The sequence below is a fragment of the Juglans microcarpa x Juglans regia genome, chromosome 4D, assembly GCF_004785595.1.
Source record: "Juglans microcarpa x Juglans regia isolate MS1-56 chromosome 4D, Jm3101_v1.0, whole genome shotgun sequence".
Taxonomy (NCBI): domain Eukaryota; kingdom Viridiplantae; phylum Streptophyta; class Magnoliopsida; order Fagales; family Juglandaceae; genus Juglans; species Juglans microcarpa x Juglans regia.
The window spans coordinates 25133630-25205018 of record NC_054600.1 but is presented as its reverse complement, the minus strand read 5'-3'; the positions used below and the strand labels follow the sequence as shown (position 1 = coordinate 25205018).

General features: G+C 35.1%; 6 protein-coding genes, 1 long non-coding RNA gene and 1 pseudogene across 10 annotated transcripts; 5 read left to right on the top strand and 3 right to left on the bottom strand.

The window, feature by feature from the left end:
• Window positions 1-8040: 8040 nt before the first annotated feature.
• LOC121259513 (probable WRKY transcription factor 47) lies at window positions 8041-11920 on the top strand. The gene is made up of 6 exons (XM_041161123.1): window positions 8041-8364; window positions 8566-8643; window positions 8746-8898; window positions 9690-10040; window positions 10169-10282; window positions 10633-11920. Exons 1-6 carry the CDS (start codon window positions 8095-8097, stop codon window positions 11260-11262), a joined length of 1596 nt encoding a protein of 531 aa, XP_041017057.1. The 5' UTR covers window positions 8041-8094; the 3' UTR covers window positions 11263-11920.
• An 11923-nt stretch (window positions 11921-23843) lies between these two features.
• LOC121259515 (protein S-acyltransferase 18) lies at window positions 23844-26892 on the top strand. Its single transcript, XM_041161124.1, has 9 exons — window positions 23844-24004; window positions 24147-24260; window positions 24362-24694; window positions 24827-24895; window positions 25007-25078; window positions 25191-25319; window positions 25420-25500; window positions 25914-26084; window positions 26177-26892. Exons 1-9 carry the CDS (start codon window positions 23960-23962, stop codon window positions 26681-26683), a joined length of 1521 nt encoding a protein of 506 aa, XP_041017058.1. The 5' UTR covers window positions 23844-23959; the 3' UTR covers window positions 26684-26892.
• Window positions 26893-27837: 945 nt separating this feature from the next.
• Window positions 27838-28085, top strand: LOC121259517. The gene is made up of 2 exons (XR_005939597.1): window positions 27838-27959; window positions 28044-28085. It is a non-coding gene; the product is annotated as an uncharacterized LOC121259517 (long non-coding RNA).
• Window positions 28086-28090: 5 nt separating this feature from the next.
• LOC121259516 (probable polygalacturonase) lies at window positions 28091-32232 on the bottom strand. Of its 2 annotated transcripts, none has more exons than XM_041161126.1 (7): window positions 32079-32232; window positions 31210-31257; window positions 30477-30794; window positions 29963-30083; window positions 29711-29885; window positions 29501-29571; window positions 28091-29066 (listed from the first exon to the last, which is right to left on the bottom strand). In XM_041161126.1, the coding sequence occupies exons 2-7, from the start codon at window positions 31225-31227 to the stop codon at window positions 28369-28371; spliced, it is 1401 nt and encodes a 466-aa protein (XP_041017060.1). In that variant the 5' UTR covers window positions 31228-31257; window positions 32079-32232; the 3' UTR covers window positions 28091-28368. The 2 variants fall into 2 exon arrangements, with proteins under 2 accessions (XP_041017060.1, XP_041017059.1); XM_041161125.1 differs by lacking the exon at window positions 32079-32232 and adding an exon at window positions 31449-31867.
• A 5415-nt stretch (window positions 32233-37647) lies between these two features.
• On the top strand, window positions 37648-40807 carry LOC121259871 (annotated as a pseudogene).
• Window positions 40808-41452: 645 nt separating this feature from the next.
• On the bottom strand, window positions 41453-48474 carry LOC121259870 (proline--tRNA ligase, cytoplasmic-like). 3 transcript variants are annotated; one of them, XM_041161671.1, is made up of 14 exons: window positions 48266-48403; window positions 47660-47698; window positions 47305-47356; window positions 47033-47118; window positions 46101-46193; window positions 45736-45852; window positions 45078-45265; window positions 44703-44769; window positions 43765-43887; window positions 43496-43648; window positions 42926-43210; window positions 42568-42786; window positions 42026-42119; window positions 41453-41693 (listed from the first exon to the last, which is right to left on the bottom strand). In XM_041161671.1, the coding sequence occupies exons 3-14, from the start codon at window positions 47348-47350 to the stop codon at window positions 41629-41631; spliced, it is 1536 nt and encodes a 511-aa protein (XP_041017605.1). In that variant the 5' UTR covers window positions 47351-47356; window positions 47660-47698; window positions 48266-48403; the 3' UTR covers window positions 41453-41628. The 3 variants fall into 3 exon arrangements, with proteins under 3 accessions (XP_041017605.1, XP_041017603.1, XP_041017604.1); XM_041161669.1 differs by lacking the exon at window positions 47660-47698 and having other exon boundaries at window positions 47305-47393; window positions 48266-48474; XM_041161670.1 differs by lacking the exon at window positions 47660-47698.
• Window positions 48475-53261: 4787 nt separating this feature from the next.
• Window positions 53262-56150, top strand: LOC121260585 (L-cysteine desulfhydrase-like). Its single transcript, XM_041162527.1, has 2 exons — window positions 53262-54679; window positions 55886-56150. The coding sequence occupies exon 1, from the start codon at window positions 53304-53306 to the stop codon at window positions 54639-54641; it is 1338 nt and encodes a 445-aa protein (XP_041018461.1). The 5' UTR covers window positions 53262-53303; the 3' UTR covers window positions 54642-54679; window positions 55886-56150.
• A 3015-nt stretch (window positions 56151-59165) lies between these two features.
• LOC121260940 (ABC transporter B family member 21-like) lies at window positions 59166-66823 on the bottom strand. The gene is made up of 14 exons (XM_041163030.1): window positions 66297-66823; window positions 65788-65858; window positions 64630-65040; window positions 64370-64424; window positions 64088-64263; window positions 63751-63972; window positions 63384-63622; window positions 62637-63162; window positions 62272-62545; window positions 61216-62126; window positions 60794-61060; window positions 60407-60670; window positions 60006-60299; window positions 59166-59851 (listed from the first exon to the last, which is right to left on the bottom strand). Exons 3-14 carry the CDS (start codon window positions 64957-64959, stop codon window positions 59495-59497), a joined length of 3915 nt encoding a protein of 1304 aa, XP_041018964.1. The 5' UTR covers window positions 64960-65040; window positions 65788-65858; window positions 66297-66823; the 3' UTR covers window positions 59166-59494.
• Window positions 66824-71389: the final 4566 nt, after the last annotated feature.

Here is a 71389-nt window from a genome sequence, read left to right as displayed (position 1 = left end):
TATTATTTCATCTAGACAAAAATAACAATATTTTAAAAAATTTTCCAAACCTTATTGTAGAAAAAAGAGAAGAAACACAAAATATCTTTTAATAAAAAACCGTCTACTGAGAAAAAGAGTTATATATATATATATATATATATGGCAAGCAGGCATGCAAGCATGATAAGATGATGGAGCACGACAAAACAGCCGCGTTCAAAGTAGTACTACTCATCAGCCTTTAAAAAAAGTCTATAAGCTTGACAATGGCTGCAATAACCTAACTGATGATCTCAATAATCTCTCATGATCTTTCCATCTCTATATATGATCTCTCCCATCACTGTCACCCTCAGTACGTACCCTGGCCTCCTCTCGCACACAAAAAAAAATAAAGGAGCTAGAGGTCGCCCCCTTTTCAAAATTCTTCAGAAGAGTATAGATTGGCGTCGGCTCATCTCCAATATAGGGCGTGAAAATTACCTCTGGTTGGTCCCACGAAAGACGTGACTTTGAGGGAAAAGTCGCCACCCTCTAGCTATTGGTTATATATACATAGAAAATTAAAACGAAAACCAAAAACTAGCTAGCTTCGAACACCCCCGGCCCCCATGGAAAAGGCCAGAAAAGCATCTGATCTTTGTCAGCTTCCATCACCATACGACATATAATATATATATATATATAATAATTAGAAGCTATTTATTGTATTAATATTGTACGTACAAGTCCCGGAAAGTGCCTGCTCAGAGTTTACTTTAGGGTTTATATATATATACACTTTTTTTTTCTTAATACATGGGGAGGGGATTCGATCCATATTTCATTCTATCTAAGATCATATATATATGAATTCAAAGCAATCAAAATATTATATATATCAATTTAAAACAAAGCAATATAATACACAGAAACATATATACACATGATGTTATATATAATTATATAGTCATTTACTGGAGTACGTATGATCACATGACAAGATCGAGCAGTAGTAGTTGTTTCGGTGGGGCATCGAGCTAGCCAGCACGTCATGCAAACGTAAAATTGACCTATTGTTTGAGGCAAAAGACGAAAAAAAAACAGCAAATAATAAGGCCAGGTTTGTCTTGTCTCTCTCTTAAAAATAAATAGAAGCTTAATTTGTCTAAACATTCACACGGTAGCAAATATCTTTTAAACATTCCAAGTTAAAAGATATCATGAATATATACTCTATTATAATAATAAGTAACTATCTAAATGTGAATAATAATTTTTGTTATTTTTTTATTAATTTTTTTTTTATTTTTCCGTTAAGTTCGTTAAGTCTTATTTTACTAAAAAATCTTTAAAATTCTTGACTATTTGATGTGTAGCTTCCTTGTAAAATTTAATGAATGATCATATTTTATCAAAAGGTCCTTAATAGCCCCGTGGCGAATATGAATTGACGTCTCTTTTTCATGTCCTTTTTATTCTGATAGTATACTCATTTTCTTTTTTTTTTTGTTTCAATTTTTTTAAATAAAAAATTAATAATATTTTATTATTATATAGAGAGTAAATAGATAATTCAATATGAATGCAGACCAATACTCATACTTTATTAAATTTTAGATTTTTTTAATCTTATTTTTTATCATTCTTTTACCTTATATTTTTTTTTCTAGATAAATAAATTACTGATTTTTTCATTTTTTTTATTTAAATTATTATATTAGATGCATCTCAGAGCTAGCGCATCTAGAGCAGTTCCCTAGTATATCTATGTGTGTGTAAACGGCGCATCATACGCCGAAAGCTTCGGATTAGACTTAATTTGGACAGACAAAATATTAACAAAGCGATTGATGTGGTCACGCATTTTAAGTCACAAGCTTCTCGGTCGAATGACTAATACGCGATCGAGCGCCTCTCTCTAGAGTCCTAGACTGATCATCTGCTCATGTTTATTGGGCTTCATGCGTGCATCTTCGATCTTGAATCCTCTCATTTGTTACCTCTATTTTTTTTCTGTCTAAATAAAGAAATCTAAAAAAAGAATTACTGATATATCTATGTATGAAAGGAGCACAGAGTTAAAAATAAAAATAAAAATAAAAGAACGCTCATGATCAACAAATTAATGTTGGGATTTTTTTTATATAAAAAGGAAAAATAACGTCCCACGTACTCACGATGTTCTTGCATATGGTACTTTCGAGGAGTACTGATTTACTGAGGAAAAGTGCAAAAAGAAATTAACCCGGTGTTGCGAAAACAATGATAGATCAATAAAAAATAAACAGAAACAACATAACACAAAATTAATGTAGTTTGACAACATATTTATGTACAGAGTTGCAAAAGATTTTATTGAAGTGAAGAATCACAAAATACATTTTGAAATGAAATTTCATTGTTAAGAACCTTCAGAACTACTATACTATTTATTAAGTATATATATATATATTTATAATATCACACGGCGAAAATCATAATTTTTACTTTTTTACGTTATTCACTCAAGTGGAGTGTCGAGCGTTCCTCAAGAAAATTCTCTATCTGACATTCACTCAAGCGACTTGTCAAACGAAAGTCGAGTGAATTCTCCGTCTAAATTTTGCTCGAACTACTTGTCGCGCGACCATTGAGCAAACTTTGTGCCTACCAGCCCAAACTTACACTATATGGTCCAAGACTCTACAAACCCAACTCCAAGTGCTTCAAGTAGTTAAATAGCTTAATTAATTACAATTTATTGCCTTATTAATTAGATTCTCCAATTAGATGACGCCTAATCTTTGGACAATACTCCGTGTCAAATTCTTGACTTATAGAAGTAGTTTCCAAGCTGAATATATGTGACAATTTCCCAGGAGCTCGACCCCCCTTAATTAAATGCATGCCTTCCCTCATGGGAGTCTTCCACCAAACCTTCAGTACTACTATAGCTAGCTGTATCCCTTCACATGGTTTAATTTCTTAATAAGTTTTGGGGGCTTCAAACTTCAAGGCCTCTTACAGCCGGGGGCATGATGAGAATATGAGATAAAAATGGTTAAAATATAGAAAATAATTAAGTAGTCATCATTTTCTGCGTCTATACTTATAATTTTACTTGGCATTATTAAGGACGGACTGCAACTTTTGTTTGTGCGTGTGTTTATTGATATGATCCCAATCGATCCCGAAGTTCATTCACTATATAATAGGCTTCATGGTTTAGATTTAGGAGAGGTTTGGATACAAATTTTTTTTTAACTCATTTCATGATTTAATCATTTATATTTTTTTTTTAAATTTTTACACAAAATATAATAAATAATTTAATTTTTTCAAATCTTAAAATAATAATAATATTATTAAAAAATAATATTTTAATAAAATTTTATTTAAATACTTTCCTCTATCAACTCATTTCAACTTAATATCTAAATTTTTCTATTTGTCTTTTCAGACTACTCAGGAGAGAATCATTAATAATTAATAATGGATGTTAAAATCACGGATCGATTGTATATTGATAATTATATATATATATATATATATATATATATCTATACACACACATATACACACTTATAATACAAATTCCGAACATATTGATTTTCAAGAGCTTGATTATAAGTTGAGGAAAAAAAAAAAAAAAAAATCCTTGCATGAAAGGAAAACGCGGGCTGGCGTATAGTCAAGATCAACCAAGTTCTGCTTGACAACAAAGAGTGTAGGGACGTCATGACATGATGGGTTGAAGCGATCCTATCAGTTCTTAAATGGCCATCAAGATAAACAATATATCAATATTATGGATAAGGAAATTAAAAGAATACTTGATATTTTTTTCCCTTTTTTATAACTTGTAGCATTGACTCGAAGATATGATTCACATGATGGAGGATATGCGTCCGGCCTGTTTTATAGCGAGAGCCAGAGACAATACGATCGTTCTCAATGCTTGTATTATATAATCAATAACCACGAGAAGGACCCTCCAGTTGCAATATAATTATATATATAATTAATTAATTATATATATAGCCATTTTCTTCAATTGACTTAAGTACTCTTTCCACATCTTGACCAATTAAGCTAATGAAGATTTTCCTTCGTAAAGAAATATGGTGTTCATTGGCACGATTTATACTTTATCTTTGCTCTCTAATTTTTAAAATAATATATATGTCATACATCAGCTGGCACCAGCTTCTTTGGAGGGAAGAATTGATCCAGTATATATGGTTCTTTTTTACGGTAGTAGTGCGACTGTTAAAACAATTCATAGCACTATAAGAAAATTGATTATTTGTGACTAATTATTTTCAGTAAAATAATTATTTTCAGTTAAAATGAGCTTGTTACCGTCATAAATAATCATATTCATAACATAAAAAAAGTCACAAATAACTGTTTTTTTGTAGTGTAGAGATCACTCGACATTTAGTTACATCTTTAATGTATATTGATATATCCATATATATATATATATATATATATATATATATATTGTAAATATGACAAGATGGCCATTATACATATGTACGTGTGATAACAATAAATTAATTAGCCTCCCAAGTGGGTACTTTTCCCTCTCAAGGCTTAGATCGATTAAACGGAACTAGAAGGCAAGAATTAATTAATAACAAAACATTTGATATCAGATCGAGGGGGATCCAGTTGAGCTTCACTACTTCAAGCTGTCAATTGTTTATATTATATGCATGATGTACGTACGGATCATGTGTTGGCATATCACGATCGACGATCCAACATGAGTACTACTCTTGCTCGCTGCAGCTTGATCAATTCTAACGTAACATGCATATGTATATAGTACTCTTGTTCAAATCAAAACATATATATATATATAGAAAGAAAAATATTAATCCTCGGCTAATTAATATTGGAGAGATATTTCTATCTAGCTAGAAGCTCGATCTGGCTAAGATTAATTAATTAAAAACCAACAAAAAAGCTCGATAATTAGAATAGGCCTGTAATCAATGAGTTTCCGGCCAGCTTCGCAAAGCCAGTACGTACATTATATAGCCGGCCGCTGGCCAGCAGCTAGAATACGAAAAAAGATATGCGATGTTGTGTTATGTGTTTGTGGAAATGTAACAAGGAGTACCAGAAACAGGAGAAATTCCAGAAGTAGATGAATCTGAACAAGTGTGATTTGCTGCTGATGTAATAACTGGTAGTTGAGGAGATTGGAGTAAGGCAAGGAGTCGAGTGTACTGCTCTTGAGTAATAGGTGAGCCATTGCGATTTGCTCCTGGTCAAGTGAAGATTGATTAGTATGTGATTTAAACTTGGAATTATTTTTGTGACTTGGAGGAAATCCATTTAGCTTGTAGCACTTCTCTCTCGTATGTCCTAGTATGCGACAGTGAGAACACATAAGGAGATTAGGATTGGTTTTGAAGCACCGTTCCAATGAGTGTCCCTGGATGTTGCAATGAGGACAAAATGGTCGATCTTTCCTAGAGGAGGAATGGTTGCGTTGATCATGTCCTCATGCTGCCATTGCAATCGGTGAAGGAGAGGAATTAAGTTGTCGGCGCCTTTCTTTTTGTTGTATAAGAGATAAAACTCGATTTAATGCTGGGAGAGGATCATGGAGTAATATTTGTGCGCGAATGGCATCAAATGATTCATGCAGTCCATTGAGGAACTGCATAACTTTGCTTCGGTGAGTGTAATCCAACAGAGTCTTCACTACTCCACATGTACAGGAAGGCATGGGTTCATATATCTCTAACTCATCCCAGAGACCTTTGAGTTTATTATAATGTTGACTAATCGATTCATCATCTTGAGTAAGTGTTGAGATTGATTTTGTAAGCTGAAAAATCCGTGGAGCGTTTTGAATCGAAAATCCCTCGCGGAGATCATTCCAAATAGCTACGACAGTGTTTGCATGAGCAATGCTTGCTCGATGTTCAAGACCAACGGAGTGTTGAATCCAAGCTATCACTATATCATTGCAAAGTTCCCAAGCAATATAGAGAGGATCGGAATCAGTGGATGGTTTTAGAATCTTGCCATCAATGAATCCTAATTTGTTTTTTATATTCAAGGCTCAGCGCATGGTTCTTGCCCAGATGACATAATTTTCAGTGGTTAGAAGATCAAGAACCAGTGGAGAAGAAGCTCCTTCACCGGGTTGGATATAATAGGGACTAGCTGGGTGGTGTGGATTGGTCTCAGGATTGGAGGACATATTTTTATCGTTGGATGGAGGTAGGTCTGTCATGGCTCATGATACCATATTAACAGCAATGTAGAGAACGCAGAAATACGGGAGAAGACAATGAAGAAGAAGATGAAGGCTACAGATATCAGAGAAGGAATAATTGAATTGTACTGTAGAATTCTTATTATATGTACTAGCAGTGTGCTGCTATTTATAGATTAAAAAAATAGAATGAAATAATAATAAGAAATAAGAAATAATTGATAGCGCATAACAAAATGCATAACAGAATGGTCTCATGTAATTGTTGCATCTTTATCAGGTGGAACTGTGGGCATTATATGCTCAGTTGTATCCTTTAATCTCAATATATGCAGCCAGTACCACGCATGTTGCATGCATGGACCATTCTGCAATATGTATCATGTGCTCAATATTTTAATTGTTCCCATTCATATATATATATATATATATATATATATATATATATATATTTAATCATGTGTTCGATCAGATAAATATTCGTTAAAAAAAAAGGTCAAAAGTGTGTGCTCAATTATGATTACATGTATATATAGGACTTTCTTCTAAGATCCATCGAAAAATTGCAACCCAAAGCTACGTACGTACTTTAGGCAAAAATCTTAAGAGTACCTTAATTACGTACATTATAACACCGTCCAACGAGCTCGAGCTAGATGATCTGATCAAGAGCCTAGCTCGCTCGCTCTACATCATATAGTGGTACTGACCCTGATCTCGATCGTCGTGCAAATTAGGCAAAATCATCTATAATAGCATGTAAGGCGGCGAGTACGTACGTATATATATATATATGTACGTATGTATATATATACAGCCTATATATATAGCTCGCTCATGCATTTGCTTCATGAAGTACGCGGTACTTGATGTCTATCCCAAAGCTAGTTCTAACTCAATCCCACATCTAACTATATTGCTGGGCATATCTCCTAGTTTAATTAATAATTATAAAAAAAAAAAAAATCTCGTATTTTTAATAGGTCAATTCTCAATCTTTTTACCGGAGAAAATTTGGCATTTTGGCTTATTTCTTGAAAACCAAGACTACCGTACTGATCTGACACCCCAAAAAGAAACACAATTTTTTTTAATCTTTAATAATAAAATAATTTAATCTTAATAATTATAATAATAAAATAATAAATCTTTAATCTTAATTAAATAATTTAATATTATAGAATCATGTAATTATTTGTGAATTGAAAATATTTCATTATCATATATCAACATACATAGTTATTTAGTGGGTAATGTTATATCCTTGTTATTAGTAAATATTACTCACAGCAAAATCAAAATGGCAAATTTAATTCTGAAACGGGCAAATTAAAATTTAAAACCCAAAAAATACGCCGTTGGCTGAATAAGAAGTCAGTAGGATTAGGTATTCTTCTCAATCTCCGGTGGGACCCACACCCTTCGCCTTCCCCAATCCTCACCGTCGGATATGGCAGTCCCGTCAACTGCGTTGACCTCAGACGACGACGTACGCCCGCCCACCCTACCCCCCACGTGGAGTACTCACCATCACAGACCCCGTTATCTCTTAGGGAAACGGCAGAGACAGTGCAGAAGATGAGACAACCTTAACCCCACTGCTGAACGCACGCTCTCTCTGTCTTCCCCCCTACACCTCCTACCCACGCGTACATTACCTCAACTATGATGTCATTTATCTTCCCGCGAAAATAACGGCTGGGTCTAATTTCTAGGCCTTAACTATTAAGTACCCCTCACATTTTTAATTATTATTATTTTTTATCATTTTCGGAAACCCAATTAAGTAAATTAACCATATAAAGAGTCTTTCCAATCTAATTACCATTATATATATATATATATATATATATGATATATACTTATCGTTGAAAGGGCTACACAACTTCTACTTTGTCTACCCTTTGGTCATGGAAAATCAACACCGCCGAGAGTTCACGTTCTTACGCTCCCGAGACTTCCTCCACCACAACAATCGCGGGGGCACCGATCCCATGGTTGAGAATTCCGTCGAGCATCGCAACCCGATGATCAAAGAAATGGACTTCTTTTCCCCGCGTACTGCCACTCTACACAATAAGCATCACCCGCCAAATGATGATGATCATGATGATGGTCATCAGTATCTCGAGAGGAAGAACAAAGCATCTCCGACAAAAGTTTCAGATCCGAGAGTCAACGTAAGTTTTTCAATATATATGTTGCTATATATCTCCAAGCTGCGGTTCGTCTGTTCATCCTTTTTTTTTTATGAGTGTGTAAAACATCAAGTCATCCATCGATTTTAAGCTGTAAGATTCATATAATATGGTGTAAAAGGGACCTATATGCATATATAGATTTAGTGTTTGTCTGGAAATTGACTTCTATGTGTTTTGCAGACCGGATTAAATCTGCTCACTGTAAACTCTCGTATGTTAAGATCATCAGCAAATCATGAAGAAAAACCCAATACTGAGGTAAGAATATGTTTGATCGTATTTCTTTTTCTTCTTTTTTCCCCCTGGTTTGGTTTTGGAAAATGATTAAAATTGATGGGAATTACATGCATGATTTCACAGCTGATTACACTTCAAGGGGAGTTGGGCAGATTACACGAAGAGAATCGGAAACTGAGAAGCATGTTGGATCAGATCACAAAAAGTTACAGCGAAATGCAAGGTCAGCTGCTCATGACAATGCAAAACCAGGCTCAACAGAATCGTGAACAACAGGTGATCAATATCGTGTATATATATTACATATGGTTCTCATCACTCTTTGATCATATAAATCAGAGTTTCATTTTTGTTGGACTAGTATTGGGCCGGGAGACCTATATATATTAACCCTTTACACTTTCACTTTCTTCAACTTTGGGATTATTGGTTAGGTAGATTTTTTGTTACTTTTTTCTTCTTTCTCTCTAATTTCTATTTTCTTTTTTAAAAAGAAAAACCGTAGTTAAAGAAATGGGTGACGTGCCTCCCTTAAATTAAGCGTGCGTCCTTAATCTGCTGTTACCTTTTCAACGTGTTTACTAAGTTTAACTAATGAGATCGCCATCTTAATTTTTTATTCTTGTATGTCAAAGATACCAGCTATTTAGCTAGCTATTACAATATTTATCTATTAACTCACGACACCGGTTCCATTTTCAATCGATTGAAGTTGTAACTTTTCGTGCTTCTCTGATGCTTAATTTACGTTGAACTAGTCTGCGCATGCAAGTGCTGCGCAACCGACGGCCAATGCAGATAATATAAAAAAAAAATGCCCCCATCATTAATGATCTCTAGAGAACAAGATGTCTATAAACGAAGGCTGCATGATGCAGATCTACTTCTTAATTGGCTACGGGGAAATTAACGATTGTTAACAAGTTTCATAATTTTATGCATGAAAATTGTGCATCTAACGTTAATTATCAGTTGAGGAAACTACTAATTAACGATAATTTGGATAATGCTATTAGTTCTGAATTATGGAATCAATTAAGTTATTGAAATTAGTGGCATTTGAACAGAAGGTTGAGCCCAATGGAATGTCAAGTCACATAATGTCGGCCCAACGGTTTATGGACACACGACCATCAGCTGCACTAGATGCCAATATTGATATTTCCAATTCTGATGACAAGACACAAGAGTTGTCTGGGTCAAATACTATGGAGGTGATGTCCAAGGAACGTGACCGCTCAACTGGGAAGCAGACAGGCATTCATGAACAAGATGGTTTTGATCAGTCCTCACAGAGTTGGGGGTCTCCTAAAAGTCCCAAGTTAGATCAAGCCAAAGGCGAAGAACACGCTCCTGATCATCAGGTCCCGCTCAGGAAGGCCAGGGTGTCCGTACGAGCGAGATCAGAAGCTCCTTTGGTAAGATTTAACTCGAACATTTCAGCTATCCATGATGATATTTAATTAATTGCTCAATAACTGTTAAAAAAGTATATACATATGTGTGTGTGTGTGTGGAGTAACGGGTTATGTGTGGTGTGATTCAGATCAGTGATGGATGCCAATGGAGGAAATATGGTCAAAAGATGGCCAAGGGTAACCCTTGTCCACGTGCCTACTATCGCTGCACTATGGGTGTTGGATGCCCAGTTCGTAAACAGGTACTATAATATATATATAAATAGATGTGTGTATATATATATATATATATATATATATATATATATAGGACGATGATGTTTTCTTCAATCCTTTTGTTCTTTTTCCCTGCACGTTTGCTTCAATGTTTTTCGAATTCTTCAGGTGGATATCTGTCGTTGTCGCAATTATTAACAAGATATATAAACCACCAATAATATACGTACAATCTAAAATCTCGAGTCAGAGATGCGAGTTTCTACTCATTAATTTCTGCTAGCTCCTAATTCTGACTGACAAAGAAGGATAAATACTGTAGATTTGGTGTTTCTTGACCCTTAATTTGGATTTTGGGCATGTTCATTATCAACAGGTGCAAAGAAGTGCTGAAGACAAGACCATTCTCATAACAACTTATGAAGGTAATCACAACCATCCTCTCCCTCCAGCGGCCGTGTCAATGGCCAGTACTACATCAGCAGCAGCAGCCATGCTCCTCTCAGGTTCGACTACTAGCAAAGAGACCCTAACAAATTCTGGCTTCTTCCCGTCTATGCCTTATGCATCGACAATGGCGACATTATCTGCCTCTGCACCATTTCCCACCATCACCCTCGACTTGACACAGAGCCCCAACCCCATGCAATACCATCGCATAATGCAACCAGCTCCATCGGGGACAATATTCCCTCTGCCTTTGCATGGTTGTCCACAGCTCCTGGGTCACCCAATGTACTTCCCTCCCAAGCTACCTGGAACGCCAGCACTGCAGATTGGCCAACGCCACACTTCCATGGTTGAGACGGTTAGCGCAGCCATTGCTTCAGACCCAAATTTCACAGCAGCCCTAGCCGCAGCCATTTCAACAATCATAGGAGCACCGCGGAGTTCTAATGATGGAAACAACGGTACTGGAAGTACAATCCCCAGCAATGGAGGAGTACCCGGATTGCCTGGATCTCCCCAGCTTCCTCGATCCTGCACCACGTTTTCCACCAACTAATCAACCTTTCTTGATTTGAGAGAGAAGGAAGGATCCCATGTTTATAGGAGTACGTTACAGTAATATTCTAGCTAATATTGTACAGGAAACTAAAGATGAGATGATCATTTCGTAGTCACCATAAGGCAAGCTAGCTAGCTTGGACGTGCTGTTTCGATTTCGTTCCAGCTTTTAGGGTTCTGGCGTTCTCACGGATTCACATGATCTGATTAATTAATTAGATGGGTCTACTACGTACGCAGTACTTGAGATAAATTTACATATCTAGCTAGCCAAGCCATGGATCATGAGAAAAGGAATGAAATCCATATATATCATCAACTTCAAGCTGGGTTGAAGGCACTGATCAGAGATTCGATCCACCTGATCTGATCAGAGTCAAGTACTACTACACCATTATAGTACTATATATAGTACATGTGATGTCAATGCATGAGGTGAATATAGATAACTAATGCTATTATCCGTCTTCTTCTTAATTACTTAATGTGTTTAGGTTTGGGGAATCTTGAAGTGCGGTGTAAGAACTTGGAACTGGCGGTAGTACTGGACAAGATGATCAGGTACTTGTCATGTGTTGCAGAAGATCAGAAATATATATATATATATATATATACACACACACACACACACACACACACACACACCTTGTAATTAATAAATATAAAGTTTGATGCGAAGGAGATATTACAACTATATATACAATGAACAGGTCGAGATCATGGTTAATTGCAACTTATGCACCACCTATATTAGATTTTTTCTTTTCTTTCTTGTTTTAATTTTTTTATTTTGTTCTTGATCAATTTTGTACTTCTTTTTGTGCCTTTATGTGGAGTACTTATTTGCTTCAGCTTACGTACACATGATTTGGCATGTCACACACAACTAGCTCCTCATGTGCATGCCTGGTTCGTGAGGGATTTTCTTTTTGTTAAAAATTTAAATATACCTTTTAACAAAAAAAAAAAAAACACATGGTAGTTGTAGTACTTGGAGTGGAATCGATAAACCTCCTCTCATGGTATATATTATCTTCTTCCTCCAAGCAAAATGATGAACATGAGCTAGATTCGAGTTTTGCCAACTGGTCATCATGAGGCTAAAAGAACCGATCGACCATGACTTTCTTAATATACGAAGATCAATTCGATAGAAGTTGTGCATGTGGTGACTACCCACAAGGGGTGGTTCTCGGCTTCTCGCGGCCACCCCCACACGTAAGTACCGCTGACTAAAACCCCCGGCATTGGATGGTGGGAAGCTTTTGTTTTTCAAATTTTTTTTTTTTTTAAAATATATTACATATATACCACCTGATCTTGATTAAATGTGTTGATCAAAGTCTTTTTCACTAATTAACTAATTAATTCGGTTATAGGGCAATTATTAATCCGGCAATGCAGTGAACCGGCCCTGATCATGACTTGATCTGATTCTGATGGTTGAATTAATATTGATGCATATATATAGATCTTCCTCGATCTGACCCCAAACATTCCTCTTTGTTTTATACCTTTCCATCAAAGATATTCACAGCGTTTCTTTTTAAAGTAAATTTACAGCGGAAATATCAATATTGTTAAGCTAAAATGAGCGTGCCTGCATGGGATGATCATGAGTTGCACCGTACGTACCGCCAATTCTCACAAAAGGTACTGATCAAGAATATTGGCAAGGAAAAATCTAATTGTAAGTGATTTTACATATCAATACGTACACACATTCAATATAATTAGTCAGAAAGTAAATTTTATTGAAAACAATACTAATTTGAATTTAGAATATGAAGGCAACAACATTAGTACGCAGATTGGTATGCAAACTTACTTGTACATAACAAAACTCTATTGGCAAAAACTCATCCAGCTATATTGAGAAAAGTTTCAAGACTAATAGTGTAACCGGTTTGGTTTTGCCTCGTTTTGGATAAAATTTGGAACCGAACTCGTATGTACTGGTTTTGCATTTACAAGAACCAATTCCGCACCCGTTACGTACCCCCTTAAACCGGTACTTCCAGTTTTACCAGTTCCGGTCCGGTTTTTCAGTTTTAAGATACTATATTATATATTATATATTATATAATAATATATTATAGTATACAATACTATAGTGATAATCTATTGTAGTATATTATAATTGTATTATAGACTATAGCAATATATTATAGTGTATTATAATATATAGTGATATAGTATTAATATAACTATTAATACAATAGACTATAGTAATATAAAATTTTAAAATTTAATATTATATTAATTAGTAATTTATTATATAATACAAAACTATTTCATATATAATTATATATATAAATTATATAAAATATAAAAAATTATAATATATATGAACCGGTCCAATTCGATCCGATCCAGTTTTAGAAAAAGAAAATTTGGTACCGAACCGAACTAAACCTAATTCAATATCGAATCAAACCCACCGGTTCGGTCCAGTTCGGTCCGGTTTACCGGTTCACCGATTTTTTTTTTACACTCTTACCAAAGACCCAAATCATGTATTTGACAAAATGACTATATGGAAATAAACTTCTCATTGAGACTCAATTTTTGATTATGGTTCCTCAAATTCTTTTCAGAATAGTGTACTAGACATTTATAGAACAATTTCCTAACAACTATTACAATGTAATTGGTCCACCTCAGCATTCTGTTATGAAATTATTCCTTCTAGATGATTCTATCAGTTGTTGGAGCACTCATGCGAGGGTATGCACTGGAGATAATTCTTATACAATCAAGTTGTTGGTCTTACTTTGGATCATCACATTTTTCTGCCTTAACATCCCCCCGCAATTCAACCAGCACTTGAGTGAGAGTGAAGCTTGATCGGAGCTATGAAAACCGAGCTATGTCAGCAAGTTGGTCTTTGCTAGAAATAAATGAAACTTGAAGTGTTTTGGCAGCTACCCTATCTCTAACAAAATGATAATCAAGTTCCACATGTACATTGCGAGCATGTAACACAAGATTTACCGATAGATAGGTGGCACCCAAATTATCACACCACAAGGTTGGTGCTTCAACAAGAAAAATATCAAGTTCTCGTAATAGAGATTGCAACCACAAAACTTCATAGGTAGCGTTTGCCACAGCCTTATACTCGGCTTCAGTGGAAGACCAAGCTATAGTGGGCTGCTTCTTAGAGCCCCAAGAGATAAGATGAAAACCAAAATAAATGCTATACTTGCCAGTAGACTTAGAATCATCAGGGCACCGAGCTTAATTAGTATCTGAAAATGCACACAACTTAATGGATGAGGTTATACCAAAATGAAGGCCAAGGTTTTTGGTGAGATTTAGATACCGAAGTATGTGTTTTACAGCTTGCCAGTGGGGCAGCCATGGGTAATGCATGAACTGGCAGACTTTGTTAACGGCAAAAGCAATATATGGTCTAGTGAAAGCTAAATATTGCAGACTGCCTACGATACTTCAATACATGTGAGGATCCTCAAATGAGGGTCCATAAAGAGCAGTTAATTTAACATAGGCCAAAAGAGGAGTGGAGACTGGCTTAGATTGATGCATGTGGGTTCAAATGAGTAGGTCAGAAATATATTTTGACTGTGAAAGATAAAGTCCAGAGGAAATTCAAAATACTTCTATGCCCAGAAAGTAATGTAAGGATCCAAGATCCTTGACATGAAAATATGAATGCAAAGCAAGTATGAACTCAGATGTCAACACAAAATTTGAATCCATAACAACAATATCATCAACGTATATTAACACAAAAAGAACTTAAAATTATTACGAAAAAGAAATAAGGAATTGTCAAACTTAGAACCAGTGAAACCAAGGTTAAGCAATCGATCTGTGAGCTTGGAGAACCAAACCCAAGGGGCTTGTTTCAAGCCGTAGATCAATTTCTTTAACTTACAGACATGATGTGGGAGATCCGAATTGACAAACCCCGGAGGCTACTGCATGTGATTGAGCTTTGTGGTAATATTTTGTGATAAACTCAGAACCCTTTTTAAAGTAGCAAGTTGAAATTGGGTTTGAATGACATGGGCGGAAGATTGGGCAGCATAAATGCTTTGAAGAATCGACCAAACAGCATGAGAGGTATTACACTCAAGGGCTTGTGCAAGCACAATAGCTGATAAAGAAGAATTTAGAGCCAAGACTATTAATTGGTCTTGAAGCACCCATTGCGTGTAATCCAGGTTCATAGAACCATTAATAGTAGCGGGAGGAGAGGGCAAAGAACCATCAACATAGGAGTAGAGTTGATGGCATTTGAGAAAGGGGACTATCTGAGCTTTCCAAAAAAGATAATTATCTTTGGAGAGTTTGATAATGATAGAGTGATTCGCAGCAGTGACAATGGTGGAATTAGGAGGAGTAGCTTGAGAAATAGAAGAGTTGGTGTCTGAGTTGGGGTCGACAGACTCCATGAGAAACGAAGAAGAAACAGACTAGACAAAGAAGACGAAAGGCGTTGGCCTTTATCAGGCTTTATATACCATATTGAGAAAAGTTCCAGAGACCCAACTCAGGTATTTGACAAAATGACTATGGAAATAAACTTCTCATTGAGACACAATTTATGATCATTATGGTTCCTCAAATTCATTTCAGAATAGTGTACCAGACATTTAAAGAACAATTTCCTAACAACTATTAATACAATGTAATTGGTCCACCTTTCAGCATTTTGTTATGGAATTATTCCTTCTAGATGATTCTATCAGCTGCTGGAGCACTCGTGCGAGGGTATGCACTGGAGAGAATTCTTCTATAGTCAAGTTGTTGGTCCTACTTTGGATTATCACATTTTTCTACCTTAACAAGCTAACATCTTGCAAAAATCATGTCTTGGATTAGTTAATGGAAAACTATTGTGCGTACAATATTTTCACAGAGTTTGAAGGAATCGGATTTCTGGTCCAGCTCAACTAAACTCACCGAGATTGAGTCCCAAGAGAGTCTACCGATGCTCTTTTTATTTTTCATTTTTTTAATTTAGTGATTAAGTAAGTGTTTTTTAACGATATTGTGAATTTTTTTAAAAATATTTAAAGATATAAAAAAATGTATGAAAAATAAAAATATTTAGCCTTTTCCGTAGAATTTGTCCGGCTACATCCTCAATTGTTGTATCACGACTCTAAAACTCAAAAGAATTGATGGGAAGGGCCCGTAACAAGCACCGAAGCTTGTGATTTATTTCAATGTCATTTTATCAATGCTAATAATAATAATAATAATACAAAAATATTCAGCTATGAATAGATTTTATAAAAATAAGTTTACAAACTGACGTATATTGATATGATACGTACGTTAGATTGTAAATTAAACTACTTTTATTGTAAAATAAATATAACGTATCATGTAAAATCATGCGAGTTAGAGAATTTATTTTATGGAATCTATTTATAGGTATAGCACTTCTCATAATAATAATCAGGCAGTGATAGGCTAACAACTCATTAATAACTGATAGACAGCTTTAAATATAATAATATTTTTTATTATATTTAAACACATCAAATCAAAAGTAAAAGTCAAAATATAATATAAAATAATAATATTTTATTATAGTTATATACAAGTTGTTATTTAGTAGTAATTTTATCATTTGCCATGATGATATGCAAGAACTCTCTGGTAAGAAAATCAAGGATAGAATTATCAGTGCCTTTGATGTATTCAATATCAAAATAAAAAATACTTAAAATACATTGCCATCGTGCAAAAATATGTTTTGATGCAATGTTTTGAACATCTTGTTCTAAAACAAATTTAGCACTCATGCAATCAATACAAAGTAAAAACTTCTTGTTTAACAAATCATATTGAAATTTAGAAATACATAGTACTATAGATAAAATCTCTTGTTTAATAGTACTATATTTTTCTTGTGCAGGATTCCAGGTTCCAGAATGGAAACGAACAATTTGTTCAGAAGAATCTGGTGAAACAGATTGTTTCAGAATGCCACCATAACCAATGTTTGAGGCATCTGTTTCAACGATTTTCAATGAATCAGAAGTGGGGATACCAAGACACGGAAGAGTCTTGACATGTGCTTTGATTTCCCTCACTATTTTAGTATGGATTTCTGTCCAAGGAGCAGGATTTGAAAGAAGTCGTTTAAACAAGGGACGACATTGTTTCCTCATATCCTTGTAGAAATCAACAACATAATTAAGAAACCCTAAAAATCTCTGTAATTGATTTTTGTCAAGAATGACATCAGGGAATTTGTCGGCAAAATCAATGGCTCTTTGAATAGGCCTGATTTTTCCTTCAGAAATATCATAACCAAGGAATCTGATCTTGGTTTGGAATAGTTTGATCTTCTTCGCAGAAACGACAAGACCATTGAGTCTAATGATGTCTAGAAACGAATTCAAATGTTTCCAGTATTCATCAATAGATTTAGAAAAAACAAGGACATCATCTATATAGACGATGGTAAAAACAGAGAACGAGTTGAAGACATCGTTTATGATATGTTGGAACTCACTAGGGGCATTTTTGAGACCGAATGACATTACATTCCATTCGAAATGACCGAAGGGGGTTACAAAGGCTGTCTTGTACTGGTTTGACTCAGCTATCTGGATTTGCCAAAAACTAGATTTGAGGTCAAATTTGGAAAAGACTACAGCATCACTTAACCTATGAATTAAGTCATTTTTGTTGGGAATAGGGTACCTAATCCACTGTAAGACTTTGTTCAAGGGTTTGTAATTAATGACTAGACGAGGGGTGCCTCTCTCTAGTTCAGCATTTTTTCAGACATAAAAGGCTGGACAAGACCAAGAGGACTTGCTTTCTCTAATTATGCCTTTTTTCAAAAGATCTGCAATTTCCTTTTTGCAAAATTCTTAAATCTGACTATTCATCTGAATTGGTCTGGCTTTAGTGGGGATTGTGTTTTCATTAAAATTTTTGATATAGGGAAGAGAAACGATGTGTTTCTTCCTATGCCAAAAAGCATTTGATAAATCAGAACAAACATCGAAAACAAGACGCTTGTTAAAATCATCAATTTTTGAAAGTAAAATTGGCGAAGATAATTGTTCAGAAATCTTTTTGTATCTTATTTCCTGTTGGAGGAAATTCATATGCTTTTGTTTTGCAAAAAGCAAAGATTTGAGACCTTTATCTTGATCAATCTCTTGTCGAGATGCAAATTTAAATTTAACCTTTTGACCAAAAGGGTCGGTAGTAATACCATCTTTTTCAGTCAAAAAAAGATATAAAACAGAAATAAATGGAATGCCTAAAATCACTTTGTCAGACATATTTTTAACTAAAACAGAAGAGATTTTAAAACAAACATTGTTTTGACAAACATGAGCGTTATTAAACTCATATGTAATTTTCATCTGAGATCCTTTTGCAGAAAATAATCTCTCAGAAGATTTTTCAAAGTATTTACTAGGAATGAGTCCTTCTTGAATGCAATTCAGGTCTGATCCGGAATCAATCATAGCAACAACAGAAAATTGAAAATCATGGGCGACCACAATGGTAACCTTTGAAAACCATTTTGGAGGAATTGTATGATGGATTAAACAAATCTGGTTATCAGCAGCTAACTCATGTTGGCTTGAACCAGAATCATTTGTTTGCTCATTATCAAAAGGAATATCCTGATCAAGTTGTTTATCGATTTTAAACACTAAAAATTCTTGTTTTAAAATCTCATTTTCAGACTTAAGGTTATTTACCTCAAATCTGAATTCAACGATTTCTTTTTTAACAAGATTTATTTCGTGTTGTAAATCATTTGTAGAAATTTCCTTGGATTTTTTCTTTTGAAATCTCTCCAAGGTTTCTTGAAAACTAATCCTTTGCTTAGGGGGTTCTGGTTCTTTGGCATCTCTGGTTAGGTGTTTGTCCCACCAGTTTCTTAAAACACCGAAAAAATCTTGTGTTAAAATTTTAACAATATCATGTTGCTTAATATTGTTGTTCACATAAGCATTTGCAACAAGAGACATTTTACTCATGGTATTCATGATTTCTTGTTTAGAGAAACCATCAATATTCTACTCGTACACCTTGTCGGCAGAGTAAGAAGATTGGTTTTGAAAAACTTTTTCTTCAAACTGTAAATCAGGAGGAGTAGGCCTGGAATACCAGTTCTTCGTCAGACTCATTGGTTTTGGTCCTTTTGAAGAGAATCTGACAATTTCAAGTTTTAAAACAATATCTTGAAAATTTTTTTTAAGTAAATCAAGATCATTTTCTTCAGAAGAGTGATCGTTAGAAGACTCATCTGTAGTTTCAACAAGAACTTCTTCTTCTATTTCTTTGTTAGACAAAGCACTAGTAGAAGGTTGTTCTCTTTTCAGATCATTAAGCATTTGATCGATCTTATCTAAAGTCTTTGCCTGTGGATTTTTAAAATCAATTTTGGCTCGACTTTCTGGTAAGACAATCAAAGGTTTTTCAATCATTTTCTTTGGTTGATCTGTATTTAAAACCAAAGGAATAGGATCAGGTTTTTCAACCTTTTCTTCAATCCGATCTAACTGTTGTCCGATCGTATAAAGAGCAAGATTCACAAAGTTATTTTGAGAAATAACCTTTTTTGTTTCTTTGAGAATCTTGTCCTTCTCAGGATCTCTAGAAACAGTTTCCGAGATTTTGAAAGGTGAAACAGATATCTCAACCCCTTTATGGGTGATGAGAACAGTCTCCAAAGGTAGATGGTTTGACTGAACTACCATCTTGCCTTCTTCCTTGACAAAATCAGTTTTAACAACATTCAAAGTGTTGTTAGAAACATAAATATTTTCAACAAAATCAAATAAAAGAATATGCTTTTGCTGCTTATTCATTTCTTCTTTCCATTTTCGTTTAACACGTTGTTTTTCTTTCTCAGAATACTTTGCATGATAAGCTTTTCGCTTAGCACTGTTTTTTGAAAGTTTGTATTCTTCAAAAAGATAAACAAGATTAAACGCAAATGGTTTATTCAACACAGTTAAACTGTGATGAACTTGTGGTGCAACAGGAGCTACTATGTCTGAAGCTGTAGGTGATAAAGACGAGTCATCTTCTTTATCAGCTTCATTATGAATAGGCTGGTCTTTAGAGGATCCAGCATCCTGTGCAGAATAAAAAGCAGAAGTAACTTGAGAGGACGTAGAGAGTCCTTTCAGTTTTAAAACAGGATTAACAGGTTGGGTAGTTTTAACAGAATCTTCCAGAAATTGTTTGAGATTTTGGTCTCTTCTTACTGGAATTTCTAACCCTGCAAAAGAATTTCTTCTTGGCCCTGGAGATCTAGTCTGATCAAAACTGATTTTAATGGTTCCATCCAAATACTGTTGAATGTTACTTGGGTAACTGTCAACAGGGTTTCGAGGGATTGGAGGAGCCTCTTCTTCCAAAATCCATTCTTTGGGAAGAATTATATCTTTCCAAAAAATCATTTTTGGAGTTGAGACATCCGCATCTGGGGTTGAACTCTGGATCAGAAGAGTTTTTCCCTGGATGGGTTTTGCAATGGCTTTTGGATTTAAACTTGTTTTTAAAATACGATAATAAATCTTGTAAATCAAAGTAAGGGGTTTGCTACCCTTAAGCATATCATATCCAGAAGTTAAAATGTTTAAGGTCAAACATTTTAAAATATGTTTATCATCAAAAGCAAGTGTTAAATCAGGATAACAATTAAAATGGACTGGTCCATCCGTTAGAGAGGATTGGATCATTCCGAGAATACTTGTTTCAAAATTATTAAATCTGACATCCCTTAAACAAAATAGTACGGATGCATTGATGCATCTCCTTGTTAAAGGTTTAGCAGCAATTTGGACAGATCTAATATGAATATATCTAAAACCTTGCTCCAAGAATTTGGTTATCTGTTTTTCTTAAAAAGATAACATTTTTCTTGGGTTTTGGAAATAGCATAAGTTTGTTCAACAGTACGCACGCAAAACTGTGTGTGCATAGATCTCTCAAACCAATTGGTTCGATAAATCGTGCTAACATCAAGTTTTGGAATCTTCCATGATCCCAGCACAAACGACTCTGTTGCTTCAAAAGCACAGTCTTCCTCATTAACTATGTCAGGCGGCATAGCTGACCTGGAACTAATTGTTGAATTGGATCTATTCATCCAACTCATTTTGTCCTAGGACAACGCAGACCGTCGCATCTCAGGGGTCTGCGAACTTACCACTCTCGACCCTCGGGTTTGAACCTATAGTTGCCCTACACTCGCCTTCTTGGCTTAAAAACGGGACTTACACCTCCGGGTTCCTGACCTACTTGTCGAAAGATGATCCTGAACCAACCAAAGTAGAAACTCCGGGCGGGAGTTGTCAGAAAACAAAATAAGTTCAACAAAGAAGAAATAATTCACAACAATTAGATATCAGAATGGCTTTGATACCAAAACACAGCGGAAATAAGGAAAAGCCGAAGCTGACTGAAGAAGAAGAGAAGGAAGGGAATGGAAGAAACAAGATATATTGCACAATAATTAAATTATGCAAGCACAAAATAAACAGGCGGTTAAACCGGCCATATGCATGTATGAGTATGCAAAATTAATTGTAATAAACATATAAACTTTATTAAAATTAACAAGTTTAAAGTAATTACAGGTGCAAGGTAGTGCCGATTTGCACTTACAGAAATCAAGGTAAATAAGGAGACTCAAGAACAGGGTAGAGAGGATCATAAGTTTTTCTCTCGAGTGAGTTCTGGTTTGAGTTCTGCCTTAGCTCAGAACAAAGCCCTCATTTTATAGCATAAGGAGTTCCTGTTTACAATTTATTAAAGTAAAACAGTAAATCAATCTGTGAGTGAATAGTGAGAACTGTTTAGTCACGAGGTTCATGGTATCATCATTGTGTTTCTCCAGCTGTCCTCGTGGGCGGCTGCTTTGAGCGCAAGATGACAAATTAGCATTCCAGCTGTCTCTGTGGGCGGCTGCTTTAGGCACAAAGTGACAATTATCTCAAAAAGGACTATGGTCGGTCTTCTTTGAACTCAAGTAGTAGTCAATCATCTTCCAGCTTTGGAATGCCTTCTGAATCATGACCAAATATATTACTGTACGAAGCCTCTGAGGATGCTTCAGTATATCCAAACCTATCACACCATTTTGTGAAATAAGCTCGGTCAATTATATCAGCATTTTTCTCATAAGTCCATTTAAAGATCCACGGTAATTTGTAGTTCTTGCAAAAATAGAGCTCATAAGAAAACATCTGTGAGTGCCGGTTCAATTTTGTACCAGCAACTTGTTGATAAAATGTAAAAGCTCTGGCGAGCTGTTCAGGAAGATTCTGTGGACTTAGTCCGAATTGGTCCCACCATTGGAGAAACCAGTAAGGGAAAGTTCATTTGAATCTTGTATCAAAATTGATGAACCATGAATGGCTCATATCAGGTATCTGAAAGAACATGAAACGTCTCCAGGCAGTTATGTAATCAAAATAATTATAACTCAGTGCAGAGTCTGAGAGTCTTTTGGGAGTCCATGGGTTTGTTCTCCATTCGGCCTCTGTCATGACTCGAAGGATATAAGCATTGTGATAAATTAATTTAGTGGAGTCATTCTTATCATAAATGAGTTTTATGACAAGAGAGTTGGTGAGAATCAGGATACTGGAATAGTACTGGAGATTTTTGGATGAATCTTCAGGTATCCAGTGGAAATTAGGGGAAAAATAGGAAGAGGCTATTTTGAACGGATCTGTTAAATTAGAACAGTTGGGTTTTATATGAAACAGATGAGTAATGAATGGCTTCTTCAAATATTCAGATTTTCCTTTTGGGAGGAAAAACTGAGGAGTAATCAAAGTAGGACCTTTTGATGCAATTGCTTTCGCATATGGATCAAAAGGTGTAGAAACCGTAGACGCGAAGGTCGCCGATTGCACAATTTTACCAAGAGGTGTGAACCTATTGGCAATTTCCAGTGCTGTTGAGGAGACACTAGGCACAATGGAGGATCCAGACTCATTCTTGATGAGTTTTATACTGGGTATTGAAGGAGCCTCTTCTTCCAAAATCCATTCTTTGGGAAGAATTATATCTTTTCAAAAAATCATTTTTGGAGTTGAAACATCCGCATCTGGGGTTGAACTCTGGATCAGAAGAGTTTTTCCCTGGATGGATTATTATCATGGCAAATGATAAAATTACTACTAAATAACAACTTGTTACTGCTAGGCCCCGTTTAGATTCAGAGTTAATCTTAACTCAACTCATCTTATCTCATTTTATTATTATAATTTTTTAAATTTTCACATAAAATATAATAAACAATTTAACATTTTCAAATCTTATCAATAATATGCTAACAATATTTTTTTCAACTTTCAACTAATTTCATCGCAATTAATCTCATCTCAACTCATTTTGTAGACAACGATCCAACTATCCAAGAGATTGTACGGTCCAGATGTTTCTGATACACCAAGGTATATATATCGTGGGGACGTCGGCTAGGTGGAATGCATCGCGGGTCCCACAGACATCGATCGTAGACGTTGGATCATCCGCATCTTGCATCAACATCTTTCAAATTTCAAAACAAACTAGTCGACCGTTGGGCGCGTGGAGGTGTGTGAAAACTTCAAAAAGAAAGAGAACAAAAATAGCAGTAGCTAGACTGAAAGTACCGAAGCGAGAAAGCACACGAAAGTGCTCCCAAACAAAAATTAGACCCCCAACGTCCTTTGATGATGAGACGCCATGGCTGGCAACGCCCTCTCCACCCTCTGCAGGTGAAGTTTTCTTTCTTTCATTACTTTCTACCGCCTTCAACTTCTCCGTCTCTCTGCTTATGTATATGTCTGTGTATGAGTGTATATATATTTTCCTAGCTCTAGTATTGATGTGTTGTTATCCTTAAGCTAATAATTGCAGGTAGTGGGAATGGTAGTTTACGTTTTTCTGGTTGTGTTCTTCTATACTTTCCTGGGTCTCTTCCTTGGAAACAGAGTAGCCGAAATTACGGTCACCATAATATTTTCCTTTATGGTAAGACTTAAAAAGTCAGCAATCATATCGAATTTTTGGGATTTTTTTCCTTCTCATTTAACTGACAATTTTTATTTGTTGTTCCTTAACTAAAATTTCAGGCACTTTCTGTTATGTTTCTATTTGTAAGGTGTACCGCCATCGACCCGACTGACAAAACGAGCCTTAGGAAAAATAAAAGAGCCAAATCCAAGAGTGGGTTGGTGAAGCTGAACTATGGGTTTGTAATGGGTCAGATAGTTGTGAGGTTTTTAAGGAGGGTAGAAAGGAAGATTCTTAGGACTTTTATCAGGAGGAAGTATCTAGATCCATGGAAGACGAGTGCTCAAATAGAGCCTTTGCTGCTTCCATTTCCACTTGTCACGAAGGATGATGCTATACCACCCCATCTAAAAGAGGATGACATCTCATTTTGCTCGCTATGTGATTTTGAGGTAAGCCCTGACTTAATAGCCATGCCAGTCAAATGCAGGATTTTTGCCTTGTTGGACACAAATGGGGTGGTGAGAAAGTAGATTCATCGGTAAATAAGATCCATACCATTATTGGACACTCTCGTTTTGCAGGTGAAAAGGCACAGCAAGCACTGTAGAACCTGTAACCGCTGTGTTGAAGGGTTTGATCACCATTGCAGGGTAAACCGTGTGGAAATGTATCCTGGTTTTTGTTGAGATTTAGAACTCAATCTATCATATTGATGCAAGACAGTTGATTGCTATTTTTTTTTTTTCTTCTCAAATTTTCAGTGGTTAAACAACTGTGTTGGGAAAAGGAATTACACGACATTCATTCTTCTAATGATTTCCGTCTTGTCAATGGTAAGTTACTTTGCCCCTTTCAGTTCCTTGAGAATTTAGACTACCTTAGACGAGCTCATAACTCTATGCTATGTGGTTGTTCCCATGCCAACCTCATTAAACGCTACTACAGCTAATCATTGAAGGAGGAACTGCCATTGCAATATTCGTTAGGTGCTTTGCAGATAAGGAAGGAATTGAGAGGGAGCTGGTGAAGAAGCTTTACACTCGGTTCCCAAGAGGGATTCTTGCCACAATATCGGTAAAATTAACAAAGCCCTTGATCAAATTTTCATTGCAATCTTTTGGGTGCAAATTCACTACATATTGATTAATATTTATTGAAACCTGAAATTTCACAGGTACTTCTGTTTCTCATGACAGCTTATGGTTCAGCTGCCCTAGGACAACTTTTCTTCTTTCACCTGGTTCTCATTCGGAAGGTAATTTTCATGGTTGCCTTGCAAATATCATCTGTAAACAATTTGTGATTGTGAGGTATGGTATAGAAAAGGTGGAAGATTATGGCACATAACTATTAATTCTTTCCCTTCCTTGCGCATTGAACTTACTTATCTTGTATTATTCTGCACAAATAAAGGCTCTTACTAACAAAACTTCAGCTATTGACCCATTTCTATAGCCTATAGTCTTAGTTTTTAACAAAAAATACCTCTTTCGTTTCATATAGCAGTTCATTTTAGGTATGGGCTGTTAGGAACGATAAGAGAAAAAGAAAAAGAAAAATGGAATCAATCACTTCTATGAAATTCTACTCTTGATGCATCCAACAATCACCTACCCCCTCTACTTCTATGTCTCTCTTCGATATTCTCACTAGTGTGTACTTCTGCAGGGAATGAGAACCTATGACTACATCTTGGCGATGAAGGAGGAAAACCAATCGATGGAACTGGATACTTTTAATGATTCTGATTTCTCGTCTGATGAAAGCACTGATTTTGATTCCCCTGAAAAGCCATCATTTGTGTCACGGTTTATATGTCGAGGATACAAGGGAAATCAGGTAAGGCTCAGAGTGCGCTTACCTTCGTTTTGCATCTTCTGAAGAATAAGCACATCCACCTTACTATGCACTTGATACTTGTTTATTTCCAGAACCCGCCAAGGTTGTCCATAAGGATTGATAGACATCCTGAGCCACCCACAACGTCCAAGAAACAAGGCTTCCATGTAAGCATTGATCCATGGAAACTGATAAAGTTGAGCAGGGAAAAAGCTCTGATGGCAGCCGAGAAGGCCAGACAAAGGCTGAAGAAGAAGCCATTGGCAGAACATGATCCGTTAAAGCCACTGCCTCTTGAGACTAAATCCGGACCGCTGATGAACACGGATAGGATTGTGTCCAATGCTGGAACAGGCTTAACACCTCTCATTTTGAAAGGAAGGCATCCAGGCTCACCCGGAAGCTTTTCAAGCCCTAGAAGGCGGTTTTCTGGATCTCCAACCATGTTCTCTGGCGTTGTGGCATCGCCAAAGCATAAGTACAGAAGCAGTTTTGACTTGAAGTTAACGGAGGTGTCCAGGGAGCTTGAAAACTACATTTCAAGGCAGGTTTTATGCTCTGTAATTAAGAAGGATGGGAGTGAGGCATCCCCAAGATAGGCATTGTGGTTGAAAAACTTGGGTTCTCAGCCTTTGAGGAAGAGTTGTTTGTTTGTTGTGTGTATTCTTGATGGACACCTTACTAGGAAAATTCAGAGTAATACATTTTGTCAGATTTCATACCCATACACATTTTATCTGGATTCTTTCAGTTTGAGAAATCTGCCCTCTTCAAACTATGCCTATTCCAATCAAAGATCCGTTCCTTATGCCAATGTCCCTCTCTCTCTCTCTCTCTCTCTCTCTCTCTTATTTTTTTAGGGCTTGTGTTTATGGTATTGACTCTTACAAGAACCCCCCACCATGGTAAAAACCGAAGGATTTGGATCTGCTTGGCCTTCAGGACTGGAAAAGGCAGGCCTTCTTTTCTCTTTTCTTAATCAAGGATGGCACTTTTACGATATAACCTGTAGAGACCAGCCAAATAGGGCTGAGTATAAATCGGAAAAGTCAAAGTGGGAGTTGAAGGTGGCGATGTACCGACTCTTACTCTGTTTCGACTATGATATTGTGCATATTTTATAAAAATATATATTTTTTATATACTAATCATATATATTTTATATAACTATCTCGTATATAGTTAGTTAAATTTAATAATATACTAGTATAAGCAAATTATTATAAAATAATATGCTTATACTATAATATAAATTGATAAATAGTTTAGTATATGTAAACACTATACAACTATTACCGCCATGTAACACTAATGTATAATAACACATACTAGTAATGTATAATAACATGTAATACTAATGTATAAACATTAACATATAATAGCATATAATACTAATGTATAATAACATTAATTTGTACAATGATTTTTTTTTTTTAATTTTGGTTATATGTTTTAATAAAATTGAAATTGAAAAAATATATTTTTTAAAAAAACTGAAAACTGGAAGCCCAAATCAGATTAGTGAGAGTCCAAGATTGTCAAATTAAAATTTCAAATGGGCTGAGAAAAAAAAAAACCCAATAAAAAGCCTAAATCCGACTCCGCTCTGACAAGTTGGAGTCAGAGTCAGATTAGAGGCTATGCGAATCGGAGTCGGAGGTCGAAGCTCGACCTCCGACAAAGTCGGCGTCGGAGTTGGAGGTAAAACACTCTGATTCCGACATTGTCGATGCTCAGCCCTACAGCCAAATTCCCATGTGCTGCAATTTTCCCATTAGTTCAGTGCCTTATACGGACAATTCACAGTTACAATTGGCAACATAATTTGTTTCTACATGTTCCTGGCGGAAGTAATCTCTGTAATAAGTTCGAGAGGTTATCTGAAGACCATATGTATAACTAACATAATTTGTTTCTACATGTTCCTAGCGGAAGTAATCTCTGTAATAAGTTTGAGAGGTTATCTGAAGACCATATGTATAACTACAAACGCAAAATAAAAATAAAAAACTTTGGAAGACAAACTCATTCTATTTCCAATTATCTGATAAATCACTCACTTATTTGTTACTGCACACAACGTTACAAGAAACAATCATATCTCAGTACCCATCTCAACTGCCAACAGCCACAGATCAGCAACTCACTCAGCTTCTTATCACAGGCAACTATTTCATCACAAAGGCAGTAGCGGGCACTTGCGTTTGGCAGGAATCAAATTTTCAACTTATACTGGACATTTGCAGAATGTGGTTTTACAAGAAAATGGTATACTTCACTTACTTTACCAAGACAGTGACCAAGCACCTTTCTTCTGATTGCTTGAACTCCGCAAGTGATCTGATAGATGGTAACAATCTGAGTAACGCTCAGGAGAGATTATTTCCTTGAGAGGCTCACAAGTTTCTGGGGAAACTAAGTCAGAATACCCTTGAATATAAGAGCAGTTCCACGGAGATTCTGAAGTTACATTAAGAGTAATGTTGGCAAGGCAAATGTTGAGAAAATTGTCCCCTTCTATGCCCTCAAGGAGACCTGCAAGTTTAATATTCTCTCCTGTGATATCTTTGAGAGTTATTCTCTCTATTGTAGGGAGCTCATTTGGGTCATAAAACTCATCTGGGTGCTCTCCATAGTAACCGATAAACCTTATAGCTATATCCACATCAGCCAAAGTCACATTTGATACGTAGATATCTCTTACATAACTACCCCTTCCAGGAGATGTCTTTATTAAGATACCTGTGCTTGATTTGAAAAATCTAAGGTTTTCGGCATGAACCTCTGACACGCCTCCAGACATCTCACTGCCAATTGCAATCCCTGCGCTTCTTCGAGTCTCTCCAATTAGCCTGCGGATGATGATGTTTGTACATGGACGAGCATATGCAATGCCATACTCATCCCACCCACTTTTGATGGCAATCAGATCATCTCCAGTGCTAATGTAACAGTCTTCAATGCAAACATTATCAGAGGAGTCTGAACGCAATAAGAAGTATGAATCAGAACACCATCCATTGTTCACAACAAGTTACTGAGCTTGATGAGAGACTTGGAAGTTGATGTCAAGTTTCAGCAATTGAAGTATTATATTCAAGTTAATATACATTTGGCATTTGGAAAACAATAAAACGAAGAGTCCACAAAAGTGACAGGAAAGAAACTATCGACACCCAATTATTTATTGAGTATCAGTGTATCACCTAGGCACAGTCCACCATGGGTAAACTGACATATTCCCACTAATTTTCGGTATATGTACAAAAGTTAAACTCAAGACTGCTAAAAGCTTATTTAGAGAAGGTAAATCACAAGATAAGATTACATGTTCATAATTAGCAATTCAAAAGTGAATTCCAGTCATTTACCATAAAATGAATGGAAGAGATTTTGGCTTAGATGGTAAAATTCACCTGGATCTATCCCATCTGTATTTGGAGAATCAAGAGGAGCAAGGATTGTGACATTCTGGACAGTAACTTGGCTGTTCATCCAGAAAAACAGTCTCAACTCTCCCCCTATTTCATAAAAGCTTCACTATTGCACAGTTTTAAGCAATAAAAAAACTAGAATCAAATAAACAAGGAGACAACATGCAATTGAATCCTTCTGAATAGACAAACCTGCAATATACAGGGTGAATGGTCCAAAATGGTGAATTCAAGAAGGTTAGGTTTGAGATGACAACCCCGGTTGAGTTCATCAACTCAACCAAATGGGGTCGTGTATGGTTCAGGTTTCCAGTCCCAAACCACTCCCACCAGATGTCACCTTGACCGTCGATAGTTCCATTATCACCTGCATGAAGAAATTAATGGAATAAACAAAACAAACAAAATCCATATTCAAGGTGATTCTTCATTAATATCACTAACCTGTTATAATTACATCCGTCAAATTGCGTCCATAAATGAGGCTTTGATGCCTTCCACCTGGCAACTCCCTACCTCGGCCATATGATGGTAGAGGATCAATGACTGGCCAATCAGCGGAGTTCTGAAACAATGCGGCATAACCTATTTAGGCTTACGTGCTTTGATGCCATACCTGTTGTTTCAAGGCGAAAAGAGATAGCTAGCACTTCCCTACTGGATGGAGGTCGAAAAATATTCCCTACATGAGCTAGCAGCAAATGGTTGATGATCACAGATAAGCAATTGCATTACCAAAGTAGCACGTGCATCCCAATAGTTTTTCTTAAAATTCAATCAAATGAAAGCTATCTAGCCGTATCAAAAACAGCCTCTTTCAGTCCCAAATTGGAAATTTCCCAACTCAAATTAACTAAAAACAGAAAATTTAAGCAGAAGTAAATCGCTTGCAATTTTTTTCTTCCTTTAATAGCATAAATGTTTTTCTGCTAAGGGGGTGAAGGTGAAGAAGGCTTACTGTTGATCCAAGAATTACTGCGTCCTTATCTAACCACAGAGTAAGATGACTGATGAGATCGAAGCTTCCTGTCAACCAACGGCCTGCTGGGACAAAAAGTTTGGCCCCACCTTTGTCAGAAAATGAATTGAGGTAGAATATGGCATTCTGAAACGCTTTTGTGTTGAGAGTGATCCCATCTCCAACCGCGCCAAATTCAGTAATCGTGACACTGTGAGGTCGAATATCCTCAGAGTACGTATGCTTGCAATGTGAGCTGCCCCTGGCAGCCCATGGAGCATCACTGAGCAAGGCAACCACCAGAAGCAAACCCACCAGCTGAACGACAAAAGTTCACATTAATTACTCATATTTAAGCAGCTTCCTTCGTTCCGTGACTTGCTATAATTAAAGAGAAGATAAGAGGACGAAGACAGTGAAAGAAAGAGCAAAGGAGAAGAACTACACTGTCATGTAGAGATAAACAGTTAAAAGAGGCTTTACTCAGTGAGATCCCATCATTTTCTCTCTCTTTAAATTAAAATTTGCAAATAATTTGTGGCTGAAACAAGAATCAAGAGGCCATTTCCTGATCACCCCCACACCCCCCAGAAAATAATAATCTTTACATCCCACCCCTTAGTGTTGAACATAGAGCGGCAAATAATCAGTATCAGCAGTGAAAATAGAAAATCAGCATTAGAACAAGGAATTGAAACCAAGAAACAGAGTAAGCAAAGATCAAAGTACTCACAGCTAAAGATCTCCTCATATGACTGAGATCTGCCGTTTCCCCTTCAGCCTGAGCACAAAAAGAAAAAAGTTTTTACTGCCACAACCACTCAGCCACTCTTCAAATTCTCCTTTCTGAATAAAAAGCAAACAAAGGAGAAAGCTTGTGAAGGAGGAGGGGTGGGGGCTGCGTTGGTTTTTGTTGATCAAGATGCAAGAGTGATTAGATGGGACAAAGAGATAGCCAACACCACTACCCACATAAAAATCATTGATAGTGTCCGTTGCTGCCCGCCAAAACTTAAGCAGTAGGTCCCCCACGTTGTTTCTTCAACCTCCTTCACTAACTCCCTCTCTCTCTCTCTCTCTCTCTCTCTCTCTCTCTCACTGTGTGATAAATGATGGAGGATACCCAGAAACCTAATGAGGATGGAGAAGGCAGAACTCGAAGAAACGGCTATCAACTGCTAATAAGAGGAAAGGAACGGGGCGGGTGTACTAGTTCGGGAGCACTCAGTGAATCACAGCGACTTTTTCCTATACATAGACTGTGTGCAAGAGAGAGAGAACAATACACAGATCAAGGTTTTCAAGGGGAAATTGGGTCTTTCCCTTTCTCATCTCATATCTCATGTGACTAATCTTCCGTACCAGCTTGAAGTTCGAAAAATCCGTCAACTTCAAATAAAACTGACAATTTAACAATTTCACTACTTCACCCATCATTTGCTCCCCACCTCTCTCTCTCTCTCTCTCCCACACAAAAGTGGTTTAGAAAAGTATTTCCTTTCTCTGTTTCTGCCTCTGTTTTAGTTTTTACTTCTGTTTGTAACGTAAACAAAGAGAATTGCTGTAGTTGTGGAACTCGAACCCGGACAAACAAAAACTTACCTGTAGAAAACACTGCTGTACTTGTTTTTGTTTTGATTTTGGGAAATAATGAAAAAGTCGAACGGCAATTAAACAACAGCTCCCTTCGCATTTGGCAACACCATTTCCATTTCCTTGTTCTGCACATTCGGATTTTGGACCTAAACGCCTTTCTTGTTTTCATTTCCTTTTTTTTTTTATTTTTTTAAAGGCTGACCGAAGAGGCGAGTCTTTGGATGCTGGACTCGGATGAAAGGCGTCACCTTTTTCTCATTATAAAATTCTTAGATATTCTCATAATTTATATTACAAAATATTATATTATTGAAATAAATATTATTTTTTTAAGAAAAACTATCATCATTTATTTATAAAAAAAACTTATATCCATGATCGGATACATTATGAGATGTCCTCATATCAAACATGATATCATAAATCAAAATAATGTATTTGGAGCTCTACCAGTACACTATTATTGTGTGATTTGTCTGGTTTTCATTACTGTTGATACTCTCTACAGACAAGCTTTCAAGAGGCAACACTCTCTGTTTAAACAGAGACTCAATCCCACCCTTCATAGAAGGAGATAACTCAACCTCTACAGACAAAAGTTTAAATGATGAACTCTTTTTTATTTTAATTAACAATAAATAAACTAAAAAAGAAAGCAGTAAAATAGATACAAAAAATGATAGAATACTACTGCTGAGACCAATTCTGGTAGATTTCGAAATATGTGATAGAGTATAAAGGAAACACGCTTGTCTCTTTTCAGTTACAAAAGTTAAATTTGAAAAGATCTGGTGATGGCAAGTCCGGTGATCTAGAGCGTGAGGACTACGCTGTGATTTTTACAAAACTATCACTTTCCTTTAAACGATTTACAGCTTGAAAGTCTGCTTATATCATGCGTGCCTCTCGGAAGTTACTGAAAAGTTGTAAATCTATATTTTTCGATCTTAAATAAAGTAAAATTAAATTAAATAAAAAGAATTATCTTGACAGATAAGATAGATGGATTGAGGAATGAGAAAAATGAGAGAGAAAGAGGAATCCTCCTCCGACGACAAAAATAAGAGCTGAAACTCTTTATTTTTTACTAGTGAGTGGGAAGGAGTAGAAATCAAAGTAAATATTAATTATTAATGACATAATATTTTGATTAGAATGAAAATAACATGCCACAGTACTTCATAACTATCTAGTGTTATTCATTCATTGGTGAATGTATGTATGATACGCCACTTTCAAACAACACAATCAAATCACATGAAAAAGCGCGTCTCTTAAATCCTTGCTAATTTATGCGCACAGTCAAACTGATGGGATCATCTTTTTGTCTTCATGTTAAGTGTTCTTTAACTCATTCTCTTGATATTTTCTTAAAAAAAAAAAAAAAAAAAAAAAAACTCATTCTCTTGATAAGGTAATATTACGAACATAAATAATTTAAGTTACGTTTAGATATTAAACTGTGGTGAATTAAATTGAATTAAAATAATAAAATATTATTAAAATATTATTATTTTAAGATTTAAAAAAGTTGAATTATTTATTATATTTTATGTTAAAATTTAAAAAAATTATAATTATAAGTTAAGAGAAGTTAAGGATCTAAACGTACCTCATAAAAATATTCTATAAAAAATAAATTTATAAATTGATGTAATTTAAAATGATACGTTAGATTATAAATTTATTTTTACTATACAATAGACCTAATGTATCATTTGAAAGTTCGTAAATTTATAAATTTACTTTTATAGAATCTTATTATAACAGTAGTACTTCTCTATTATGGAAATCCAAAAAATTAAAGAAAAAAGAGTTCTATTATTTAATAACCGCTTAGCGTAGCATCAAAACATCTATTAAAAAAAAAAAAAAAAAAACCTTGAAACATAAATTAACATTACATAAAAAAAAAAAAAAAAAAAAAAAAAAAAAAAAAGAAAGTGTTTTGTGCGACAATAAATAGATTTATTAGATGCTAAATTTATCCTTTTCCAAATAAAAGAATCTGAGCACACCCCCCAAGCCTGTAAGAAAAGCAGTGATTGGTGCATATAATTACAAAAAGCAGCCTGTACAAAATGGCGTGGAGCATTAATTGCGAAGGTGGGAGTGGTAAGAGCAAATTTCAAGCAAATTAGGAAAATATGTCCAAAAAGATGGGGACATGGGCCAAGGTTTAGGCCGGAGAAGGGGAGATACAAAGGAAGTGACGTCCTATTAATCTGTGGTCAGTCTTATAAAAGAATAAATAAATAAAGCAGAGGTAAGGTTTCCAAAGTCAGGTATCCAATGCTCTGAAAATGCAGCCGTTGATCAAACTCAACCCAATTACTGTTGGGTGTGTAGTCTGTAAAGCACAACATACGACTGTCCAACATCATGTTCGGTCCGCATGCATATGATCACAGAGCATGCTTTCTGGGACAGATTAACATCTGCGGTTTGCCTAATCCCACACTATTTATTTAGTGATTATTTACCAGTTTACTTTCCTCTATCATCATTAGCTTGTTTCCCAAATCTCTTCACTAGATTTTGGGTCTGTATGATTGTGTTTGTCTCTTTTGGGGGAGAATGAGAAATGAAAAAAATAGAAAATAGAAAATAGAAAATGTTATATGTGCTTATGTTATAGAAATTTATTTACATAATAAATAACAATATGTCGTCTTATGTGTCGGCCATTGATACATCGAAAATTAAAAAATTTAAAATTTAAAATTTAAAATTTGAGTTTAAAAATAAAAAATTATAACACTACTCAAAAAAAATTCTCTCAAATTCCTGCCTGAATTTGAGAGAACAATAGTATTAAATGTTCAATAAATATTATAAAAATTACTTCATATTAAAGAGGTCTTGATTCATAGAAAATACATTAAAAAAAAATAGCAACTCTATTTTAGTAAAAACATCTACAAAAATATGGGGTGTAAATATATTATTTTTTCCCCCTTTAATGCTGTTGAAATTGTGTGTTGAGAGTGATATTCCTTGTATTTTTTGGTAGTAGGACCAATGAACATGGAAGTCACATGGCCAAAGGGAAAGAGACATTAGTGGTAGCGTGGTAGGCAGATTTGCTGCAATCATCAATCTTAAGATGCCCTTTTGTTTTAGTAAAAAGAAGAGACAAAGTTAACATACATATATATATTATATATATATATATATATATATATATATATATGGTCCTCCAAAAAATGTAATGTAGTGAACTTAAAACCTTTCATTTCCCACATTTGGGGCTTGTTTGTGCTTTGGTAATTAATAAGGTTTAGTTAATTAAGAAAATAAAATGATTAATATTTACTTGCAAGCTAATACCCCCAACACCTTCAGCTACCACACTGGAACATTAAGATAGTACATACACTAATTATATATGATGTTGTCTGTAATCCTTTTTAATTTATCAAGATAATATTGGATCCAGCTTGCTTTGATTTTTACATTACAACAATGATCAAGGTCATGGTTGTAACACTCATATGAAATGTTGTGACATTCTCCTATTTACCCTTTAAAAATATGAAATTATCCCTAGAATTTCTCAAAAGGGAAATATAACTCATTTTATTTTTTATTTTAACCTAATTTCTTGATGGGTTGGAAATGATTATCAAAATTGATGGAATGGCCAAACAAGTAAATTAAAGAGGTATTATTCTCTTTGCAATTACATAAATAGGATATATTCTCTTTGCTCTTTTCCTATTAATTGTGAGTTACAATGCATCCTGACAAACAGAACAAGCCATGTCTTGGAAAGAAACACAAAACCATGCCAACAACATGCATGGGCCTTAATAATGCACAACACCAAACACCACCAACTCACTTGTCTCTAGCATATAAATAACAGCCAATAATAGATCAAAGGAAAGCATCACTATCTCCTGCATGTGCTGGAAAACCCAAATTAACATGAAACCAGCTTTCACCAAGAAATTATAATAAGCTGCATAAATGCATCTCCGACTGTGGGGGGCGCATTTATAGTGGGAGACACATGCATGGGGTCGTTACTTACTTGGTATTTGGTAGCATAGCGTGCTGTTTCTTCAAGTGCAAGATCAAAGAAAAAAAAAGCACCCACTACCATCTTTTATCACTATGAGAATCAACACTTTGGAGACAGCAATGAAAACACAACACATGAAATGAAATGTAAGAGATTTATTTTTCGAAAAAAAAAATATATAGTTTGTATTCTGAAAATTACAAAGGATTTTGCATCTTAAACTACCAGTTAAGATTGTGCTAAATCATTTATTTTTATTTCATTTCTATGTTTATAATTTCATTGTAAATAATATTTACAATCATAGAGTACATAAACGATACGTATTTTTTTAAAAAAAATCAAAAAGTGAATTTTACTCTTTTTTTGAAAAAAATGTATGACGTTTACGTAATTTATAACTGTATCAAATATTATTTTAATATTTTGAGGTATAAGATATAAAATTTTCGATAATTTAAAATCACAACGCGCGTGTACTTTTCGAGAGGGATGGATGGCGAATTTGGCACATGGGTGATGCCTTGGTGAAAGAAAAGTAATGGTAGAATTGGCTTCAAATTGTCAAATCCCATTGTCTTTTAGTGAAGAAGGATGTTGCTTAATGGTATAAAAAGTCCTTATTGACCTCTTCCTAATTTGTTTGAATGCTAATTATAAATCAAATTTGATTAAATATGTGCATGAACATCACGTACGTGTATTGTTAATAGAGGTGGTGACCACCTGATTTCGTTTTCAGCCTTTTTATATGGTGACAAATCATCCCCATGACCCAACCACATGTATGTACGTGTGTGTATATATATATATACATATATACTAGTTTATGTATTCTTTTGGTTGGATCCGAGAAAGTCCTGAGGAGGACCACCTCTTGTTCAAGTATTTAATATGGAGGTGTCTCATTTTTCATTTCCATGGACTTCAGTCTTGATTATAACTTCGGAAAAAGGATGATTACAAAGCTATACTGCTATATTTATTTGGAATTTTGGCTGCCATGGCAGTATGCATTAATTTGGTGCTGTTGTACTCTTTTTCGATCACTATTCATTACCTCTTATTTATATAACACTAAAATTTATGTGATTCGACGACGATGTTCACATTAGGATTAAAAGGTTTTAAGATAAATCGCAAGTTTTTAGGAATATAAAATAAGCTTATAATCAAATCTATTTTGTTGGATTTCCCGTTCTATATGCCACTCTTTTATCTTCATCTCATTTTTTTTTTTTTAAAACACATCTGTGTAAAAATAAGAAGTTTCATTAATTTATTAGAAATAATATTTATAATCATAAAATGTACAAGCGTCGTGCATTCATTTTGAAAAAATTAAATAAATATAAGCTCATATGAAAAAATTAATTTTTTAATATTAAGCCTTATTTTTTTTTTTAAAAAAAAAAAAGTGCACAAAACTTACTCAACGCATAACTGTATCTAGCATTAATCTTAACTTGTATTGCTTTTTATTTCAACTAACCAAACAGAGGTTATGACACAAGAGGCCCAGATTTGCCATATGAAACCTGAATGGGCTTCAAGCTGGACCCTTGGGCACTTGGACCCATAATACGGTTTATAATTTCTGGGAGCTTCTCTTCAAGCACTTAGCGGGCAAAGCAGAGATAAGGCGACCATGCCAAGTAGAAAGAATGCTTCTAAAAAACACGCGACTATCTCGAAAGCAAGCTTTGTTCCTCCTCAAGAGCAAGAGTACGTGAGATTTACTTTTGTGGGTGCTTTTCTAATCAGTTTTTTTTCTCTTTGGATCCTGAACAATATGTCATTTTTTTGTGAATAAATTTTATTTGTAGTTACTATGAAGGGGAACGTCTTGCTTCTCTTCTCAAATCGGTTCGGAGGTTAAACTTCAATCCCAGTATCGATAAATTCTATTTTTTTTATCTTTGGAATTTAATTTTGTTTCACTTGTTAATGGTACCCGTACCATATACCCTGTTCTCGTGCTTCAATTTATCTTCCATTGGCGTACGTTACAAACTTTATGTCGCCACATACATATTTGAACTGTTTTTTAATATTTTCTTTTGTTTGTATTCATGATTGTGTTTTATTCTAAAAGTTGCCGGTTGGGTCTGACTCCCAAAAGTGGTTGTGTTCAGATTGGCTGTATCAAATTTACTCGGTTATGATTTTGGCTGATCTATTCAACTTGTTACTTCTCATTTAGTGAACTCAGATTCTCATTCATGATTATGACTATTATCATTAATGTTATTCTACAGGGAGATAGAGTCAGCAAGACACCGGGATGGGAACTCCTTACCTGAAAAAATATAGTTCAAGGTTTTCTTTCCCATGTTTTGATTTTGTGTTCCGTGACATCATGATTGACTCAAAGTCAATCTATGTTTGATACATGTGTATTTTCATTTTTTTTTTTAGCAACAGTTCTCAATTGGGGTCAATGATGTCACTCGTGTCCTTGAACGCATGCCACCAATTGCTCAAGTGAGAAGCTCTCCTCAACAGCCCCATTCAATTTGCAGCAATCATAAAGCACCTTTGGATCAGCTTCAGGTTAGTCTCCTTTTGTTAGGGTCTCGTGTTGAAATTGCGTGCGGATAAAACATTGTTGAACCCAAACTTATAGGCATAAACCTATACCTAAATTCATGCTCAAATATATCATATCAAGACCTTATTTAAATATTTCTGTGTTGTTTATCACCTCAACATGTCCTTTTGATTTATTTTATTCTTCTTCCGTGAGATAATTCCTTCAACCTGCTGCTGTAGCATAATGAGGATAGCTTTCATAATTTGCTTGTATCTATCACTAGTGCTTAGAGCACTCTCATTGGATTAGCTAAAGTTAAAGTACATTTTTTATGAATATAAGATGAATTTAGCTTTTAGCTATTCCATTCACATAAATCTCCACATTGGAATAGCCATTTTTTTATTATATGACAATGAAATAATAAAAGATGAATTTGGCTTTGGCTATTCACATTAAATCTCTACATTGGATTATCCATTTATTCATGAGTAATTAATCATTTCAAAAATATTTTAATTTTTTTAATTATGAAATTATTTTATTTTATCATATTTTACTATTCATAATATTATATATTAATTAGTAATCATATTTTAATTAAATTATGGGTTAAAAATAGAAACTAGAAAGACATTGATGGAGACCTCGGGGGAGAGAAACAAATGATATAATATAGATTTGATGAATAAACAGTGTCTTTCAAATTTGGAAATTACTTTAGAAGTTACTGTAGCTAGCTATTCCAATGTAATACATTTTATGGTTCAATAGCTAAATTCTCATTAGTTAAATCCAATGAGAGTGCTCTAATGATTATTAGGTGTATTCTGTGTATACTTTCTGTGTACTTCGGCTCTGCCTTTTACTACCAATAAAGTTTTACTTTTCTTATATAAAAAAAAAAAAAAAAAAAAAAAAAAAAAACTGCTGCTGTAGCAATCACATGAAAGCAATCACTCTTCATGTGCATTGCAAACTTGAGAATGCATATTTCTGTTCCACTGTGTAGACAAGAACTTCATTTTTTGATCGGTAAAGAAGAATGTTATTGCTGAGAAAAGTAGGCATAGCCCAAGTACATGGGACATATAGAAGAGCAACACCTATGCATGATTGTCTAAAGATACAAGAAAGTCACGATTATTCATGCCATTAAAATCTATTACAATCGACCAATGGAACATAGACAAGAACTTCATAATAAGAGGAAGCTGAACAATTCTTACAAATATGGACAGTTATGACAGGAGAACATTTTTTTTTAGACTAGAATGGGAGAAGAAAATTTTAATTATGGGGAAGTGAACAATATATTTCATTTTCACCTTAATGGTGGCTATATCTTTCAAGGAGTGATTATGTTCATTGAGTTCTGTCAGTAGTTCAGCATAGTTGATTTCTTGGTCCAACATAGGTAACCAATCCCATTTTGAGTTTTTAGGTTGTATTGTTAGCTTCTGATTGCAACCCTCGGTGGCTGACAAAGCATCTTCCAATCTTGGCATCATCAAGGTGATCCATGTCAAAGATAAGAAAGGAGGCTCTTTAAGGTTGGGTGAACTTTTTAAACTCAGAACAGTAATGGCGATTGGAGTGAAGGTAAATGTTACTAGTACAGGGTAGCCATCTTATTTTTCTTGTTTATGTACGTTGATCTTGTTAAAATTATATATTTTTCTAATCTCTCACAAAATACAGGCTAAAGGAAATGCCATTAACCAGCTTTTTGAGAAAATTCTCCATGGTGATGAAATAAATCATGGAACCAATTGCATCAACACAATTGCAATGCCTGATGCACCGTGTCAGTGGCATGTACGATGAACAGTCACGAAAGGGGTTTGAACCCATGGCAGAAAGGGAGGGGTGGAAGGCAGCTGTCCAGAAGCAGTTACTTGAGACCAACTCGCACATCTTATTGCTCGTGTGAGTTTGATAGCTTCTTTCAAGACCCTGAAGAATGATATATCAAATTTTTGCAACGGTTCACTCCGTCTACATGCCTCAGGATGTCAAGATCTTTGGGAATGCTTTTTTAATTGATCTTATGGTTTTATTTATGTTCTCGTAATTGTTATAGTATACAAGTCCTTGTAAATAAGGGGAATTCATGAAATATTTTAGGAGTAATTACACTCTTCAACCATATATTATTTGAAAAATGATTTGTATGGTCCAAAGATATACAAACAGCATGTAATCCCTTTTTAAAAAAATTCATACAAAAAAATCATATAATTTTCATACAAAAAATATTATAAAGGCTTGCGCGCCTTAAATCTGTATATAATACTCAAATTACACTTTTCAATTTGCACCATAAAATACTGGAGATTTAATTTGCATCTTGACCTACCAATGGGTTCCCGCTTTCTATCGTCCATTTAGATGCTACAGTAATGAAGGGCTCGTTCAACTCAACATCATCATTATTTTTTATATCTATTATATTCATAATAATCAAAACATCTCGAATTTAAAACATGATTTATAAGCAAAAATAAGAAAATATACTCTCCGTTCAAGAAAAATGGATATATCGTAAGATCAAGATGTATCTACCCATGTAATCCTACGCATAACAAGTTTCAAGCAAATGGAGAACCAAGTTCATCTGGTCTTCCTTGTAGGGTCTTCCTTGCAGATACATAATCACAAGATAAAAGAAATTGTGGGAAGAACTGAAATTATTTGGGGATTCGCACCCAAGGCTAGATAACGCCCCGAGATTTATAACCAAAAAAACGAGAACAGATAACTGCACAAGATCAAACCTCCACATAGAAACATATAATTAAGAGATCAACAAAATGCCTATTTCAAGCAGGAACCACACAACAAATTGATTAACAAGTATTAATAATAAAAACCATGTACGGTGTATCCTTGTATGTCTATGGAAATTAATGTCCCTTTTTGGTTCCTTCACTCCTTGGCATGTCTATAGATTGAGAAACATCAAAAAGAAGAGAATCGAGACAAAACCCAATAATCTAGTAACTCCGGCCCCAGTAGGTCCACTTTTTCGCAGGCTTTCCCGAAGCAAAGCATTTAGTACCTGTGAAAAATAACCCAACATAAAAGACCTTAAAAGCAATATTCCATAAGACATGCAATCCAAAACGAAATCATATCATGAATCAGATAAATCATTCGGTGCACATAGATGTCTCCAGGGAATTTGTTCGTTCAATGGCAAGATGTTGCGTCATCCTACACTGTCACTGCCATAAGCGAGAACATTCACAGGGAATAGCCAGTATAAAAAAAATTATGAAAAATCTACACTTAGTTAACCTCTGGCAGCGTCAAATTCTGCTTGGTTCATTTTAAATACCATACCATTGAATGAACATGCAACCCTGACATGAAACATATAGGGGTGGGTACCTTCTGGGAGCTCTGGCTGGTCAAATGGGGAACAAAGGCTCTTAGCTGCTCCCATCTCGCCTTTTGTCCTTGCTTTCACATCTTTTTCCACCTCCTTCAAGAATAGCACAACAAATAAACCATGTTCAAAGAAATTTATAAAAAGCACAAAAAGGAAAAGAGAAAAGGAAAGAGGAGGTTCAAGTACTGTTTGCGGCCTCTTGAGAGAACATTCCCTCTATGCATGAAAAAACGTAACTTACGATAAAAATTTGCACAGTGAGCAATATGAAAGCAAAAGCTAAAAGAAATACATTCAAGTATTTACATGAGGGTAAATACCCATTGAAGATTTTGAACTTATACATTATTTAAAATGCAAAAAATCAATGGAAAATCTTGCTTTTTTTTAATGACCATAGCATTGTAACAATTTCACTGCTTTAAATTTGAAGAAAGCCATGGATTAATGGCTCCCTACAATCAACGGAAAATCTTGTGATACCAAGTGGCAAATAAAACTATATAGGCAAGTGCATAACTTGGGGAATTCAATATTATACCTCCTCATCACACCAAGGAGCTAAGATCAATTTCCTTTGGCCAAGTGCTTCCACAAATTCATCCCAAGTGTTCACAGTCTGAAGGCACGCCTCTCGCTTTTGTTTTGCAACATCAAACAGACTATGTTGAATTTTATCTAGCATTTCTTTCACCTGCTCAACCAAGCTGGCCCTAGGGATATCTATTTTTGATGAATTGTCACGGCGAACAGCACGTACCTGTGAATAAATTCAAGGTTCATTCTCTGGTTATTCAACTGTTGAATAAAAAACATAAGACAGTAGGTGCTGCCAGTGAGATACGGAATAAACCCGGAAGCAAGTAACAAAGTAGAAAAATAAAGATAGGTTAGCTGACCTGATTATTAGCCAAGTCTTTTGGCCCAATTTCAATTCTTAGAGGAACGCCTTTCATTTCCCAATTGGAGTACTTCCAACCAGGAGAATAGTTATCTCTAAAGTCTGCCTTAGCACGAATACCTGCCTCAGACAAGGCATCCACCGTGGCAGAACAGGCATCAAAAATTCCCTTAGTATCAGCATCTTTATATGGCACAGGAATTACAATAACCTGGACCGATGCTACTTTAGGTGGCAGCACCAAGCCTTTATCATCCCCATGAACCATTACCATCACACCAATCTGAACATAACCAGTAATATTTTTAAACGAAGGGAAAAAAGGGATCAATCTGTATCAACAGAATGGCAGATGTCTGCAAAAATACATGCTAATGTGCAAATACACCATTCCAACCCCCATCTATTAACCACCAACACCCCCAAAAAAAAACCATAAAAGTCAAAAAGTAACTGGAAACCAGGCATGTTCCTTTTTTTTAATTTCCTTTTCTACTGCCAAGGAAATATACGGGCTGATTAATTATAACTGTTCAACACAAATAGTTAATAAATGTCAAAAGATTACCGTTCGAGTGCTATAGGCCCATGAGTTCTGCCAGACCATACCCTTCTCTCCCTTTTCATCTTCAAAGTTTATCTCAAACATTTTTGCAAAATTTTGACCCAAACAATGTGAAGTTGCACCTTGTATACCACGTCCATTGTTTGGAATAAATGCCTGACATACAGTACACAGGACATATTTGAAAAAAAACAAGTTTCAGCACCAAGTGTTCAATCTCTGTCAAATAAGACAAAGGATCAATTAAACGTGCACATTTAGTTATCATAAACCTCAACACTAGTGGTGTATAGTCCGCCAGCAAATTTCTCCAATTCACTCTTCTTTCCCTTCACAACAGGAATAGCCAAGAATTCTTCATATATTCGTCTATAAAGCTCCAAAACATCTAGCACCTGAAATAGGAGAGATACTAAACCGATGATATTTGTAAACTATGGTACCACGCCCCTGTCCTAATGTAAAAATGAAAGATAAGGATCGCCTTTTCATAGGGGGGAAAGGAGAAAAAAAATTGGCTGACAGGAGTGTGAAAACATATAGCACAGACATGCTAGCCTTTTTAAAAAATATATATTTTTTGGTGATAATGAATCAGAAGGGTGTCACACGCTTGTTGCAATTATAACATCTGATGGTAGTATGAAGACACAAATAAGTTCAACTTTTTCTTAAAACAAGCGCTACTGTAATCTTTTTGTTCTTCATTTGTTTTCATTATGCAGAATAAGCAAAGATTTCATATCCTGAAATGCTTATATATTAATAGTTTTATTATCTGGAGCTTCTTATCTATTGAATTTCTGAAATACAGAATTTGGTTCGTAGTGGTAGCAAACAATTTGACATGATTGTGAAGACAACTGCAATAATTAGTTCATAATCAACTGCAAAAGTGTGAAGTAAACAAAAGACCACAAATGTAGGATAGTTGAATACAAGAACATCATGCGGTGCACAATGCAACAGAAGATATTAGATGAAGAAAAATAATTGAGAAACTCCTAATTATACAGGAGGGCGAGTGCCACTTCTAGCATCAATGAGAAGATAAGATACTGCAGCTTATAACTTGGGATGAAAGTGCATATCAACAATTACGAGGAAAAAAAGCTACCAACCAGTCTCTTGCTTTTCCATTAATTTCAATAGAAAGACTCGGGATAAAATTTTGGGGATACATCACAATCCAAAGAGCGGAGTTTCATACCTCTGCATCTGCCTCTGCTTTTGTTGCAAAAGCAGTATGCCCTTCCTGCCAAAGAAACTCGCGACTCCTACAACCAGAAACACATGCAACCTATTACTATAATTGATTCTAGATAAATCAATAGGTCCTCTTCAAACAGTCATCCAACTTCAAAGAAGGTTATTCAGCTGATAAAAACTTAACAGCAGTGATGGGATGATGTGAAAAAAAAAGAATCCTAATGATTTCCTTGTATCTGATTCTATTTTTACCCATACAAAAAACATGTCATCCCATCTCCATTTCAGGAACCAATGCATGCCAGCAACATGGTTGAATGAATTCCAAATTTCCAATACAAGTAAAAAAGAAAAAAAAAAAACAGAAATCAACTACCTGATAAATGGTGTGGGATTGCTGAATTCCCATCGCACAACATTACACCATTGATTAAGTTTCAATGGCAAGTCACGGTGTCCCCTAATCCACTTGGCATAATAGGGATACATGACTGTCTCACTGGTTGGGCGAATGGCTATAGGCACTTCCAAATCAGACTCCCCAGATTTTGTCACCCACGCGACCTAAGCAAGCCCAAGATCCAATGTGGTTGGCAACCTTCTCTTTTAATAAATTGAATTCTCATGAAAACAATCGGATTTCAAAAATTATCAGGGAATAAAATACTTCCATCAACGAAGAACCATCGACATAAAATAGTTTAAGCCCCCCCTTCCCCAGTTTAACAAAAAAGTACATATATATGAACTCTGCACCAATGTAGAACCCATATAGTAATAACTAATCCCACAAAAAGAAACAAACAATGAACCAAGTTGTGCTGCACTCTAGATTAGCAGTAATGTCTCCAAGATCAGGAAAAGTACACTTTTAAAAGGAAAAATTTTAAAGAGCATTTCAGTTTCTGATTTACTCTAGCATCGGTGTGTTAATTGGAGCACAAAATAAGTTCCAAATGTTATCGCCAGAATAAAATGAGTGAAGATAAATACCACAATAAAATATTGTGAAAGAAAAATATTTCAAATTTCACCTCAGGAGCAAAACCCTCAACATGATCCTTCTCCTTCTGCAACATGCCAGGAGAAACAAAAAGAGGGAAGTAGCAGTTCTGGATGTTCATTTTCTTTATTTCAGCATCAAAGAATGTCTGCACATATAGATTAATGTGAAATTAATCATATCAAACATTAAATCTGAAAAAGTACAGCAAAAAAAAAAAAAAAAAAGGAAAGAAAAAAGAAAACCACGGCCCGCAAACAGATGGAAATAACCAGGGGGGTGCTTCAGGTTTATATCATCAAAACTACCATTTACAGAAATTTCAACAAAGGATGTGAAGTGTCATCTATGTCGAATGAACAATAACAAAGAATTTAAATAGCACTTCAAACTCACTTGCATGATCTCCCAGATTGACATCGCCCATGGCCTCAGTATATAACAGCCTGAGATATCATAGTACTCGATCAATTCAGCATTGACAACCACCTACATGAGCCAATATAGGATTAACTGATAATAAAGGCCTGAACATCAAATATTTCACTAAAGTTTGTTGCCTTTTTCTGGATATGTATACTCAAGTCTGTTCCCTGAACTACATGTATTAAAACCTGGCAGTTTTTCATAAGAATTTCATGACGAATTGTAATTCTGTGTGGTGATAATACAGGATACATATCAGTTTCTTCACACAATTAAATGCTAAGAGACCTATCCTCTGACAACTGCCTATATTATCCCATCTCCCTTTCAGTCTCAAATCACTAAGGCCCTATTTGGATTGCAAGATCATCTCATCTCATCTCAACATCCAAACACCACAAACACAAACACTTTTCAAGTTCATATCTTCAACTTTTTCATCTAATCATTACAACTTTCCCAAACTTCCAAATAAAACACAAAAAACAATACAACTTTTTCAAATCTCAAAACAAAAATAATATTAACAAATTATATTCTAACAATATTTTAACTTTATAATATTTTTATTCAACTTTTTTTCTCTCCTTTCCCAAAACCCCATAAAACATCTTAGCTCAAACCATTTCATTACTATCCACAAACCATTTCACTATCATTCACAGATCATCTCATCTCATGTGACTATCCAAACAAGACCTAAATCATTGTGAAATATATCCTAAAGAGAAAGGATTCAATCATGATGATATGATTTTCTATAAGTAATCATGATGAGATCATTCCCCTACTAATTTATACTTTGACTAGAGAATCATCATCAAACATGTAAAGGGAGACAACTTAATATTACAGTATTATGATATATATTGAAATGAGATAATGGAATTGTATGTTAGAACCTCAGAATACCACTCCCCAAAATTATCATCCTTCCGATTGGTTATTCCCAAACCAGTCTCCTTCTTCACCTCCTTCTTCTTCCCCCCTGTAAAATCAATTAAGCAGCATCAGACACTCAAAACAAACAGAGGATGACTTCTTAAAACGGTCCGAAGTATATGTGAATGCACATAAGGAAGCATGTGCATACACAGGATCAGGCAAAACTAGCCCACTACAACATAAATGGCATCAGGAAAACTAGCACCATACAATGGGGAAAAACACTCACCACCGCTGGCTTTAGCATTAGACTTTTTCGTGTCACCACCAGCCATGTCCTCCTGAGCAAAATACCCAATGATAATCAAGCTAAAATATCTGGAGCAAAGGTTTTGAAACCAAATCAAAATGTGATGCATATGATACTTATAAGCATCACTAAAAAAGTCCCCAAGTACCATGCTCAAAATTTCAAAACACCACGACACTAGCAGATATGTGCATCAGCGGGTCGTTCTAAAATGGTCAGTAAAATCATCCTAAAATGTTCATTAAAGTAAGCCGTTCTAAAATGGTCAGTAAATTAAGGTCATTCTACAATGGTGAGTAAATCAATACATATAACGTAGTTTTATGAGTAATACCGTGGATCAAGATTAAGACTTCACTGCACCATAGAGGTCCTAGCATGTGAAGAGAAGTAGAGTATATAAGGAAGGGGTTTCCTCGTACCTTCATCTAATCAAGAAACAAAATTCCTTTTAATTTTGAACGAAATGTGCAAAACATTTTGATTTTAACAGTTATTGAGACAAGACATGCTGGGAATCTCCAAGCTCCATGGTTTTGGTTGACTAGCTCAATGGCTTTCATACCGTCTGTTGTGAGTAAATAACAACTGAATATAAAATGTATACGCACAACTTTTGGCAGCGAGAATTCAATTCATTCTCAAAATATCCCTTGATATATACGAAAATTCATCATAGTTTATTGTATGAAAAACCAAAAACTAAGTGCTGAATTTTTTATTTTTTATTTTTTAAAAAAGAAGAAAAAAAGAGAGAGAAATTTAAAACCGGAAATGCATTAGATTCTACACAATGGCCCAATCAAGAAGCGCAAAACCTTAACCATTTCTATAAATCTAATCTATTTACAGAAAGATAAAGCTAACAATGCTCTTATGCAGTAGAAACAATCATCCAAAAAAATCAGCAATCCAAAGGGTTCGAGGGGTAGACTTCGACCTCCTCTTTTTCTCCAAGAGGTTTCGAGGGACTTGTTCTTTCTTTGGATCTTTCTCTCCACGACGAAAGAAGGAGTAGGACGAGGCGCGGACACGATGAACCCTAGCGAATGAGCTTGCTGTTGACGCAGTGTGAACGGCAGCAGTAGCAGCTAATTTATTCGAGTCAAATCCAATTCTAGTAGTAACTGACATCGGGTCGGGTTACATTGTCGTAACGAGTTATCATTGTTTGGAATATGGGTTTGCGTTGAACCGGTTATGAATCACAAGGTTCAAAAATTGTTTAATTTTAAAGAAAATTATATTATATTCAGAAGTGTAACTGATCTGGTTCAGTTTGATTTTGAATATATTTTAAAAATGAATTGGTATATACCGATTTTGAGATTTGAAAAATCGATACCGTACCGGTATGGGTGTAACAGGTCCGGACCGGTATATACTGGTTTTGCATTTTTAAAAACTGATTATGCACCGGTTACACTCATAAACCGGTACGTCTAGTTTTATCGGTTCTGTCCAATTTTCAGATTTTAATTTAGTAAATGCATGATATTTGTGAGAGAGAGAAGCATCAAAAGTAGCTAGCAATCTAGAACTTAGAACAAATATATGTGTGAGAGAGAGACCAATAGCTAAAAACAAATGCATGGAATCTGAAACTGAATCAAAAGGATACCTAACTAGAATATGATTACAGATCAGATTCATCACAATATATGAAATCAAGTGCTCTTGGGGAACAGTACTGTTTATGGATGAGAGCTCAATACAATGCTTGGGAATGCATCATATCTTAAGAGGTAAAAGTCTGCTTGGGAATGCATCATATCTTAAGAGGTAGAAGTCTGCTCTTCCCCCTGCATAAACCGTTTGAAAAACTGATATGTTTAGTAAATTTATAAAAAATGATTTAAGAAATGAATAATAATAGTCTTCACTATTTACGTTAGACAAATAAAGATCCTCAAGAATATGATTTTAACTTTTTTTTTTTTTTTTTTAATATCTTTAATCTATCTATGTATGAGAGCAAATAAATCTTTCAAAAGGGCATCCAACTGGTAGGTAGGTTTTTTTTACAATTCAGTATATGTTTTATTTTTCATTTTTGACTTAATAGAAATGGGAGATTTCATCTTTAGAAGTCATACAAGAGATATAAGACTGAAGGCAATGGAGCAAAGCCACTTGAAAGCTTCCATTCAACTCAAATGCTTAATCAAATATAACAAACAGAGCTTTAGGTTAACGTGATCCTTAGAAAAAAAAAAATTTAGGAAGTTCGCAATCCAACCATATCATTGCAGACCTAAGAGTCCTACTCAACTTGGAAGTATTAGTAATAAAATAGATTCTTTGTTGTATTTGAAATTGACAACCCAAAGTAAAATAGATTCTCTATTCTGCTTTCTTTTAATAACTGGGAGTATATGTCTAAACAATCATGATCTCAAAGAAAGATGTACAAAATTGTATAGGAATTAAGTCCAACGAGCAACACCTAGACGAAAATTCTCAAAGATGTCTAAAGTTCCAATTTAACCAATAAACATTTGAAACAAAAAAGTTCCCACAACAATTAAACCAATTGAAATTAAAAATGATATACATATTCGAGATTGTTCTAATAAAAATTACCGTCAAAGACAGAGAGACGTGAGAGAGGGGCTGCTGGCTGCGTGAGAGATGGGAGGGTTGCGTGAGACAGTGAGAATGAGACGGTGAGAGACAGAGAGGGCAGCACGTCGTTGAAAGAGGGGCTATGTGTGCGACGAGAACGGCTTGAGAGGTGAGGCCGTGAGGGGAGGTGCAACGGCGAGAGAGCGGGTCTGTGTTTCTGAAGGGGTGACAACGAGATGTGCATAGTGCAACGGCATGGGCCGTGGCTGCGTGAGAGGGCAAAGATGCAGAGAGGGTGCGAGGCAGAGTGAGAGAGTGAGGAAGAGAGGGGCGGGTTTTAGGGTTTGGGAGACCGGAGGTGCAACGGCGCCATTTAGTAATAATATAAAAATTATTACTAATAGTCTAATTAGACTAAACTCTTATATTTTAACTCCATAACTATATTAGGAATTTTGTATAAGTATAATTATAGTCTATATTAGACTATTAGTATTAGAATAAATATTAATATTAATTATAGCTATATAATATATTAGACTATATAATAATAATATTATTAGACTATTAGTATAACTATTTATTAGTATTAATTTTAGTGATTTAGTATAACTATATTAGTACAAGGATAACTATAGTCTATATTAAACTATTAGTATATATATTAGTATTAATTACAGTGATTTAGTATGACTATATTAGTATAAGTATAACTATAATCTATATTAGTTAGTTTAATTTATTATAACTATATCATTGATAGTATTATAGTGATAGTATTAATATAGTAATTTATTATAGTTATAATATTATTATAGTAATTTAGTATTAATATTACTATATCATTATTTTATATGTGATTATTTAGTATAGTGATTTATATACTAATTTATACATAGATTTAAAGTATATTACTAATAGTAATATAGTATTAGACTCTAGTATTATTATAAATATTAGTATTAGACTGTTAGTTATAGTGATTAGAATAACTATATATTAGTATTTGTTAATTGTTATAGTGAGTTTAATTTATTATAACTATATTATTGATAGCATTATAGTGATAGTATTACTATAATAATTTAGTATCAGTATTACGATATCATTATTTTATATGTGATTATTTAGTATAGAGATTATTTAGCTATATATAATATATTAGTATTAGTTATATATTAGTATAGCTATAAATAAAATGTTATTAATAGTTTAAATATATAATTTATGTTTAAAGCATATGATCAATTAAATTTTCATCTTTAAAATTAAAATTTTATTTTATAAATTATAATAACATTATCTCATATATAATTATATTAATAACATATGATTAAACAAATTACAAATGTTTATATTTAAAATTAACATTTTATGTTATAATTTTTAAATTATAATATGAAATTATTTCATATATGATATATAATTAGTGATTAATAATTATATTAATTATTATTTATAAAAATTTTAAAATATATATTATATATAAAAATTTCATATATAATTATATATTATATATAAAACTTATATATAAAAAATATTTTGTATAATATTAATTTTGTATAAAACTTATATATATAATATTAATTTTTATATTTTTTTTTCTCCAATCGGGCCGGGCATGTTCAGTTCGGTCCGATCCCGAAAACTGCAGAACCAGAATCGGATCAAGTTTGGTCAGTTTTCCAGTCACAAGAACAGGTCCCAGACTAGACCCGTTTAAAATCAGACCAACCGTTCTAGTGGGGACCGATTTTCTGATTATCTGGTTTAAATTTACACCTCTATCAGACATTCATGTAGACAATTATTAGGATCGTATTGGACAAATATTTTACTAAGCTTGAAACATGAAAACCACGACATTGTAAGCTAATTTTATGGATCAAATAAAAAAATCCAATAATCCTGAAGATAATCAAAGGGATGTTTAGAAATAATTTTCATCTCATTTCATTTTATTTACTTCTCAAACATCATTTTAAATATAAACACTTTCAAAGTAATCATTATAACTTTCCTAAAATTTTAAATAAAAAATAAAAAAAATAATTCAACCTTTTTAAATAAAAAATTATCATAAAAATATTTTAACTTTATAATAATTTTTATTCAATTTTTTTCTCATTTCTCGAAACTCAATAAATACTTAATTCAAACCATCTCAATATTATTTACTAACCATGTTACTATTATTCACAAAATTTTTATATAATCTAATTCTCTAACCATCCTCTTAGTTGTTTTGGTTTTGATAATACGTATAATAAAAGTTCTTTCAAAGATTTAAAAAATAGAGAGAAGTAAGATTGCACACCTAGGAGGCATAGAGAATTGTAATAATGTAGTCACCGACACAATATTTAGGTACAGTCTGGATAGTAAGATTAAATGGAATGGTTTTTAGTAAAAATTAAAAATTAAATAAAATATTGTTAGAATATTATTATTATTTAAAAATATGAAAAAATTAAAATTTTTATTATATTTTATAACATAATTGTTTTTATAATTTAATGCATTATATTAAGTCATGTTAATTTATTTTATAAAATTTATAACAAAATAAATAAAGATTCAAAGGAGGTATAACGGTATCATTATTTATATATAATATATTGTAAAACTGTAATGATCTTTCTATTAGTTTAATATTTTTAAACCACAAAAACAAGTTTAAAGTTTATTTTCCTATTTTAAGTTCTAATTTATTCTGTTTCTATTTATTTTAGAGGCTTTTTTTCATTTTTTAGGTTTATTCTTTGGCTCACTTTGGTTTTGTGTTTAAGCATTTTGAATTTCTTAATGAGTTTCTAAGGTCACATTTGGAAAGTGGGATGTTAAAATTTTTCATTTCTTAAACACAAAACACAAAATATATTTTAATTTCAAATTTTTAAATTTTTTCTAATTTCAAAATAAAATAATATTTTAATTTTATAATATTTTTATTCAATTTTTTCTCTCTTATTTTTTAAAATTTACTAAAATATCTTAATTCAAATTATTTCATTACTATGAATAAAATTCTCAGATCATCTTAAGTTTTAAAGAATTTTTTATTCATACGCATGTATCAGAGTTAGTCTTTAAGATATATATCAAGAATTTATTTATTATATTTAGATTTTAAGTAATGTGAATGAAAATATAAAACCTAATAATCATCTAATAATTTTTTAGATTTGTTGAGAAAAAAAAAATTTTAGATTCTATACTACGTTTGAAAGGAAGATACAGCATAGACACTCCTTTCCCGAAACGACAGTTTAGAACGACACGTGTCCCACCGGCGCCAGGCACGCGCACGCGGACACACACCCGCTCTCGCTCTCGCTTGCTATTTTATCGACAAGGCACAGCGTGAGTATTTGGCATTTCGTTGAGCCCTAAAGCTTCAGCATCAGGTAGCCATGGACAGAGAAGAAGATCCTCGTAATGGCGGCGGAAATGGCACCACCACCAAAAAGCCCAGAATTTCCGGCTTTATTACTGATTCGGAGGTTCAATCCGAATTCTCTCACCACGAACCCCGCGTAGCCCGGATCAATAATGGCAGCTTCGGGTGCTGCCCTGGGTCCGTACTCGCAGCCCAGCGCTCCTGGCAGCTCTGTTTCCTCCAACAACCTGACCACTTCTACTTCTCCGTGCTCCGACCTAAGCTCCTCCGCTCACGCGCCCTCGTCCAAACCCTAATCAACGCCGACCACATCGACGAGGTCTCGCTCGTCGATAATGCCACCACCGCCGCCGCCATCGTCCTCCAGCAAATCGGTCGCCGATTCTCCCACCACCAAAACGATGCCGTTGTCATGTTCAGCTGCGCCTTCCCGGCCGTGAAGAAATCCATCCAAGCCTACGTCACCCGCGCCGGAGGCTCAGTCGTTGAGGTTGACCTCCCTTTTCCGGTGAACTCGAACACTGAGGTCATTACCGAGTTCAGAAAAGGACTATCGAAAGCAAAATCCGGCGGCCGAAAAGTCAGGCTGGCGATAATCGATCATATTACATCAATGCCATCTGTTTTGATTCCGGTTCGCGAACTCGTTAAAATCTGCAGGGAGGAAGGAGTGGACCAGGTCTTCGTCGATGCTGCGCACGCCATAGGCAGCGTCCCCGTTGACGTGCAACAAATCGGAGCCGATTTCTACGTGAGCAATCTCTACAAATGGTTCTTCGCACCGCCCTCTGTTGCTTTCCTCTACTGTCGAAGATCGAACGCGTCCTCCTCTGAAATGCACCACCCGGTGGTCTCTCACGAGTACGGGAACGGACTCCCCATTGAGAGCTCGTGGATTGGGACCCGAGACTACACTCCACAGCTCGTTGTGCCGGCGATTACGGACTTCGTGAACCGTTTCGAAGGCGGGAGCGAGGGTATCATGAGAAGAAACCACGTACAGGTGTTGAAGATGGGGAAAATGCTCGCGGAGGCGTGGGGGACAAGCCTAGGGTCACCGCCGGAGATGTGCGCCAGCATGGTGATGGTGGGGTTGCCGTCGAAATTGTGCATTTCGAGCGACGATGATGCTATGAGATTGAGGTCGCATTTGAGAGAGAAGTATGGTGTTGAAGTACCCATATATTATCGTGCTCCCAAAAATGGGGAAGGCGAGTGTGAGCCCAAGGATAAGGATGGGTTGATAACGGGTTATGCCCGAATTTCGCATCAGGTTTATAATAGAATCGAGGATTATTTTAAGTTTAGGGATGCAATTAATCGGATTGTTTTGGAGGAGGATCTTTATTGACAAAGTTTGCCAGTTTGCTTTTGTTGGAATGAGAAAAGGTTTGCTTTGTTTCTGCTTTTTGTTTACTCTGTTCATCTTGCAATCGTGACACGCTTGTGTGAACGCACTACGATTGTTTTGTTCTGCAAAAGAGGAATGCCTTCTAAATTGCGATTCCTTGATACATACTTAGCTCTAGTGATCAATGGATGACGGATGAGTTTAATGCCACTTGGCTCTCCATGACATTCATCCGAGTTGCCATCATAGTTTTTCATCCATGAATATTATGAACTACAAACCTAATGAGATTATGAATTAGAAATGTTTTATTTTGAAGATTTTTGCTAAATCAATTGAACCTATGAAACTGATGGGTGGGAGATGTTAGTGAAAGTTAGTCACTTTGCTTGGATTGTTGTTTAAATTAAATTATTGTTTTGCATGTCATTTCATCATATTTTAGCACCTTATTAACCAGTCGGTTTATATGTATGTCGTAATGTCTACATATTTGTGGCTGTAATTTGATGTTGAAGTCATCGTTTCTCCCAATTTCCGTCCTTGCTTTTTTACATGGCTGCGCCTTTAAGTAAGAGGTCTCTATAAAAAAAAAAAAAACTCCTATATATCTATTCTTTCCTCTACTACTGACATATAGATTCTTGAATTCGATTAAAAAATCTTCATTGGTGATTGGACTGACTAGAATAATTACTAGGTGTGGTTGGGTGCAATTGACAGCTCAGGAGTAGTGAAGACTGAGTTTGTAGTAAAGAACTTTGCAAATGAGTCTATTCGGCTTGTCCATTAGCTCGGAGTGGGGGTGTAAAGCAGCAAATCCAGGGGGCATTAAAGTTGACCTTGGACCTTATGCAGGGGTATAGATGATGAAAGTTATTTGGTTCAAAAAACCTGATTGACAGAGTGCTCTATTGAGCAGGACAATGAGGCCACTGTTGGGATGTAAACAACTAAACTCGATTCTAGTTTTGTCCAGAGAACAGAGCAATCTAAATGGTAACAAATTTAGCCATGACTAGCCTACCTAGGGTAATGATTCTTGACTAAATTCTGAGACCATTGATGCAGTCACTCTGCTGGATGTCTTGAGCGGTTTTTTATATTTTTATGCACATGCCTGTGGATACCTTGAACTTTCAAGATGTTGTGTACATGAACTCTTTGATTGACATTTCACCCATATCTTGGTCAAAAATTCATAAGCATCTTTCCCTGATTCTCTCAATGTATTTTTTGGGCAGTTACTGGAGCAGAGCCTTCTATGAAATAACATTTGGGTTTGCTGATTCCTGCCGCATGACACAGTTTTGTAAACAACAGAATTTTGGTGGACAGGCAAAGGCACAGCCAGTGAAAGAGTTGCTTAGGAACCGAATAACTTTGTAAGCTGACTTTCTTGTTTGTGGCCTAATCTTTCACCGTGGTCGTACTAAACTGTATAGAGATGTCAACATTCTTTTAGCAATTCAGCCGGCTTCGACTGAATTTAATTTACGACTTTATGGAGACTCTCTGTGCATTATCAAAATATATATGGTTTTCTCCTTCATGCCGCGACATGCATTTTTCCTCTGTAAACTCCTTAAAAAAAAAAAAAAAAAAACAAAATCACCCACATATGCTGTTATTCTTTTTTTCTTGGGCTACGTTCATATATTCCTATTAGAATATGCTGTTTCCAATTGAACAGAAATTCGAAGAAATAATCAAGACAGAGTGCGAAGAAAGGAAACCACGAATACGCTGCCTCAAAATTGAAAAAAAATAAATAAATAGAGGATTATCTAAGGGTAATAAATGTGTAGTATTATGTATAGTGAAATAAAAGTGAGATAAAAGTGTGATTTGTGGTATCGCTCTAAAAAAAGGAAAACGACAATGATACTATATTGCTTAAGTTTCTTTTCTCAATTTGACTGTTCATATATATTTTATTCTATTTTTTAATTTTTATTTTATTTGATAGTTAAGAAAGTGATTATTATTGTATTTTCGTTTTATTTAATTTTTTAAAAATGTTTAAAAAATATTTAAAAGAAAAAAAGAATATAATTTGTACTAAGAGGCATACTAAGTGGACAAACTTGATGGTATAGTAATACTATTCAAAAAGAATTGAGTGACTCTTGAACACAATGAAATTAAAAAAAAAAAAAACTTATGCGTAAAAAAAACTAATAATGAAATATTATATTTATTATCATTTTTATTTTTATCTTTTCATGATACTTCGATATAATATTTAATGATAACTAAATAGTAAAAAATAACAAATGGTGAAAAGTATCGTTAATGCAGGATGAAAGAATAATGGTGGAAAGAGTTGTAAATAATATATCTCTTTACTCATTTTAGCTGCCTATTAAATTAGAATATTATTATTATTATTTTGAATTTTATTATTTTTTGTCACCTGATGTGATATTTTAAATGATTTAATAGGTTAATTACTTAAATAAAAATTTATTTAAAACATAAAAAATCAATCAACCATTAACTAAATTTGATAAAATTTAAAATGGAAAAAAAAAAAAAAAAAAAAACAGATCTTAAACTATGATGCTAAATTCGTTATTTTTTTTTAACACATTTCAGAGAAGGTTGGTTGACGATAGTACGATACCTTATTACGAGACGACTTGTTGTTTCCAACGGTTCCTCACTTCCTCTTCGTCGACAAAATAACAGTATTACTGAAGCTCGGCATGCCTGTTTTAATCAACGTTCTATTCAAATCTGTGAGAAGAAGTGTTTAGTGTTGGAAGCAGAGAGAATGGCTGAAGAATCGAGCCGTCCAACTAGGCTAATGAATTTCGTCTCGGAGGAACAGGTTTAGGGTTTTTCTCATAATCCTAGAATCTTGGATAATGATAGTTGTAGTCATGAGTGCACAAATGCCGCGCAATTAATTTAAAAAAATGAATAAATACAGGATTTATGTGAAAAAATTAATTCTTTTAATAGTAAATTTTACTTTTTTTTAAAGCGACTATACGATATTTATGCACTCTACAATTACATGTAGCATTACTCAGCATATAATGTGTGCATTGAATATTTCGCTCATTGCACACATTATATCCACGTTCAAGGCCCCTTAGACGCTGTCTCAAATGGAGATCACAGTTAATCCCAAGTCTCCACCATTACATTTACTGCCTCACAGACATTGACCAATAAGCTACGGCCTTCGACATTGGGAGCATCTCCACCATAATGCTTCTAAAATATCTAGGAAAGTTTGGTGTAAATATAAAGTAGAACTTGATGCTACATGTTTGCACCATAGACAGTTCGAGTTGTCATCAATTGCATGGTATGCACTGGACAGTTGCACGTCATCGGAATTGACCTATGCAGATTCCACCCAGATGATGCTCAGCCCAAAGCAGAAATCATTCATATTTGTTTGGTTTGGGTGTAATACATGATATGTTAGCAGGGTGTCCCTATGTTCAAAATGAACCAAAATACCAGATTTTAATGAGTATTGTTCTCTCTCTTCTTCTTCTTCTTCTTCTTCTTCTTTTTTTTTTTTTTTTTTTTTTTTTTTTTTTTTTTTTTTTTAATTTCTTCATAAATTTCTAAAATGTGGACGGCACCCCATAATTTTATCAAAAAACCCTGCGGAGAAAAACAGTAGTAACAAAAATCATCTTGGGGGTTACATAAAAAATCCCAAAACCAAGGGGTCAAAGCTATTATCAATGACCTTATTACAAGATTATTGGTCATGCAATCAAGACAATCTGGTCTAGGCTCTGTTTAGCATTGAGTTTTACTACAGAGCTGTATATAAGTTTTTATGAGGACAGTGTTACCAATTTTTTGCTAGTGAAATGTCACCTCTGGAATTGTTAGTACACGATGGTTTCTGAATGAAACCTGTTACTGTTTGTAGGAGCAGAAATCAGTTGGGAGAAAAAATTCCAGCTGCTCGTCCATTAGGTATGATTATTAAGGTCAAGCCACAAGCAAAGAAAGCAAGGTTGTTAGACCCAGGAGCTTCTGAAGAATCTTCAGTTGTGGTGAAAATCCCTGATGGCGACACAGAAAAATCTTCAGAGCCAGTGACAACCTCTAATAGTAGTAACAGTAAGTCTCCAGATGTTGGTGTAACTGGTCTAGTTTCATTCAGTAACGAAAGTGAAGAAGATGATTAGCAGTTTTACATTAGAATTTAAAGAAAAACTTATATTTGTCCAATTTATTTTCTTTTGTTGTATTGCTGCTTTTGGTCATGATAAATTTTCTGTATCAACGCAGTGTAGATGCACGCACGATATATCAGGATCGCAGGATTTAGGGGTTGATCACTGTGGTTGGTGATATTGTGTTTTATTTCCAGGATGTCATGGCATTTGAATGACTCTAATAGATATGGTGTTAGGGCCATGATTCAGCGTATGTTACGTGATTTAAAAAGGAAAAATAATAAAGATATACCCTGAGAAAGAAAACCTCCATTAGAATTGGATGATTGATGCAGACTGCTCAATGTGCTCATGGTTGGTGTGGACAAGCGAAAACAGAGCACTATGAGCATTTATCTATATTACAAAAACTCAATAATAACTTCTCCCCTGTGAACAACGAAAGCTGGTGATTCAAATGGGGAATACATGCTATACCAGGAATTTGAAAACCTTTTCTTTCTTTCCTAAGTTTTTCTCATTCCTCCACCCGAATATGCAATTAAGTTATAACCACAATTGATTACACAGAAAAAAAAAAAAAAAAAAGAAAAACAGCTACAACCATTAATAAAACATGTCTCTCTTCTCCTAGGAAAAAGAGAGAGAAGTCCCACCCTCCAAAAATTTAGATAAACAAAAAGAGTTTCAGGAAGCTCATGCAGTTGCAGCACCTGTGTGAAGCGCAACAAGGGAGGCATAAGACCCATCCTGGATATTAATCAAAGTCTCATGCTTTCCTTTCTCCACAATAACTCCATTCTTAACCACTGCAATTAAATCTGCATTCTTGATTGTGGACAAGCGATGTGCTACCACAACTGTAGTCCGGTTAACCATGACTTTGTCTAATGCATCTTGGACCACTCTCTCAGACTCAGCATCTAGTGCACTGGTAGCCTCATCTAGCAGTAATATCTTTGGACTTTTGATTATAGCACGTGCAATGGCTACGCGCTGCTTCTGCCCACCAGACAATTGCAGTCCTCGTTCACCTACTATAGTATCATAACCCTGCATTTTGCATCATGAAGAACAAATGTTTTAAGTGCTGAGTATTTGCAAATGCACCTTTGAGAAAAGAGTGCTGCAAGTTCACAGAATAATTGGTTACCAAGGAACTTAGCTCATATATGTATCAATGCAGAAGGATTGCAATTGTTGTTACCTGTTGTAATCCACTGATGAATTTGTGGGCATTGGCCAATTCTGCTGCAGCTATAATCTCTGCCTCAGTTACATCTCCTCCTTTCCCATACGCAATGTTGGCACGGATTGTGTCATTAAACAAAACTGGTTCTTGTCCCACAAGGCCCATCTGCTGCCTCAGCCACTTCAATTGCAACTTTTGGATTTCAATTCCATCAAGTGTGATATAACCTGAATCAGGATCATAAAATCTTTCCAATAATGCTATTACTGTGGATTTTCCACTCCCACTTTCTCCAACGAGGGCAACTGTCTGAAATAAGAGAGATTGACAAGAATATACAAGTTAAAGTTGATCACAGTACCAGTCACAGCAGAAAAGGGAATTCAAAGACATGATTTCAGAGAGTACTACACTACCTTTCCTGCACGAATAGCCAAGTTGAGGTCTCTGAAAATCTGAATATTTGGCCTAGATGGATACTTGAAGCTTACATGATGAAGCTCGATATCTCCCTTGACGTTATCTGGTGTCATCCCAGACTCATCACTTGGGTCTATCTTTGACTTCCTGTCTAATATTGCAAATATGGAAGCAGCTGCATTCTTGGCTTTTTGAGTATCAGTGACAAAGGAGCTTGATTGAGTAACTGCCGTGGCAGCCATGGTCAAAGCAAAGAATACCTGCAAACCACACATACATGTCAATATTAAAAGAAACAATTTGGTGCATTGAATCTGATTTCAATTTTTCCTGAAAGTTTTGAAGTATGTGTAAAAAGAACAATGGCTATTGAAGAAATTTACCTGGAAAACAGCTGAGAATGACGTTTTTCCTTCCTTAATAAACTGAGCCCCAGCATAGAAACTTGTGGCATAGACGCTAAACAGTAAGAAATTAGACATCCCAAATCCTATTCCACTGATCATGCCCTCCTTTATGCCAGCCTTTTTAGGTCCTTCACATTTCTTTTCATATAGTTGCATCACTTTCTCTTCAGCACAGAAAGAAGCAACGGTTCTTATACTTCCAACTGCATCAGTGGCTATTTGGCTTGCATCCTCATACATTGCCTGCAATCAAGTTCACCATTGATTTACCTTAAGAAAGTGAATTTGAAATTTTCATATCATTGAATATGGAGTTTATTTTGTTGCTTTTTTCTCCTCAAAACTCATATTATTTGGCACATAGCTGCAATAAAAACTGTGTCAGTTTCAGAACATACCTTTGCATCTGCACTGAATCCTCTCATGGACCTTCGTTGAGTATATCCATTGACTCCAAGCAAAGGAACCAATACAAGGATAATCAGCGCCATCTCCCAACTAGCAGCAAAAGCTATGACTAAACCCGCTATCACTGATGCAATACTTTGAACAATTTGAGCTAGTGCATCACCTACTAGAGTACGCACTGTTGCTGCATCTGCCGAAAGCCTTGCACCAATGGCTCCGCTTGAGTGCTCAGACTCATCGAACCAACCAACCTCCATGTGAACTACCTTTTCAAAACACATTGATCTGATACGTTGAATTAACTTAGAACCAGCCACACCAAAGAAGTATGATCGTGTTGGGCCTGACAGAAATGCTGCCACACCGAGGACTATAAACATTAGAGACCAAAACTTCGAATCCTTTTTTAGTTCGGAAGGTGGTTCAAAGAATGTTTTGACTACTCTCGAAATCAGCAAACCAAATATTGGGAGTACTACTCCGCTGACGGTTGCAGCCACAGTTCCAACTAGAAGCACTGGAATCTCTGGCTTATTGAGATAGGCAAGGCGTCGAATTGGGACCTCTTGTGATTTTTGTGGCACTATTGAAGAGGTATCTTGTTCTGTCACTGCAGCATCAGTTACTTCAAGTCCAGTGGGCACACCAAATGTAACTGAGAATGACTTGCGGCTGCTACTTCCCACAGATGATCCCCGACTTATGGATCGTAGGATTGAGGCTCTTTGACTTTTCTGCCGAAGACTTGATTGTCGGATACTGGACTGTCCGAAAGATTCCACAGTAATTTCAGGATTATTTTGATCATCTACAGCATGCTTTGACTCCTTATTTTCTTCTTGCAAGCGTATAAGCTGAGAGTATGCTCCATGAGGTTCCTTGAGAAGTTCTGAGTGTGAGCCTGATTCAATAGCCAAATGCATTTAGAAATATAAAACCAAATAAACTATGAAATGAGCAATTTTAAAGATTAAAATTTGATCACAACATAAAGGATATGCACCAATGATTCGGAATACAATGGCACGTAAATACCCGTAAGGTACCTTTTTCAACCATCTTTCCTCTGTGAATGACTGCTATCATATCAGCATTCCTCACCGTGCTCAGTCGATGGGCAACAATGACAGTGGTTCGGTTAACCATAACCCTATCCAATGCCTCTTGCACTATTTTCTCTGATTCTGCATCAAGTGCACTTGTAGCTTCGTCCAGAAGTAAAATTCGTGGGTCTTTCAGAATTGCTCTTGCAATGGCAATCCTCTGTTTCTGTCCACCAGACAGCTGTGTTCCGTGGTCACCAGCCATGGTATCTAGTCCCTGAAAGTAAAATTCAAAATCTTAGGAGTCAAATAATAACTTTCAGAACTTGAAGATGACCAAAGGGTCTAAAAGTGAGTGAAATTAGAACCTGAGGCAATTTATCTATAAATTTAGCAGCATTTGCAAGTTCAGTTGCAGCTCTTATCTCTTCTATGGTTGCACCGTCTTTTCCATATGCAATGTTATCCTTAATGCTGGAGGCAAACAACACAGGTTCTTGGCTGACAAGACCAATTTTCCCTCTAATCCACTTAAGCTGAAACTCCTTGAGGTTAATGTTATCTATAAGAACTTCACCAACTTGTGGGTCGTAGAATCTCTCTATAAGACTGATCACTGTTGACTTCCCACTTCCACTTTCTCCAACTAAAGCTGCAGTCATGCCACTAGGGATAGAAAGAGAAAATCCATTAAATATTCTCTCATCCGTACGGGCTGGATAGCTGAAATAAACATCCCTCAATTCTATATCTCCACGAATGTCATCCAATACTTTTCCGCTTTTGTCAAAAGCATTTATATCTGGCTGTCTTTCGATAGTCTCGAACATCTTAAATGCTGCAGCTCGGCCGGCAGAAAATGCACTCAAGGGGGGAGACGCCTGGCCTAGGGACCTGAAGCATCAATATATCAGGAAAAGGTAGAAGTAAATAAATACATAAGCCAATGGAAAGATAGAACACTTGGATTCATATGGTTTTCTGCATGGCAGCTTTTGTATATTCAGTCACATAAGCAGAAATAAGTTTTTGTTTATTGGGTTAATCGGAATAATAGAATTACTAGCATATCCACGTTCTTCTGCAAGATAAAGGAAATACAAAATGCCGCTCACATGGAAGCAGTTAAGACAGCAATGATCACGTTCATCACTTGTCCTCCAGAGTATCCTTTATCTAGTATCAACTTTGCACCAAAATACACAGCCAGCGAATAGGTGCAAAACACTACTAACATAACTGTGCCAAAACCCATTCCTGTGGCAAGACCTTCATGTACGCCAGACTTGTAAGCATGTACAAGAAATTTTGTGTAATTTGTTATAGCTTGCTTCTCTCCTGTAAATGATGCAACCTACAATGGAAGCGACGATAGATGTGTTACCATTTGCTAAAGATTGCAGAGAAAAATCATATTAGCAGTATTAAGAGGTAAGTTTTTTTTTTTGGTCAAATGTATTTGCTTTTGACAAATTGACTCACAGTTCTGATCCCACCAATTGTTTGTTCAACTACATTTGCTGCCTTTGCATAAGCACCTTGTCCCCGGGATGTCATCTTTGATATAGCTATGGCCACGGTACCACCTGCTGTCACGAGAAGAGGAATGGCAGAGCACAAGACAAGGGCAAGAAGCCACCCTCTGACAAATGCTATTATGAAGCCCCCAATGAAGGTTGATATCAGCTGTATAAATTTCCCAACCTGCAGGACAAGGTAGACTTGGTTGACTACATGATTTCATTTAGGGGCACGAGATGAACAAAAATTTGATTTATCTTCTTTTGGTTTTGATGTAATTCTGGCAGCTGTGTTATACCTTCTCACCCATGGCATCCTGTATGAGAACAGTATCACCGGACATTCTCCCAACAACCTCTCCGGTGTTAGTTTCCTTATCAAAGAAAGCAACATCTTGTCTCAATATAGCTTTCAGATACAACCCCCTTATCCGATCAGCCTGTCTCGCCCCCGTGACCATCCAACATGTCACCTCTGACAAACAAAAGACCCAAGTTTCTTAATCTTGAAGGGGTTATGCATAAAAGACTTTTCTATGGTTTAAATATGTATAATGATTTTGAGCATCAAATTTACTTACGAAGGAATGCTGCGCAACCAATCCCCAAAGCCAAGTAGACAAACTTTAGAGAGATCTATAATTTCACCAGGTGGTTAATTAGCATCTTCGTATCAACAAATAAACATGTAAAAAAAAGTATAAGCGTTCAACTACATCGCTACCCAAATTTTTTACCTCAGGAAACTAGTGAAGAATAAAATCAGAAGTTATAGCACAAATCTTTCCTGGGATAAATATTGAAGCAAACCTTATTTTATAAGCTCATGCATTGTTTTTACCTTGGAAACAATATCAACGATTTCTTTGGTGTTACTTTGGTTACTGCCAAAACTATTGATCATTTGCCCAAACAGTATTGTCATAATGGGCATGCCTAATCCACTTGCAATGGATCCAATTGTGCCAACAATCATCAACACGGTATCAGTGGAATCTGCAAATGAGAAAAGCTTGAGAAATGGAACTGTCTTGGTTTCCTCATCTTTTGTGTTATTTGGTGAATCTTGTTGGCCCCCATTGATGCCCCGATTTTTCTCTGCTACTGCCTTGCCCGTTGAAGTAGTGGCCTCATTTATATCTGTTTCGCCTTCCAGGCCAACCTCAGCCATCTTTTTACCTCGTCAAAGATACCAATATAGTCTTCAGAAGCCCAGCTACTGGTTCAGAAATACATCAAACTTAAATTGCAGCTGCAGAACGAATTTGATGGCTTAAATCAACAACTTATGGGTCAACTAGACAAGTTAAAAACTGTAGTCATCAAAATATTAGACTATCAAAAGAATGATTCATAAGAAAGTGTAGCAGGATATAAGGTGTTCTAAAGCTAGCAGCAGTCTTGAGATATGTAACAATGTAGGAATTAGCTGGTATGTTTTCCTTGAAATGATTTTAGTCATTTCCCAAGAAGAAAGAAAGCAACAGTAAAACTTTATAAAATCACCTAGCAAGTTAAGATCCTTTTGGGTATTTTGTAGATCAACACTAATCGTATCTTAATTTAAAAATATTATCATATTAAGTCAATATTGAATGAAGACTCTAGCCGATAAATTTAGAAGGTATAGATGTAGTGCTTTTATGAGTTAACACCACCCCTGAATTCGAAGGTTGTGGTGGTATAATGAGGGTTATTGAGGGGAGTGACCTGTACTTTTCGCCCGCAGCTACAAGTCAGAACGTCTTGGTTGCATCATGAGTCCTATGCTGTGGGTTGAAATATTGTAAAAGAAGAAGATACAAAATAATACTGTTTCTGTTGGCCCAAACAATACAAAGTCAATACTAAACAATCACGACCAATAATCATGGAGAGAGAATCCAATTTTCTATAAACTCCTGCGGTATACTTTTTTTAGCTCAAATATTGGTGATAACTATAAAAGATATAATCTTTCTGCCAAGATTTTTACCTGTTTAGAGATAGCAAACAGAACCAAAATTCTCTTTGTTCTTTATCAGAAACAGAAGCTCTGCAACCCTTTAACGCCTGTTAAAATCAAGATTCCTGCAAAACCGAAGTTACCAATCCAATAATCATTAGTCAACTACACGGCAATTGAAATGAACAAAACCCCACTGGTAAAGATCCAAAAGGAAAAAAGAAAATAAAAGGAGAATGCAGTTCAAAGATTAGTCCATCAAAAGAACAAACGGGTACGGCCAGAAACTATCAACTTTGAGTTTTATCATTCCAAAAAAAAAGAAAAAATCTTCCAGGGTTAGAGGTTCAAGCTAGTCGGCTAAACCTTGCAAAAAGAGATTCTGCAGAAGAACTAAATTTCTAACGCGAATGAATATATTTAAACCTGGAACCAGGTAAAGTGGTCAGTTATAAAGAAGAGCAGAGTTGTTGACTTCATATGATATTCGCTTCATACAAGGGGAAAGATACATACTGAATAAAGAAAGATTAAAGAGAGGATTAAAAAACCCCATAAATCACCTCTTCTAGAATGGTTGACGTCCTTATGAATCGCATGCACGTTGCCGCAATGAACCGTTCTTTTAGCCCCTAAGAGCGATTAATGCAAGATACATGGGATAAGTATGAGCTGGATAAACCATACGATTAGTTTTATCAGGCTCTAGTCTCAACTCTCAAGAGTAACAGATAACTCGTGACTGCTTACGAAACAAACAGTAAAACCCGTTGTTCAGTTGTTGAAAGGCATAAACACAGTCCAAGAATCCGAGCCGGAGTTTAGTCAGAGAAGGAAAAGCAACGACCTTTGATTCTCTCCCCCTTTGTCGTTCGTCTATGTCGCAATGCACGTCTGGAGAAAACGATAAATGCAGGCGCAAAAGTATCGGCTGTCAATGGGATTTATATATACGTATGAATAGCCAAAATCTCTGTTCTGGGTGTCCGATGCATTAATGGTGTTTTAGGATGTGCCGAATAAAATTTGAGTAGAGAAAAAGGAGAAAGAGTTCATTTCATACGAATGACAACACTACCATTGCACGCAATCTTCTTCATTCTATGAATCTTAACATAACCTTTACCTTTTTTTTTTTTTTTTTTGCGCGTTGCTGTATCCAACTTTGACATTTGGTGTCTGCTTAAAGAAAAAGATAAAATAAAGATACCGGTGGTCCCCACTTTTGTGGCCGGTCATCGTATTCCAGATGACTCGTGCAAATTGTGGTTTTGGGATATGTCGAAAACAATAAACAAATAAAAATCATAAAACAAAAAAATCATATTTCGGTGTTCATCTGTAAAAAATTGCAGCCAATGGTACATAAAAGAAAGGAAAAATTTATTTATTAACTTTCTATCTTCTCATGATGTGGTATTACATGATAGATTTATAAATAAAATATAATAAATAATTTCTAATCATCTAATGACATATCATAAAATAATAAGATAATGATAAAAATTGAGATGATAAGTAGCATAACTCGTCAATCATATAAAGTTTATAATTTCATTTAGAAATCAGACCCATCTTTTTCACTATAAATCTTACTGCACAAATAGTTAAGAGTTGTGTGACTCGAATGTGGTACCCAAAGATTGACTTTGATTAAACAAAATAGGCTGCCATGAAAACATACAGAGAATACACGAAATAGAGAGGATAGATGATGAGTATCGAATCTACGCATCTAACTCCGGCTGTGTTTTGTGCCAATTGAATGGTCAAAGCTGAATTATCATAGTCCACGTTCTTATATTTTTAAAAAAAAAAAATGCTATTTAACTACTTCAATATTATTGTTTAAAATTATTATTCGAATATTTTATTTTTTATTCAGTGATTAAAAAAAGACTATTAGTGAAATTTTATTTTTTTTAATTTTTTCTTAATAATTAAGACTGTTAAAAAATTATTAAAATAAAAAATATATAAATAAACCAAAATTCAACCAGTACAGCGGTAAAGTTGTTCACTCATTAGACAGTAACTATGACTCAAACCGAATATTCTACAAAAGAGAGTAATTACATTAGTCGCCCCCACCTTCCATTTTTGCTAAATAAAAATAAAAGCCGCCCGCCAGCTTAAAAAAATATCCACGCTGTCTGCCGCCAGGCCGTTTTCTAAATAATTTATTATCTTTCGTTGTCTTATCTCCTGTATTTAACGAAATAAATCCTCAAATATAATTATTAAAGTGGCAGGGATCCAATTATTCTATATTTGTTTTTGAACGTTACTGACTACAATGAAAATTAATTTATAACTGCCACTTAATTGATTTTCTAATACAGTAAATCTTATTTTTTAAATTTATTTTATGATTATGGTCTCTTCATTATCAGATGTGGCGTAATTGGGATTATATATGTGACGTTTAATTATATATATATATATATATATATTATAAGATATCTCATGTAATAATATTGTTAAATATCTGAATTCCTTTTTGGAGGCGTTGATTCTTTCTTTCACAACTGAAAGTGGGAAAGAAAGAAGCTAGGAATCGTCATCAATGACATCAATGCATGGCCAAAATACTTATTTTAAGTAGAAAATGATCTCCAACCACGTATACGTAGATGAACTGGAGTTGATTCTATTTCCATCTTTCTTGGAGGCTTTGAATCCAGTTATAATTTTATAGTTGATATTAACCATATATAGTCAACTCGATATTAACATTCAATTATACAAATAATATTGTATATCCATATGAGAAATTCTATATACATATTTAAAGTATGTAAATTATGTGCGTTTCATTTTAAAAAAAAAGTAGAATACATATCTAAAAGTTAAATTTTGTTTAGATCGGTTCTAAATTTATCCACTATTTTCAAAAGTAGTGTATAAGACTTACATACCCTACAGGTAAAAACTGTACAAATCATTTCCCGTATCAATATATATGCCGATCGAAGATGCATAATTATTACATTCCTTAAGAAATATGAATGTTCATTACATTCTCCTTTTTCTTCATAAACCAAAGATGCTTAATTATGTCTGTTAGGAAAAATAACTTAGTTTTACTGACAATATTCTAAGAATATTGCTAGTTTTAGGTTTGAGGGATATATGCATGACAATTGTCGTTGTTTATTTAACAGCCGTAGCACTGAGCACATTGTAATGAATATCGTATTCTATGTTTTTTTCTTGTGAATTAATTCAACTAGTTTCCAATGATTGACCTTATACCTTTTGATGGAAATAATAAGGAATTTATCTGAATGTTGCTTTTCAGTTCTATACTTGAATTCCAATGCTTCCAAAATCTCTTTTGGTGACTTGAAAGATGTAAATGTACAAGTCGTAAAGACAATCAGAAAGTATATTTAGAATGTGTCATTTACATACCACTTCATGTTCTTCGCATTTCTTGCGTTTCGTCTTGTTTTGTTATTGTCTTCGGATTTGGGTTCTAGAAGTACTGACAAGTCTAGATAAAAAATATATTAGATTTTGATCTCATTGTGATTATTACCTTAAAATTGTTGAAGAAACTTGAGCAGATACAATTACTGTTTTCAATTTCATACCGTACCGGCCGGTACGGCCGATATTTGCTGTACCGGTTGCTGGGCTGGTACAGGTACCATATACGTTTCATACCGGCCATACTGGCTTCAATTTCGGCCTTCAAATTTTTTTTTTCATTTTTTCAAACTACAAGTTTATTTTTTGACCCCCAATTCAGACTAGACTATTTATAATTTATATATATGTATTATATATAATTATTCAAATATAAACTATTATTTTCGAATATAACTTATATATATTTATATATATAATTTATTCATATATCGACTATCCCGAAATGGTACATGAAACGGTACCGGTACCGAAATATTTCTTTCCAGTGCCTTGATTGGTACGGCTTTCGGTACGGTATTCAAAACATTGGATACAATAATTTGAAAAACTAAATTCGAGTTTGAGGCATGTAGAACACTATCTTTAAGATGATAATTGCCTCACTCGAAATAGTTTGCTACTGGGTTATAAGCAATTCATCTCCAAAATACAACAAAGTCACCAGTTGCTGATAGAAAATTTGAAGGAAAAGGTTTTTCTTTACAAAATTGTATAAGTGACTAAGAAAATGGGAGAATAGAATGTTTAGACTCGTGGGTCTCATCCTCTATTTATAGAGAATGGAGTGACACCTTGTAAAAGATCACAACTCTTAACTTGTAACTTTTCAAGTGGTCGTCACTAGTTTAAAGGACCAAGAGGCATGCCTAGCCAATTGGTCAGGCAACTCCCTTGATGATGGGAGGACATTGGTTCAAGTCCCCTCAATTGTACTACTTTTTGTGATTTAATTTAGAAGTATTGCACCTATTCAAGTGTCTATTCGACCTAAGTGTTGCCAAGCATCATGTCTCTTTAGCCCTCCAATAGGCACTTGAATAGGTGCAATGCTTCAAAATTAAATTATAAAAAAGTTCCCTCAATTGTACTACTTTTTTGTGATTTAATTTTGAAGTATTGCACCTATTCAATTTTGAAGTACAATTGAGGGGACTTTTTTATAATTTAATTTTGAAGAATTGCACCTATTCAAGTGTTTATTCGATCTAATTGTTGCCAAGCATTATGTCTCTTTAGCCCTCCAATAGACACTTGAATAGGTGCAATGCTTCAAAATTAAATTATAAAAAAGTTCCCTCAATTGTACTACTTTTTTGTGATTTAATTTTGAAGTATTGCACCTATTCAATTTTGAAGTACAATTGAGGGGACTTTTTTATAATTTAATTTTGAAGAATTGCACCTATTCAAGTGTTTATTCGACCTAAGTGTTGCCAAGCATTATGTCTCTTTAGCCCTCCAATAGACACTTGAATAGGTGCAATGCTTCAAAATTAAATTATAAAAAAGTACCATTGAGGGGACTCAAACCAATGCTCTCCCTTCACCAAGAGAAGTGTCTAACCATTTGGCTAAGCATGCCTCTTCATCTTTACTTGAAGCATCATGTCCTTTAAGACCACTTGGCTAGGCATGCATCTTAGTCTTTACATGAAAACATAGGAGTGCTACTCGCACCATACGGTGCAGGGCCACCCCTCTTCGGCCCCTGTCCCGCATGGGATGGGATGGGGTTTTTGCCCTGGGCACCCGCCTCCGTGGTGCGGGGGTGGGATATCCCGTCCAAGGTGTGGGGGCGGATAGCCTACTTGTCCGTTTCTATGCACCCCTAAATGGGCCATGGGCCCATAAGTTGTTTCTGGGCCATTTTGGGTCCAACAAAAAAAAAAAAAGTATAATAATTAAATAGTAATAAACAATGCATTGAATTTACAATTAAAAACAAATTAAAAGAAAATGAAGTACTACTAATACTCCTAAGTCCTAACTCCTAAGCTATTACAATTTATAATAATACAATTTATAATAAAATTATAATAACTAAACTATTATAATAATACAAATTAAGTGAAAACAATTACAAAATTACAAACATAAAAGGGACATTGTATCAACATTACGAAGAACTGAATATGTAAAATCTAAATACAATTGAACATAAATGATTAAAGTGAGTTGTTTGAACTTGACTTTGACATTTGGGGCGGGTGGCTAAGGGTGG

Excerpts from the sequence above, each read along its gene's own strand:
- LOC121260585 (XM_041162527.1), top strand. The coding sequence starts at position 53,304 with ATGGACAGAGAAGAAGATCCTCGTAATGGCGGCGGAAATGGCACCACC.
- LOC121259516 (XM_041161126.1), bottom strand. Across the intron at positions 29,886-29,962 it reads GACGGATGTAATTATAACAG|GTGATAATGGAACTATCGAC; the intron begins GTTAGTGATATT and ends TTCTTCATGCAG. Across the intron at positions 29,572-29,710 it reads ATTCACCCTGTATATTGCAG|CCAAGTTACTGTCCAGAATG; the intron begins GTTTGTCTATTC and ends CTGGATGAACAG.
- LOC121259870 (XM_041161669.1), bottom strand. The coding sequence starts at position 48,459 with ATGTCAGTTACTACTAGAATTGGATTTGACTCGAATAAATTAGCTGCT. Across the intron at positions 44,770-45,077 it reads AATCCCACACCATTTATCAG|GAGTCGCGAGTTTCTTTGGC; the intron begins GTAGTTGATTTC and ends TTCTGGTTGTAG. Across the intron at positions 41,694-42,025 it reads CCAGCCAGAGCTCCCAGAAG|GTACTAAATGCTTTGCTTCG; the intron begins GTACCCACCCCT and ends TATTTTTCACAG.
- LOC121260940 (XM_041163030.1), bottom strand. The coding sequence starts at position 64,959 with ATGGCTGAGGTTGGCCTGGAAGGCGAAACAGATATAAATGAGGCCACT. Across the intron at positions 64,425-64,629 it reads TCGTTGATATTGTTTCCAAG|ATCTCTCTAAAGTTTGTCTA; the intron begins GTAAAAACAATG and ends GTGAAATTATAG. Across the intron at positions 59,852-60,005 it reads TCATCAGTGGATTACAACAG|GGTTATGATACTATAGTAGG; the intron begins GTAACAACAATT and ends TGCAAAATGCAG.
- LOC121259515 (XM_041161124.1), top strand. The coding sequence starts at position 23,960 with ATGATGAGACGCCATGGCTGGCAACGCCCTCTCCACCCTCTGCAG. Across the intron at positions 24,896-25,006 it reads GGTTTGATCACCATTGCAGG|TGGTTAAACAACTGTGTTGG; the intron begins GTAAACCGTGTG and ends TCAAATTTTCAG. Across the intron at positions 26,085-26,176 it reads GAGGATACAAGGGAAATCAG|AACCCGCCAAGGTTGTCCAT; the intron begins GTAAGGCTCAGA and ends GTTTATTTCCAG.
- LOC121259513 (XM_041161123.1), top strand. The coding sequence starts at position 8,095 with ATGGAAAATCAACACCGCCGAGAGTTCACGTTCTTACGCTCCCGAGAC. Across the intron at positions 8,365-8,565 it reads TTTCAGATCCGAGAGTCAAC|ACCGGATTAAATCTGCTCAC; the intron begins GTAAGTTTTTCA and ends TGTGTTTTGCAG. Across the intron at positions 10,283-10,632 it reads GATGCCCAGTTCGTAAACAG|GTGCAAAGAAGTGCTGAAGA; the intron begins GTACTATAATAT and ends CATTATCAACAG.